We start from the raw sequence: 71,686 nt of genomic DNA, 5'->3' as shown, positions 1-71,686 counted from the left end.
TATATCCAAGAAATCATTGTCTGATTCAAAGCCACAAAGATTTATGTCTATGTTTCCTTCTAAGAGCTTTATAATTTTAGTTCTTATATTTAGGTCTATAACCCATTTGAGTTAGTGTTTGTATGTGGTGTGAAGTAAGCGTCCAACTTCATTTTTTTTACATGTGGATATCCAGTTGTCTCAGTACCATTTCTTGAAAAAAAAAAAAAAAACAACTATTGCTTCCCTTATTGAATTGTCTTGGCATCCATGGCAAAAATCAACTGACCATAAATGTGAAGGTTTATCTCTAGACTTTCTGTTCTATTCCATTGATCTGTCTATCCCTATATCAGTACCACACTGCGTTAATTACTGTAGTTCTATAGCAAGTTTTGAAATGCAGAAGTGTGAGTGCTACAACTTTGTTCTTCTTTTTCAAGATCACTTTGGCTCTTCTTAGTCTCTTGCCTTTTCATTTCCATATGCAGTTCAGTTAGTCCATATCTGTAAAAACAAAATGAAACAAAATAAAACAAAACAAAAAACCCACAAAGGCATCTGGGATCTTGAGTGGGATTATGCTAGATCTGTAGGTTAATTTTGGGAGTATTGTCATCTTAACAGTATTAAGTCTTCCAATCCAGAAACCTGAGGTGCCTTTCCATTTATTTATGTCTTCTGCTCCTTTTGGTACATTTATTCCTATGTATTTTGTTCTTTTTGGTTGCTGTTATACATGGAAATGTTTTCTTAATTTTATTTCAATTTTTGATTGTTCATTGTTACTATATAGGGAATACAATTCATTTTCGTATATCAATGTTACAGCTGCAATATCACTTATTAATTCCAAAAGTATTTTGGTGGATCCTTGGGTTTTCTACATACAAGATCATAACTTCTGCAGATGGATATAGTTTTGCCTCTTCCTTCCAATCTGGATAACTTTTACTTCCTTTTCTTGCCTAACTGTCCATGTTTAAATCTTCAAAGTTCAACAGTGTTGAATAGAAGTGGCGAGAAGAGACATTCTTGTCTTGTTCCCAATCTTAAAGGAAAGCATACAGTCTTTTGCCATTAAGTATAATGTTAGCTGTTCGTTTCATAGATACTTTTTAACAGATTGAGGAAGTTCCATGCTATTCCTAGTTTGCTAAGTGCTTTTGTCATGAAATGTGATGGATTTTTGTCAAGAGCTTTTTCAACTTTGACTGAGATGATCATGTGGCTTTTGTACTTTATTAATATAGTGTACAAAACCAATTGACTTCTGTGTGTGTTTAATGAAGATTGCATTCCTGGATTAAATCTCACCTGGTAATAATGTTGAATTCCTTTGAAGTTGCTGGTTTTGGTTTGCTAATTCTTCATTGATGATTTTTGCTCCTAAATTTATGAAATATATTGATCTGCAAGATTTTTTTCATTATCTTTGTCTGGTTTCAGTATTAATGTAATATTGGCCTCATGGTATAAATTGGGAAGAATCCTCTCCTCTTATTTTTTGGAAGAATGTATAAATGATTCACATTAATTCTGCTTTAAACCTTTGGTGTAATTCACCAATAAAGCCATTTAGTCTAGGGTTTTTCTTTGTATGAAGTTGTGAGGGCTTTTCTGTTGTTTTTTTTTCTTTTGTTTTTAACTGATTCTATCTTGTTACTTGTTAAAAGTCTGCTCAGATTTTCTATTTCTTTATCAGTTTGGTGGTTTGTGTCTTTCTAGGAATTTGTTCGTTTCACCTATGTTATCTAATTTTGGGCATACAATTGTTCATTGTATTCTCTTATAATCCTTTGTATTTATAAAAGGTTGGCAGTGATATTCTCTCTTCCATTCCTTATTTTAGTAATTTGAGTCTTTTCTTCCCCTCCTCACCCTGGTTCCTCTAGCTAAAAGTTTGTTAATTTTGTTGATTTTTTTCAAAGAAACAATTTTGGCTTTGTTTATTTTCTCTAATACCTTTCTATTCTTTATTTCATTATTTCCCACTCTAGTCTTTATTATTTGCTTCTTTGAGATTTAGTTTGCTCTTCTTTTTCTAGTTTCTAAGGTGAAAGAATAGATTATTGACTTGAGGTCTTTCTTCTTTCCTACATTTCTGAATTTCTAAACACTGCGTGAGTTGCATCCATGAGTTTGGGTATCTTGTGTTTTCATTTTCCTTCCTCTCCAAGGAAGAAAATTTGCTAAATTCTCTTGTAACTTCTTCATTGACCCACTGGCAACTTAGGGATTTGTTGCTTACTTTCCACATATTTGTGAATTTCCCAAATTTCTTGCTGTTATTTATTTCTAATTTCATCCCATTGTGATTGAAGAACACACTTTACATGATTTGGTTCTTTTCAATTCTTTATGACTTGTTTTATAGTCTAGCAGATGGTCTATCCTGTAGAATATTCCAGAATACTTGAGAAGAATGTGTATTTCTGTGCTTGTTGAGTAGAGTGGTCTCTAGAAGATCTGTTAGGTCTAGTTGATTTTTGTTTTAGTTTTTAAAGATTTTATTTATTTATTCATAAGACACACACAGAGAGAGGTAAAGACACAGGCAGAGGGAGAAGCAGGCTCCCTACGGGGAGACTGATGTGGGTCTTGATCTCGGACCCAGGATCATACCCTGAGCTGAAGGCAGATGCTCAACCGATGAGCCACACAGGAGTCCCAAGTCTAGTTGTTTTATAACGTTGTTCATGTCTTCTGTTTTCTGTTGATTGCCTAGTTCTTCTATCCATTTTTAAAAGTAGAATATTAAAGTCTCTGATTACTGTTGTTCAATTTCATTTTTCAATTTTGTCCATTTCTGCCTCATTTATTTGGGTGCTCTGTTATACATAGAAAACACACACACACACACACACAAAAAAAGAAAACACACACACATATATGCATGTATATTTATGATGATTGTTATACCTTCCTGATGAACTGAGCTTTTTTCATTATAAAATGTTCCTCTTTATCCCTAGTAACATTTGAAGTTTTCTTTTGTCTGATATTAGTATAATCTCTTGTGTGAGTTTCCTAATGCCTCTCTAAACAAATTACCCCAAATGAGTGGCTTAAACAACACAAATTTATTACCTTACAGTTGCAGGGATAAGAAGGTGTGAAAAACCAGAGTTTGCAGGACTGCATTCCTAATAGAGGCTCTAGGAAGGATCCGTTCCCTCCCCTTGTCCAACGTCTCAAGGCTGTCTGTATTCTTTGACCCCTTCCCTCATCCTCATGATCAGTATTTCAATGTCTTCAAATCTTTCTCTCTCCTTCCCCTTCCACACCCTGGCCACCATCTCTTCTGCTTGTCATTGTCTCTTCTGTGCCCGATTATCCTGACTCCCTGTTATAGAGACCTTTACTTAGGATTCTATTTGACCAACCTGGATAATCAATCCAGGATAATCTCTTCATCTCAAGATCATTTACTTAGACACAACTGCAAAATTAATTTTGCCATGTATGTGGCTGTTCACATGATATATCTTTCGGGTTTACTTTTGACATCCAGATATAGAGTTATATGTGCTACTTCTCCTTAACCTTCTCTCCAGATGAACCATTCCGGTGCCCATTGACCATTCTTTGAATGCCATGGTATTGGATTTTTCATCATCCTAGGTTTCCCATTCTATGTCCCTTAAAGATATTGGGGTAATAATCACTGTAAATCAGTAGTAAATACTGAATGCTTGCTCTGTGTCAACTCTTCTGCTGCCCTCTTTATAGAATTGTTTCATTAATCCTTACGACAAACCTGTGAGACAGATATTATTATCAACACTGGGTATAATTGAAAGGCTGAGGTGTAGAGAAGTTCAAGAACTTGCCAGGGTCTTATAGCGAGCAAGTGGTTCTGATTCAGGAGCCTCTTTTCTTACTTGTCTCTTAAAAATAACACTCTTATTTCACTAACATCAAGCAAAATCTGATCTAACGATCGAACTGATAAAAATAGCACATATGGCATAATACAATTGTGCTAAATTATTTCTCTCCCATTACTTATTTCTATCTTCTAATGATTGTCAATGGATATAAAGTGATATCTAGAGTACTGCTTCCCAAGTGTTGACCATGGTTATTTCCAGACAATAGAATTTGGGGATTTTTGTTGGTTTATGTTTTTTGTTATTGTTTTTTGTTACCTTCTCTTAACTTTTTTTTAAAAGATTTTATTTATTCATGAGAGAGAGAGAGAGAGAGAGAGAGAGAGAGGCAGAGACACAGGCAGAGGGAGAAGCAGCTCCATGCAGGGAGCCTGATGTGGGACTCGATCCTGGGTCTCCAGGATCACACCCTGGGCTGAAGGCAGGCGTTAAACCGCTGAGCCACCGGAGGATTCCCCTTCTCTTAACTTTTTATGTTCCTTGAGTTTTTATGATAAACATGTATTACTGCTTTTGTCGTTTTCAATGGCTTTATTATTTATTTTTATTTTTTAAATAGATTCTGTTTATTTATTCACGAGAGATACACAGAGAGATGCAGAGACATAGGCAGAAGGAGAAGCAGGCTCCTCACAGGGAGCCTGAAGCGAAACTCAATCTCTGGACTGCAGGATCATTTCCTGAGCCAAAGGCAGATACTCAACTGCTGAGCCACCCAGGGGTCCCTTTCAATGGCTTTATTGAGATATCATTTGTATACCATGAAGTTCACTCATTTCAAGCATATACTTCAATGCATTTTAGGATATTGACAAAACTGGACAACCATCACAACAACCTAACTTTAGAACATTTCCTTCACCCTGAAAGGAAACCTTGAGCCCATTTATAGTCACTCCCCATTTCCACCTTCAGCCCTATGCAAACACTAGCCTACTCTCTGTCTCTTCATGTTTTCATATTGTAAATGATTTGTGTAAATTAAATCTTACAATACGTGGTATATGGCATCTAGCTTCTTTCACTGAACATGATGTTCTTGAGGTCCACCCATGTTCTACCATGTACTGGAACTTTGGTCCTCTTTATTGACAAGTGGCATTCCATTGTATGGATATATGTACACTCTTTACCCATGCATCAGTTTTTTTAAAAATTAATTTTTCAGCTTTATCGAGTTATAATCAACACATAAAATAGTATGTGATTAAAGTGTACATGATAATTTGACACACATATGCTTTGTGAAATGATTGCCACAATCAAGTTAATTAGCACATCTGTCACCTCACACACTTAGCCTTTTTAAAATTCACTCACCACCTGATGGACATTGCGCCATTTCCATCTTTTGAATAAATAATATCGTTATATATATCTGTAAGCAACTTTTTGCATGGACATGTATTTCTAGTTCTCTTGGATAGGCATCTAGGAGTGGAATTGTTGGGTCCTATATTTATGTTTTACATTCTAAGAAACTGCTAAACTGTTTTTCCAAAGTAATTGTATCATTTTACATTTCCACCATCAATTTATGAATGTTTCCATTTCTCCACATTCTTGCCAACACTTGTTACTGTCATTATTTTTTTATAGCTACTTTAGTGAATGTGAAGTGATATTTCATTATGGTTTTGATTTGCATTTTCTAATAACTAGTGATATAGAACACCTTCTCAATAGGTGCTCATACCAATCATTTATATATATTTTTAGCAGCATGTATCATTTTTATAACAAATGAAGGGTTTTTTTTAGAAGATTTCAATATTGGGATGCCTGGGTGGCTCAGTCGGTTAAGCGTCTGCCTGAGGGTCATGATCCCAGGGTCTTGGGACAGAGCCCTGCATTGGGCTCTCTGCTCTGTGGGAGATGTTTGCTTCTCCCTCTCCCTCTGCCTGTCGCTCCCCCTGCTTGTGCTCTCTCAAATAAATAGAATGTTAAAAAAAAAAAAAGATTTCAATATCTTGCACTGGACACATTGATCCCTTTGATATCTGACCAGCAGAGAGTAGAGTAAGTATGGTTGCCTGCGACTTATACTCTATAGTTATACTAATGCAGGCAAAGCCTTAGGCTAACATTTTTAGCAGACACACTACACGGTAGCCTCAAATTAAGCCTGTGGTCATTGGCAATATCCCAATTCCTGTTCTCATTGATTATTGTAGAGCTAGGTTTTTCCCATTCTCTATTTGGGCAATTGATTTTATTGAGCCTAAATGCTGGAACTAACATTTATCTATGTTGAGTTTTAACTTGTCAGCTGAGACCTAATATTGCCATCTATAAAAATAATATTTTATCTAAGTCTATCACCTCAGTTCACTTACCTGGCAATCCTGTCTTGATGTCAAAATATCCAAGAAGGTAGATTTTTTTTTTAAATCATTATGGTTTTGGGTTTTTTGGAATCAAAATGAATTCGAACACTTACATAAGCAATATGGAGCCTCAGTTACAATGTGTGAAATCTGTTTAAAAAAACCAAGCACCTCCAAAATAAAACTAATATAGGAGACCTACAAAACTCCATATTTTTATTTGTCATAATCAACACAGGGACATATCTCTAGTATATGAAAAGTTGTTAAAAGTAAGTACTGCCATTCAAATCTGCTTCATAGTAACAGGTACTTTTGATGAATTTATGTTTTAAAACTGAAATGGATGAGGGGCACCCGGGTGGCTCAGTCAGTTAACATCTCCCTTGGGCTCAAGTCATGATCCCAGAGTCCTGGGATTGAGGCCTGCATTGGGCTTCCTGCTCAGCGGAGAGCCTGCTTCCCCTTCTCTGTTTGCCCCTCCAACCTGCTTGCACTCTCTGTCTCTGTCTCTCTAATAAATAAATAAATAAAATCTTTAAAAAATGAGATGGAAGAGAAGAGAAAGTATATACAATGTCATGGAAACACAAACATTTTCAGATGTAGGGTATTCTATTACATCTTGAATCTTTCTAATTATACTCTCAGTGGGAATATTTTCTCGAAATGCTGGGAGTGATGTACTGTCATTTTATGTGCTAATTACTATACCCAGAACCCCTTCACATCCCACCTCTTGAAAAATCTTTTGAGTTTTTTTTCAAACCACAAGGATCTTACCCCTTCTCTGAAGTTTCTATGCAGAACAGAATTACTCATTCTTCTCTGTCCATGGTATGTCCTTCTTGGTTTGTGCACATGGGGGTTGATGGGGGTGAGGGTGGGTGACGGGGTGGGAGGATGCACTTTGCTTTCTTTTCTCCCTATCACCCTCATGCTTACTCCTGGTTTCCCTTCCTCTTCCCTAGCACACATTCTGGTGTATTTAATGTACATCCTTCCAGTCCATCCTGTATGTTTGTTCTGAGAAATGTGCAACCATTTTTAAAAGTGTTTTCCAAGTCTATGTTTCAGAATCACATAAATAATATCATGCTATACATGTTATTTCTTTAATCCTCCCCCTTTATGTTTTTGAGAGATACCCATATGCTACACGTAAATCTAGTTTTCACATTTCTGCCTGCTGCATACTATTCTATCAAATGCACACACCAACTGGACTCATCCATGTATTTCAGGATATGCCCTCAAGCTGCTGCCCAAACACTTCTGTGAACATCCACGTAAATTTCCTTGTACTTAAACTGTTCTCCATGCTGGTCAGAGCCACAGTTCCTAGAGGGACTTGTGCAGTTTTTCTTTACAGAAAATTTCTCCCAGGTATGTGCCCAGGAGGGAGATTGCTGAGTCATAGGATCATGAAGACGTAATTTCAATTAAAAAATCGCCAGATTGCTCCCTAGGAGAGCCGCAGTCACTTACCTTCCCACACCAGTTGCACAATGTTTTGTTTCAACTCATCCTCACCAGCACTTGGTATTGTCAGACTTTACAGTTTTTGCCAATCTGATGTGAAATACAATCTCACTGGGGTTCTGTTGGGCTCTACTCTGACTGCTGGTTGGGCTGAACTTGTCTCTTCACATGATGATCAGCCACTCGGGATTCCCCATTCTGTTGAAATGCCTGTGCATAGCCATTGTCCTTTTCTTTCTCTTGTTGTTTCCATTGTATTATTGCTGATTTGCACAATTTCACTTTACATTCCAGCTGTTAACACTCTGAAGTTTTAGGTATTGCAAATACCTTTTAGACTGTCACCAGACACCTGTCACTATTAGCCTCAGGGTGTCCCTCACTGAGCCCAAGCCTTCCATTGTTTATTACTGTCATTCATCAATTGAGCTCAGTATTTGGAGCTGATGAGGTTTTTATTTAACAATTTCTCAATCGCCTAAAGGCAAATAAGTATTTTCCAATGTTTTATTTCATTAGCTTTATAGTTTTACTTGCCCATTTTGAAATGACTGCATTTTAAGGTACTTCTTAATGCATCAAGATTGGGATTCAATTTTATTTTTCTCCATTTAAGTAAGACCGTCTTCTCCAAAATGTTCTAAATAATCTATCCTTTTAGTATATATAGTCATTAAGCTGTCCTTATCATCTGCTTGCTTCTTATAGCTGCATAGTTTTATTTGGGGACTCTTCACTCTTTCCGTTGGTCTATTTGCTGGTTCTGCACATCAGCCTTATACTTGTGGTTTCTACATCTTTCTCAAATGTCTCAGTTTCAAGTAGAATGGTTCTGTCCCTTGGTCCTTCTTTTTCAAAGTTGTTTGGTTACTCAAGAGCCTTTATTCTTCCATATAAAATTTAAAATCAGTTCATCAGAATCCCTGAAATTCTTGCTGTGATTTTGATTGGATTGGTAATGAACTACATAGCAATCTGGGGAGTAGAATCCCAAATACCTAGAATTATCTGTATTCAAATGCGAATGCTGCACATATTTAAAGGTATAGTTGAGATACATAGGACGCTCCCTTTTCGCTTTGTGATTGTTCACTTTTGCCACTGGGCTAGAAATTCCACAGGAGCAGGGATGTGGTCTGTCTTGTTCATGTGCTTAGATTGGTGCCCAGCACAGGACGGACACTCAATAAACACTTTTTGAATGAGCGAAAGGAAGCCAGATCTATCAGAAATGAAGTAATAGCTCCTCTGGTCTCCATACATTACACATTTGCATCCACCAACCTCCGTGGCAGGAAGTCAAGTTACTAGATGAAACATGCTATAAAGTGCTTTGATGGTGCAAACAACTGACCAGTGAGGGGCCGTCTCAAGGGGCACTTTGAACTGATCTGCCTGGAGTTTGAACAATAAGAAGGATGAACCCACATTGCCCTGACCTGGCTTAACCCTTCAGTTCCAGTGAATCCACACATTCCTGAGTTTATCTTTCTGATAAACTGAGTAACCTGAGATATAGAGCCCATGGCAATGGTCTTGAATGAATGAGTAATACAACAAGTTACAAAGTTCTTAAAAGAAGGCTTGAGGATAGCTCTTCCTTGTTCTCCTGGGCTTCTCCAGCCTTTGTGCATTGCATATAGTGGGTGGACCTGGGGGCTAATTTATATAAAGTAATAATCACTTGTTCTGTTTTTCTTTTGTTCCTACTCCTCTCACTTTCTTTTCTTTCTTTCTTTCTTTCTTTCTTTCTTTCTTTCTTTCTTTCTTTCTTTCTTTCTTTTTGAGGGAGCAAATGAAGAAAATAAGGCTGGAAAGATAGCAGATTTCTAATGAAATCATAATTCTTTCTTTCTTTTTTTCTTTTTTTAAGGAAAATGATAACACTAAAACCATAAGGCAAACCAGTAGGGGGTGTTAAAGATAAAATTACCACTCAGAAGTCAATGGAAATGCAGTTATAGACAATTATTGCATGTTCTCTGTGTCCCTTGTAAGCGAATTGACCTTTAAAAATAAAATTGCTCTTGATTGTTTTTTAAATCTCATTTTCTGTGCTTCTGAGATGGTTTCCAACTGTTATCTTTCTGTTATTTTTAAAATCTCCAAAGGTACCATCATAAATAATAGTGATCAAAATTTCTTGGATTATTAACTTTCCTTTGTATTTAAAAAATACTCCTCTTGCATATCTGACCATGAATAAGCAAATCACAATATTGCCATCAAATGGAATATTATGCAGCCATTAAATAGTATTTTAAAGAATTTTGAGATCTATGGAAATGTTTATTATAAGATCATCTTTTATTAAATAACAATATACAAAACCACATCTAGAGAATATTCTTTATTTGTATTTTTTAATGTTTAAAATAATGATTATGGGATTATAAGTTGGTTTTATTTTCTCATGTGGCTCTTCTATATAATTTCCAAATTCTCTTAATAAATGCCACTCTTATAATCAGGAAAAAATCATATAGGTTTTCAGATATTCTTCTGATTGAATTTAATTTGTCTTGAGGGTAACTTTTGACAGGAAATAGACACAATTTTTCTATTTTAAAGTAGATTACTGAGGCATCATGAAGTGCGTTGCCACAAATCACAGAATTCATGACTAAGAACTAGAATCTGAAAGAGAAACCAACTTCTTGGATTTGGTCCTGACCCCACTTACATAAACCTGGTGAGAAATGCAGAGGGCTGGTCCCTTCTCCAAGTCTCTTGGTGGCTGGTTCTCAGGACATCCTTCCTCCCTGTTCAGACTATATGTGGAGGAGACCCAGAGACAATGCTGAGGCTCCCCTTCCCAGGTCAACTCCCTCCAGCCTTCTGCCAAGAGAAGGGAAGAATCCTGAAACATATCTCTCGATTATCACAATTTCCAAGTAACTGGCTCTATCTGATTGAGATTACTTCAGATACAAATACTATTGTCAGCAAAGAACAACATTTCCATTTTCCTAAATTACCAGAAGCCTAACTTTAGACACATTGTGCCCTTCTCTCCTTGAACACTTAAGAACAGAGACCGTATCTATTCTTTTCCAAAGGCTCCTAGCCAAATTCCCAATACAGAGACGTTACACTTGTCGTGTAATCTTGCTAAATACTCGTTAACTCATTAACCATTGGCCTTAGAACATTGTACCTTGAGGGCACTAATTCAAATTCAGACCTGGTGGACAGTGTATAACGTCTTATTACCTTGCTAGGATGACTCATTCATCAGCGTGGGAGCTCTAAGTTTCCATTTGGAGAATCGATAAATCTTATGACGTACTTTCAAGTGGCTCTTTTAATTTTTTGAAGTGTCAAATGACAATTATTTCTTTCTTTTGGTCACAGTTCTTGATATATCAACAACAACAAAAAATGATTCCCTGGGCTCACCTATAGAGATTTCACTGCAACTGATCCCCAGTGGAGCCCAGGCATTCGTATTTTTTTTAATCTACTTTGATAATTCTAATGCTGAGCCAGGGTTGAGACTATTAATTTAAACTCTGAATTTTTGACTCTATGACATATTTAGAATCTACGATTTATTGGATGGCAAGTCTTTGGTCAAGAATGCAACATCCAATTATAACACAGATCCCACGGGTAAGATCAGATTTAGGATTTTCCATGTGGTTTCCAGAAATGTATTGCAGCAACAATCAAGTATTGTTGGATACTTTATATTTGTCTGGTACCCTCAAAAGAAGCACTCTCGAAGAGAAATGTGTTTTCTTAAATCTATAGTTCAAGCTAGGGAGAATGACTTATTTTGCAATCTTGAGTCTTCCAAACCACGAACAATCTTTCTTCTTGAATTTACTTAGGTCTTGTATCAGTCAGGGTTCAGTGAAGAGACAGAAACCAGACCCGTCATTTGCATAGGGAAACTTTAATATAAAAATGTGTGACTTCATACAACCAGTAAAAAGATAGAAATCTATTTAAAAGGGTAGAGGATGACTCTGAAGGGAACAGAAGGAGCAATTGCCGAAAGCAACGACTCCCTCTGGATTGTGGGGATAAGTGATAATATGGGATAAGTGGGGATAGTGGGATAAGTGAATAAGTGAAGACCCTTGGAAATGTAAAAGGGTCCCCTTCCCCACCACCAAGGCTGAGATTCAGCCCTCCCTGGAGGAGTGAGGAGGTGTGGCTGCCATGGGAACCTGCCATCCACCAGTGATAGAGAAACACGGAGAGCTGGGCTGAGCTGACTTGCAGGAGTGGCCAAGTACAGCATAGAGGAGGAAGTTACCTGAGGGCACGGGCTGAGCAGCTGACTGGGCAGGACCGGACCTCTGCAAAAGTGGGTGGGCATGGCTATCAGTCACTCACTCCCTGCCTCAGAGAAAACTGCCAATATTTCACCAGATCTGTTTTCTTCGTGTTTTTAGAGGCTGGGGACAACATATAGGAAAAATCATGAAGCAGGCCTCTTATAAAAAGCCAAGCCTTTGTTATCAGTGGGAGATGATTTACGGCAAGAAGGGCAGCCTTTAAGAAGGAAAATGCAGTTACCAGAGGAATCTCTGACACCTGTGTTTAAAGGGAAGCATTTTTCTGCTGAGGCCAGCAACCCTCACCCTCAGGGCGCTAGGGCTCCCAGGTGCCTCCAGCCTCCCTACAACAGGATCTAGAATCAGCACTTCTCTACCACCAGCCCTCTCTTCCGCAGTGTGGGGATCTCATCTTCTGCACATCATGCATGGATCCAGATGCTGGAAGATGGAGTCTTTTCTGAGTAGTTTTCAGAGGAGCCAGGGGCAGAGGCTGTTCTGTGTAAAGGCGGAGACTTAGCAGCAGAGAGAGAAATGAGAGTGGGTGAAGGAGCAAGGAGATTTGAGACATTGTCCTTTTGGCAAGAAAGGGGGGCGTAAAAAGATGATAATACTTCAGGGGCTGTAAACTATTTATGATTCTAGGTCAATATCAAAAGAGCCCTCTCAGAAACTAGTTTGGAAGAGGAAATTGGTGAACTTAGCTACTTCAGGACAGGATATTGTGGATAAAATAATCTTATGGCACCTTTTCAGATTTAGGCAAGCGCCATGTGAGTGGATTAAGTAAAGAGATCTGAAGCCAAAGGCATATAAGTGAGCCTGCTGGGAACTGGAACAGGCTACTTGAGGCTGCCTTGACACCTCAAACGCCCTCACTCCACACTCAGTTCCTGGCCCCTAGATACCGGCCTCCATATTCTCTTCAGAATTTTCCTCCTCTGTCAGCCGGCAGAGGGAGAAGAAAAGTCCTAGGACATTGGAGCCCATATGGCCATGAAGTGTTGCTGGGCGACATCACCTCGTAGCTTGAGGAGACCCCACACAGGTGCGGCACAGGGCTCAAGGGACTGTCACTGGAGAAAGAAGAGACCTCCCACGAAAGAAATAGAGGGGGCTCTTCTGGAGCTAAGAGGCCTGCAAGAGATTTTATTTGAATGTTCCCTCGGCGCCATTTTGCAAAAGGGAAGAAGCTTCCTTGAATTCTCTGAAATTCCAAACAGTTACTGTGAGGATGTGGGTTTGTACACGTGTGTGCACGTGTATACATCTCTGTGAGGGTTTGTGCGTATGTGTGTGCTCAGCTACGGCTCCCTTGAGAAAAGGAGGAAAAGAGGTCAAGTGGGGTTTGTAAGATGAACCCATATGAGTACCCAGGGCACCATGGAGAACTCTATTTTGAAAGGGCTGTTCCTTTAAATTACATGTTTGGGATAACCCTCATTTTTTGTTTTGTTTGTTTGTTTGGAAGAAAAACATTTCTGTTCTTAGAGGTGACTCTTCTAGCGGTCCTCAGCCTTGAGAAACAGCACAGTGTGGCAGCAGTGGAATGGGCTGGGGTTCTGCTTTGATGTCAGAGCGGGAGCCCTGTGAGGCTGGGAAGGCACACACACCCTCCCAGCCTCAATTCCACTCTGTAAAAGAGGAGGTCAGACCAGGTTATTTCTGGTGGAGAATTTTCATCCCATAAGCTCAGTGGCCTTTGGAAAACCCAGACAGCCTGTAAGCAAGAACCCTATCCACTGCGTTGCTCCTCCACCAACTCAAGAACCAAATGTTGCTCAGTTGCTCTCAGTTCTGTTGTCGACATTTCAGATATGTGGGAAACAGGCTCAGGAAAGTCCAGGGACTTGCTCAAGACCACCCCAAGTTCCCAGTGGTTCTGTGTCTTCCCATATCTGGTCCTTGCCAGCCCTGCCCCTTAACACCAGCTCTGTCTCTGCACATAGAGGACACAGTTGGCCCATAGGGCCCTGGCCTCAAGGTGCATGCAGTGCTCCTGCTTCTTTTTCTCTTGGTATGCAGGGGTCTAAGGTTGGGGAATAGGACTGCGACTCAACGGTGTCCTCCCCCTTTGGGGAATAAAAGTGGCTAGCAAATCAGAAAGCTGCAGAGAAGGATAAGATGTGGCATGGGGCCCATAGGTAGACGCTGGGCTTTGCTCCCAGGCTGTACACCCCTCTCTCCACCATCTGAGGAGTTGGGAGCAGTCTCCTGAGTCCTCCAGGAGAACAAGGTGATTTCGGTCACACATATTTCAATGACACGGATGTCCAAACAGGAAACCAAAGGGAACAGGCTTTTCGGTTTTTGTTTTGTCAAGGCAGCATGGGGTGGGGATAGACCAGACCAATGATACCGCTGTAATTTCAAATGTCTGCAGCCCCAGAAATCCACCATGCATTGAGGTAACCTGATATAAAACGACTTGCACTATTTAGAAAGCAGCGCTTCCGCACTGTGCCTGGACTGTGGGCCTGCGTTTAGAAGTCAGTGCGGGACCTTAGCTGACACTTCCATACCTGCCAGGAGTTGCTGATGTGAACCAGGTGGCCTGCTTCAAGCAGAATTCAATTACCCAGATGGCAACTGTTTCTTAATTCAAAACTTTAACAACATGGCCTTCTTTTTATTTTTTTTCCATTATGAAAAATGAGAGGGGGAGAAAATACATTGAGTTTGAGCACTTCTGGTTTATGAGATTAGAGGCATGATAGGGAAGTGGATCCCTGGCCGGTGCCAGCTCCCCGCAGCGCTGGCTTGCAGCACAGAGCCTGGCTGACTCGGCTGCTTATTCCAGGAACAGGAGTGATGGTCCTGAAGCCCTGCCTCCTCCTGGGTCTGTTCTTTTTTTTTTTTTTCCCCCCGGGTCTGTTCTTAGCAAGCTATAAGAACTCTCCTTTGCTAATTAGCGAGTGCATTAGCAGATGGTATCTTTCTCTCTCTCTCTTTTTTGTTTTGTTTTGTTTTTGTTTTAAGGAAAAAGGAAAAATAAGAAAAGGAAAATTGCATTTGGAGACAATGCCTTCTTTTTTCCTAAGGAGGCTATGCTGTATCAGTCCCTGCAGCTCAGAGCATGGTTATTCAGGCTTATTATTCTGATGGTGAAAATGTCCCTGCGGGGCTGGTGCTACCATGTGTTAGTGGGCTCATTTGCTGGTCCTCACCTGTGGTTTGGGGGGTAGCCAATTCAGGCAGGTGGAGTGGTGACTGACCCCCTCCCGCCCCACTCCTGCACTCTGGTTGCTGCCACAGGCTGGCTGTGCATCAGCAGACAGGCCTGTTATTGGGTAAATGAGGTGGGCAGGGGAAAGAGAAAAGCCAGCATCAAATAGCTTTTGTTCTCACTCCCTTCTCGTCTCAGCAAATTTTTAAGGATGTCTTCATCCTTCTTTAGGTCTTGTTTCTCCCAGACTGAATAGGAATTTGAAATCAGGACAATTCCATATGTTTTGAACAGTTACTATGTGGCGGGCAATGTTTTAATCATTTAAGTTTCATGTCAAATGAGCCTTGTGGCAGCCTAGTGATAACAGTTACTGATACAAAGATTTCAAAAGTTTCATGTGAACAAGGAAAATGTTGTTGCTTAGAAGAGGCATTTGATGGGGTCCTGTTTTCTCATCAACTTTCTTGATCTAGCACCTCTATCATCTTGCCAAGTGCCCCACCACCACCACTACCTCCCCTCCACCACCTCCAGTACTCAACTCTTCTCCTGCCATGTCCACTACCAGATGCTAAATGTCAGATGGACAGATCTGTGCAAAAAAAGTATAAAGAGCTGAGATTCGTTTATACAGGAACATCTTTTACTTGAATTATCTGGACAATGGAGGCCAAAGCTTTCATTAACTTAGCCTTTTTCACTGTTCTCTTTATCTTCTCTTGTATCCATCTCTACATGTGGCATTGGGAGCCAGGTAGCTTAACTTTTCTTTAGTCTGGGGAATTGTTCCAAGAACTGGTCTATGACAGGGGCACCTGGGTGGCTCAGGTGGTGACCCTGGGTCCTGGGATCGAGTTCTGCATTGGGCCCCCCACAGGGAGCCTGTGTCTCTGCCTCTCTCTCTGTGTCTCTCGCGAAGAAATAAATAAAATCTAAAAAAAAAAAAAAAAAAAAAAGAACTGGTCTGGACAGAAGTGGAAGCCAAGCAAGTCCTCGGCTTATTTGGAGTTCAAGTTTACAAAAGCCACTAGGAAAACGGAGTGAGATGCCTGCACCTTCCCAGCTAAATGAGGTATCTTCCAGGGTTGGGTTGTCGTGTGCTAAGAGATTGTTAGAATTATGTCCAAATCCCAGTTTTTGTCATATCCAGCAATTTTAAAGTTCCGGTTTGGGGGGGAAGTGGTGGATAATGGGAAGTATTATGGGAATTAAGCATGCATATGTGTGCACAAACAGGAAAGAAAATAAAATTAGTGTGCCATCTCAACAATATATGGGGAGACATAGATGTCTTGGAAATCTGAATTCAATAATACAATCAGAAGAGCTTTGAGAAATGGCCTGATTGTGAAGGCTTATCCCAGTGTCCTGGGGCTGCCAGAGAAATCTTTCCAAAGCACAAATCTGATCATGCCACTTCCCTGCTCCAAACCCTGCAGTATCTCCCCATGGTCTACAGGATAAAGTCCAGGCCCTTAGACTGGCGTCTAAGTCCTCCAGAGTCTGGACCCTGCTCACCCTCCAGGCTGCTCTCCGGCTGCCGTCTCCCTCACTACCCATGCTCTAGCCATTTTAAACTACAGGCCTCCAACATACTAAGTTCGTGTCCCAAAGGGTTTTTGCCTATGCTGCTGCTTTGCTTGGAACCACCCTCCTACATCCACCCCCATCCTCCCCAACACATACTGCTCCACTTCCTGAACTCCTCCCCATCTTCAAGAGCCAGCCAGAGTAGCCTTTCCACCTCTGCAGATAGACCTGACCACTTCTTCCCTGATAGATACATGCCGCCCCCCCACCCCCCCATACACAGATAGGGCACCTCTCACCGTGTTACTAATATCTCTGTGTGTCTTTATTTTATGGCAGTTGGTGAACTATTTGAGGGTAGGGAATGTGTCTTGGTCATCTTTAGACATGAGCACCAGTCACAGTGCTGGGCTCAGAGTAGATGCCCAATAAGGGTTAATCCGGGTGTTTTCATGAACTAGCTCTTTCTTTGGTTAAACAGTGTAAACAAGGTAGCAGGCCAGAGGTAGGGGCTGGGAGGGATTCTTTGTGAGATGGGGAGAAAGAGAGGAAAACCTGCTTAGGAGCTTTTCTGTGGGAGTCCACATGTGGAGGTCACCCATCAACCAATATGGCAGCCTCTAGAGTAAAGCCTGAGCTGCTAAAAATGAATTAAGCTAGTTACTATTTTTGTACCTGACCTACTTTTTTGGTTACTTTCTACTGCTGTAGAAAAACTCTGGAAGTTCTTGTAAATGAACCAAACTACTTTTCGATGGCCTTATATTCTTCCCTTTTCACTCTACTGTAAGGAAAATCTGCCAAGTCCCTGAAACCCAGTTCTTAGGCCAAAGCATCTAAGGAAGAGTATTGTTCTCAGTAGAACCATCTTCCGAAGAACTTTCTCAATTGTTTTTCACGGGAAGACTTAAAGGCCAGGAATAGCAAATCTGTCCACCCCAATGATAGCGCTTGTGACTGTATCCCCCTGAGAACAAGTAGAGTTACACAGCAGTGATCTCCTGCTGCCTCCTCTGGGGCGGGCTTGCCCACACTGGTTTGTAAGCCTGCCGAATGCCACAGCTCTGCTGTTTCAGTGCAGATGGGACTCGGCAATTGGATATTTTCCGGTCTAGATCCTTCCTCTGTTGCCATTTTTTTGCAATGCCCCAGTGATTGTTGATTTTGTCAGGATATTGTAACAGTCAGTAGGTTTTTGCATTGGAGTGAGGGGACAGATGTGTATGGGGAGTGGACGCTGAATTTCAGGATTCTGTGTAAAAGCCACGGAAACCAGTTAGCATCCTACTTACAAAGACTGCTTCATAAGAACCACTGATTTAAATGGCAGTCGAATGAAAGGGATGCTGAAGGGGAAGAATGAGGATTTGATGCTGCGTGGTTGATCATAGCTCCCAGGACAAGCACCAAGGAAATGCTGACTTTTCTGAATTTCCAGAAGCAAATTTTTGAGGGCTTCAAAAATCATTAACAGAAGGAAGTCTGTTCAGGAGAGTACTAAAGAGCCTTAAAAGGAAATTAAGAGATGAGCAGAAAACAGAGGCCGGGAGGAAAAAAAGTTGAGGGGGGAGGGTGGTCAGATGTATTTAACCTAGAGATTGCAGATGTTGGTCATGTGCACAGAACTGTGCTTTAAAAGGAGGAGGTAGGGGTGCCTGGGTGGCTCAGTTGTTGAGCATCTGCCTTTGGCTCAGGTCGTGATCCCAGGGTCCTGGGATCGAGTCCAGCATCAGGCTCCCTGCAGGGAGCCTGCTTCTCCCTCTGCCTGTCTCTGCCGCTCACTCTCTGTCTCTCATAATAAATAAATAAAATCTTAAAAAGAAAAAAGCCAGGAGATAATCCGCTGCTGGGCAGGAGAAAGCAGATGTGCAATAGTGGGACAGACATGGTCTAGGAGGAACTTTGGGACAGTGAGAAGGGTTGGCTTTAATGTAGTGACAGTGGCAGTGGTGGCTAAGTGGCTTTCTAGGGGGACCTAGGAAATAGTGAGAGATGAAGATGCATGCTCACGATTGTTTCCACACTGGCTCTATAGTGCAAGCTGAGCCAAAAAGCCTTGTCCTTCCAGATCCGTGGCTCATTGATCTACCCCAATTTCTGCTCCCTGTGGAAAATGCTAACTTGGTGTAGGCTCCAACTCATGTTCTAAAGCCCTTAATTGCAATGGTGTGTTTATTCAATTCAGCAAGTGCTTGTTCAAAGCGCTAGCATTCTTGGCTCAAAATACCCACTTGCATCATATTTTTCATACATCTGCTGACTCGATTCACAATGGCTGGGCCAAGCCTCCATGGTTGTGTCAAATCCTCCTCGAGGCCATCCGCACTTGGCAGCCTTGGGTCTGTGCAGGCTGAGTCTCTGGGCTGATCAGTTTAATTATGTCCTGAGCTGGGAGCTTAAACAGAGCTGATAGGACAAGAGGCAGATAGAATAGAGAGTCAGAACTTGCCCCGCCCTCTCTTCTGGAAGTATTGTTTATCTGCCGCACTGCTCTGGGAGCTGGAAAAGGTGCACAAAATTCAGCTGCTCTCCCAGGACTGTCCAGTGTCAATGACTCCCTGGGCCTTGGGTTCTAAAAAATGAGTGGAGTGTTCGATCTCTAAGATTCCGTTCAGAATCCTCTCCCAAGAGGAAAAAAGAAGGCTTTCCCAAGGAAAGGACTCTTCCCCTCTTAGTCACCTATGTTTGACGACACCTCTCTGAAATCTGAGCTGCCTACACCTCAGCCCTGCTATGCCGGCCGTTTGTCTTCATTCCATCAGCCTGTCCAGGGCTCCATATTACAACCAGGCAGGTATTCCTTCCCTCGCTCTTTCCCATTAGACATCTGCAACTCTTGCCTCTTGACCATATTTTTTCCCTTCACCTCTTAAAATTAGCCATCAACCCGTGGCAATAACCTTTACTCTGAAAAACACCCCTGAAGACTGCCCAGAAGTCCCTAGACCACAGTACTTGGGAGTGGTCTCCCAAGTTAAGAAAAGCACCAACTTTAGAGGAGTCATAGTGAAGCCATTCCTGACATTCTGAAATTGTTTTATTGGATTATGTTTCTTTTAACAAGACTGCAATGGAAGATGACACTATCAAATACCTGGAAGATGGAATAGGATTTGCCTCTGGTGGGGGATCAGGCGGGTCAGAACAGGGGTGGGGGGTGGCATGTGTTGACCTACATAGGGCATTTCTACAGAATAATGGTTCTCTGCCTTAGATGCCACGCAGCGGACTATAGAGGAGTGAGGCTGGGGGAGAAAAGGCTCTAGGGGAGGTCTTCTTGGTTGCAAGAGGAGAAGCATGTAGAAAGTGTGAGGATAGCAGTGTTGGAAGCAATTGCTCTTCCCCCACTGTTAACTTCCTTGGTTCTCTGCTCAGAAGTAGGAAGATGGCTCCCGTTTTGCAATTTTGAGCCAGGCTCCCTCAGACATTAACTGAATGGCTTTGTGAGAAGGAAGTCCCTGAGCCTCCAGTTTCCAACTCTGTAAAGTATACCTAGAACCTTTTACCCTCCAGACGTGTGACAGTCCAATGGGCTGTGATATGGAAAGGTGCTTTGTGAAGGCAAGGCAAGGCAACCTACAGATTTTAGTTAACATTTCTTATATTTGTATGCCTTTTCCCCTACTCTGGAAGACAGCTAGAACTTTGAGGCCCTCCTGGAGGGATCTTCAGCAATATTCCAGCGGCCAAATAAACAGGTCTAGAGACAAAGAGAAATGCGTTGACCTATTGAGGTTATATTCTTGAATGGGGGAAAAAAAAAGGTAATTTTACTTAGGAAGGGAGAGAAAGGAGATTCACTGGCAAGAAAAATCTACAGTGTTCAAATTTTTCCTTTCTACAATGTGTTATTTTGCTGCACTTTTTCCATTCAGACCAGGGCCTTAGAGATGATTAATCTTAAACAAGTCAAGGGATCTTTAGCAAGCAAAGGCTTTCTAGGGGTTAGCAGTAATGAGGGTGCTATAAGGGATCTTGAGCGAACCACTTTCTAGACCCCTGGAGCAGAGCCCTGATAACACCCTGCAACTGTCTTTGAATTAGCAGCATAGGGAACTCTGATCTGGACTCAAAGGCTCTTTCCCCAGCAGTCATGAACTTGAATCCAGGTTACAATTCCTCTGCTTTTTGTCACCTGGAGTGATGTAACAAAGCCTGAAGATGGCTGGAGGAGGCACTAGCCTCTAACAATGCATTCTGGGGCGAGAGGAAGAGACTCATGTAAGAAACAGTATCTTTTGGGAATAAGAATTACCCGAACGTTTGAACTGATAATAATACACTTGCTATTTCTTTTCTTTTCTTCTTTCTTTTCTTTTCTTTTTTCTTTCTTCTTTTCTTCTTTCTTCTTTCTTTCTTTTCTTTCTTCTTTCTTTCTTTCTTCTTTCTTTCTTTTTTTCTTTCCTTCCCTCCCTCCCTATGTCTTTTAAGCTTTGTATCTTTATTTGTTCAATTTATTTATTTATTTATTTATTTATTTATTTATTTATTTAGTTCATGTTAATACTTGAGAGTTCACAGGGTCGGCTTTAACTTGCTTAGAAAATTAATATTTTCCTTGTTTCTTGTAGGAATTCCCAGAGACTCCTAGTGACTTTCTCCTGCGAATCTCGTGCTTTCCCAGAGTATATCTGACTTCCTGAAAGCATTGTTAATAATAATAATACTTTGCTTTCTAAATGCCCTTCAACCACAGCAGCCTCTGCTAAGAAGCTCTAACGGGAGGGAAGACCCACAGCGCAGCCAGGCCGGGGCTCTCTGCGGGCTCCCGGGCTTATCATCACACAGCAGGCCCAGAGTCCCCCAGAGCACCCAAGGCTGCGCTGGCAGGTCAGGTGGGAGGCACCGACAGGCTCCAGACGGGTCCTCGGACATCTCCCCGTCAAGTCAAACCCTTTTGCTAAAGACAGGGTTTTATTCACACAGTAGCGTGAATAAATTCATTGGAAGTCCTGTGAGGGGTCATCAGGGTCACGAAGCGAAGCAGGCGAAGGGCGCCGGGGACCTTCCTCAGGCCGGCTCAGACCCATTCTTCCTGGGGCCCGAGCGGGAAGTGGATCACGCGGATCCAGCCCAGAGGAGGCATCCGGGAGGCGCCGGCGACCGGGGAGCCCATCCGCAGGTGGGCGCCGGGCGGGGACTGCGCAGGGAGGCGGAGCCGTCCCGGGGGCGCGGGCTGCCGCCAGGCCGCACCCCCACCCCACCCCCCCACCCCACCCCCACCCCCCCACCCCACCCCCACCCCGGCGCGCCCCTCAGCCCCCGGAGGAGCTCGCGGACACGCTGCCAAGGCCCCTCCGCGCCCGGTTCCCGTCCCCGGGCCGCGGAGATTGGGGAGCCCCGCTCCGAAGCGTCCCCGCACCCACCGCAGCCCCCGCGCGGCCACGGGGCGGGCCGGTCACGCAGGGCGGCGGGAGGAGGGGCGCGGGAGCCGCACGGCCGCGGCCTCCCGGGGCTTGGGCACGCGCGCCCCGGCCGGCGCCCTCCCGCCCCGAGCCGCGACTGGCCGGGGCCGGGGCCGGGGCGGGGGCCCGGGCCGGGGCCGGGGCGGGGGCCGGGGCGGGGGCCGGGGCCGGGGGCGGGGCCGGGCGGGGGCGGAGCCCGGCCCGCGGCCGGTGTCAGGTTGCTCCGGTAACGGTGACGTGCCGCGGCGTGGGCGGGGCGAGCACGCAGGTTGCATATTTTAGGAAGTGAGGAGGAGGCGCGGGCTCGAGCTGCGGCTGGGTCTGGGGCGCGGAGCAGCGGCGGGAGGAGGCGGACACGTGGCAGCAGCAGCAGCGGTAGCAGCCCCAGCCCCGGCCCCGGCCCCGGCCCCGGCCCCAGCCCCAGCCCCAGCCCCAGCGGCGGCGTCGGCCCGGGCCGCCGGCCGCTCGCCCTCCCGCCCGCCCGCCCGCCCGCCCCGCGGCAGCCCCAGCTCCGTGCTCCGCGCTCCCCGGCCGCCCAGCCCGGCCGGGAGCTGCTCCGTCCTTGCCTCCCTGGTCTCCGGCGACGGCACCGGGCGCCGGGCACGGACCTCCGCCACCATGGGGAAAGGGGTGAGTGCGCGGGAGCCCGGGCGCGGGGCGCGGGGCGCGGGGCGGGGAGGAGGGGAGGAAGTCGGGAGGCGGCGGCGGAGGAAGCGGCTCGGCGCGGGCGGGCGGGCGGGCTTCACGGACGACGCACTCTGGAAATGGAGGGAGCGCGGCGGCGGCGGCGGGGGCCGGCCGGCCGGCGGGGGAGGGGCGCGGACCCCGGGGCGGCCCCGGCGCGCTGCGGGCCGGGGGGCTCCTGGCGGCGGGCTCGGGAGGCGCGGGCCCGGGGCGCCCGGGAAGGAGCTGCCGGCGGCGCCGCATCCCCGGAGCCGGCTCCCCCGCCCCCCCCGCGCCCCCTCCGCCCGCCCTCACCTCCCCATCTCTCGCCTTCCCTTTTCCTTCCGCCCTCCGTGCCCGGAGGAAAGGCGTGCTCCTCCCCTTCCCCCGGGGCGCGCCGCCGGGGCCCCTCCCGGGCTGCCTCCCCGCCGCCGCCGGGGTCCGGGCGCCCGCGGGGGATCCGACGCGGGGGGGACCCGGGGGCTGCGGCTCCCGCTCCCGGAGGCGCTGGGGCCGAGCCAGGTCCCCGCAGCGCCCGCCGCCCTCCCCTAAAGGAGGAAAAAAAAAAAAAGCTGGCTTCCCTTCACTGCGGAGCCGGTCGTGCTGGCTGGTGCCAGAAAGGGTGTGTCTTCGCCGCCCTAAGATGGCCTTTAAGGTATACTTTTGCGAGCTTTCATGGGACGCTTTCCGTGAGCACTGGATGCGCCCTGGGGCGGCTGGAGTGGTCATTTCCCTGCTGGGGAGGGGTGTGTAGAGGGTTTTGGGTTTTTTTGTTTTGTTTTGTTTTGCTTTTTGAGGGATGAGCCTGGAAGGAGGACAGGCTGACCCACCGGGGCCTCAGGGCGCAATAAACCCGAAAGAGGACTGCAGGCGGCTGGCAGTTCGCGGTGGTGGGGAGCGCCGCGCCGCGGGGTCCCCGGGCAGGGGAGGGGCAGGCCCCGGCCCCGGGAACGCCGGGGAGCACCGGAGCCGCTGCCCGCCCCTGTGCTTCTGTGACCCGTAGCCGCAGCCCAGGACCGGGTCTCAGACCCTGATGGAGCCCAAGTCAAGTTGAGAAAAGTTTATACACGATAAACCGCCCCCCAACCCCCGCACACACACCCCCGTATCAATTCGTGGGAGAAAATGACCAGGCCGGAGGACCCGGGTAGGAGAGAGGCCGCCCCGTTATGTCCAGGGCTTGCACAGTGCGGGCTTCCAGGAGGTCTTTGGAGGTTTTCAGGGCTCCGCAGTGTGGCCTGAGTGGTAGGGGAGGAGGCAGGGTGCGTCTCTGGGGATTCTGAATTTTGGATTTTGAGGGAGGTCATAGGAAAGGCTTGGGCCCGGTAGGGAGAGTGGCGAGAAGTGGAATGCACCCTGGTATCTTTTAAAAAGCCCAGATCGTGGAGGGCTGCTCCGGGTTACAGAGCCGAAGGCGAAGAGCTGAGTGCCAGTGCCAGCCTCTACTCCCGATATAAAAGTGGGTTAGTGGCCTGTGCTTGTACCACACCATCAAACCCGAGGTCATTCCCATAAAGAAGCCCTTTAAGCTCACCCCTTCATCTCCCCTCCCTCAAAAAGGGAAAAAGTTGATAATCCAGAGCTGGACATTCCTGCTTTCGGGGGTGTAGTGATCACAGCTACTTCCCCCGAGGCCTAGGAAGGTGAAGTGACTTGCTCAAGGTCAAATGGTTGGTAAGTGACACACCAGACAGGCTTGACTCCTGAACAGCCTGTGGTCTCCCCGGCCTGAACACTCACTCCCTTAGCATCACCTTATATGTAGAACTCCAGCCTTATTCTTCAGATGAAACTGGGGTATTTGTGATATTGAATTAGTGGAACCGAGAGATGTTTGAGTAAGTTCCTTCCACATGTCTGTATGTGTCTTTCATAACCGAACACACGCGTGAGAGTGGTGAAAGATCTCACACACCTGGGTTGTGGAGGCTCAACCAGCCTGTCCTACGGATCCTTAATAAAACGCCAGTGGCTGGCAAACACAAAATTGAGTTATGGCTGGTTCACAGGAGGATATGCTCTTGTCTGCTGGGTCATAGTTAGTGTTTTGGGGACTCTGATAAATTGAACATTAAGGGGGGAGATAGATGTGTGAGTGGCGATTCTGCTAGGATAAAGTTATATCCCCTTTGTCCCCAGTGACTTACTGTGATGGTCCAAACGTTCAGAAGGAAATTTTATGCTGAAATGTTGGGATTTTTCCACATGGGGATTAAAATGTGGGTGGAGTGGTGACTAAAGCCCTGCTGATAATTGGTTAACCAGGAAGCCTGTGCTGGCAGCTAATTTTTTAAGGTCATTGTTAATTTTTCCCCCCCCTCTTCCCACTGCCTTGGGGGCCTAGGTTTTGATGCTATTTCAGGTGATTTTATTGCTCCCTAAAAAGTCTAGTTCCTAAGCTCTTGCTAAGAAAATGAAAGAACAGCTCCTGCTGAATCATTCCTGGGTGAAATAGGATTTTGTGCCTTTTTTTCACATTGGGTGTTGCTGCCAGTGACTTGGCTTAAATCTGCAACCCGCCTGCCACCCACAACTATTTGGTTCACCAAAGGTACACAAAATTTCTCTTTTCTCAAGTTTACAAAAGCTGGGGGGGGGGGGGGGAGGGAGGGAAAGGATATCACCAGGTCGTTCTGTGCGATTCTCCATTGTTTGAATATTAACTTAGTTACCTAGAAAATAAATCCTAGCCTATGGGTGATGATTTCAAGAGGAGCCAAGGGAAAAAGATTGAAGTGAAGGTTACAAGGGATCCGCATGTCAGCAGAAATCCTGTTCCTATGGGAATGTTATCAACTGCCCTATTGGAGTTCAACTTGAAAGTGTGACTAAATCTCCTCTGGCTGCTATAAAGCTCTAGTACTTTAGACTGAAAACACTATAAGGCAGAGTCCTCAAGGGTGGAAAGTTGCCCAGGCCTGGCCAGGAGCAAGTGGAGCACTGACAGGAGGAACTGTAGACCAGCCCTGGGGCCGGACCAGAGGACCCGGATTGCATCACACTCTTCTTGCCTGTGGAAGTGTTCAGTGTGTGAGCGTGACAGTTCCCCGGCCCAGGGTTCTTTCTGTACCCGGTTCTGAGGGTGTATCCTCTTTTGGTAACTTTCTGTTTGTTAATTTGTAGTGTTCCCTGCCAGTAAGTTTGTAACACTCTAGTGACTCACCTTTAGGGTGGGAGGGTAGGAAAGGGGGAGGTGTGTCTCATCCATCTGAGAAGGCTGAGAATAGGCCAACCCCTGCCGCCCTCCCCCTCATCAGGGGAGATGATAACAAATTGGGTAAACGTTCATCCAGGTGAGGGCTGAGACTTAAAACCTGCAGACCTCTGGACGTGTCACTGCTAAATTGCCTTAAAAAAAATAAAAAGTGACCTCAAGATTATAAAGCACAATAGACCTGGTACCCAGGCCCACTCCATCCAAGTCTTTGGTTCCTGATTATTTTAGCAACAAATTAGGTTGGGTGACTTCCTGCCCAAATCAGCTGTGTTCTCTCAAATATATCCCAACCTAAGAACGAGAAGAAAGCTTTAACTATTGCAAGGGATTTGTATGCAAAAGTATGTAAAATTAGTTTGTTCGTTTAAGAACAAAAAGGTTTTAAAAAGTTTCTCTTTTTAAGAAGAGAAGATTCTCAGGTTCTCAGCTGCAGGTTCTCACTCAGCTGGCCCTTCGGTAGACTGAGGACCAAGGGAAGTCACCTCTGTTCTGTCCAAAGTGTGTGTGATGCAAGCAAACCTCACAGCTCTGGGCAGGCTTCCCAAGGATTTGGCACTGAGGGAAAATCAGATCTTTAGAACCTGTAGGTTTCCTGTTCATCAGTTAGTCTTCAACACTTGAAAACTGGAGAATTTTTCTTTCACCTGAAAAACCGTTGAGGATTGAAAATAATAGGAAATACTATTAATTACCCTCCAGAGGAAAGCCAAGTGGACGTATCCCTTGACATCACTGACCTCCTAACTTAATTGCATCTTTGAGGTTTCATCTACTTTCACTTTTCATCTTTTATTTTTCTTTAAAGTCTTTGTAAAAGTCTTGCGGGGGGGGGGGGGGGGGAGGAAAGGTGCATGGTTAAGTAGGGGGGATGCTTTTCAGCCCTCCGATGGGAGGGAGTGTGAACATTTGTGCTGCGGTGCCTTCTAGCTGCCCAGGGCTCTCTGCCAGCTAGCAGGCCAGAAGAAGAAACACGAGTGTCACATCAGATGGGCTCACAGTAATCAGAGTGGCTGCGTTTGGACAGCACAACACTGGGCAGAACGTTTCCCCATCCCTGCCAGAGCTGTCCAGTTCTGGGTGACTCTGAAAAGACATGGCCAGTAAGTGATAATGTGAAGTAAAGAGAATTTGAAAGTCCACTGGCTTTTTTTTTTTTTTTTTTTTTTTACACTCTTTTCATTTCTATATTTTTGGAAAAGGAGATGTGACCAAGTCAGGTTTGAACTTTCTCACGTTGCTATGAATTGAGTTTATGAGAGGAAGTGTATTCTTTGGCTGGAATCTCAGAGAGACTGTTCTTTGCATATGACTCACCTCATTAGTTGTGCTGAAATCTGTTGTCAGGAATCCACAAGAAGTTCTTCGCGTTTATTTGACTGATGTTTGGGTAGCAAATTCTATCTGTGAGAATAGAGCCCCCATCCACCCACCCACCCACCTGCAGTTTTTCTCCCTGGTTTCATTTGCATCCTGAGCTGTGGGAATTGGGGCCAGTACACCTCATTCCTTGGTTCCTTTGTGACTCTACAATGAATTGTATCTGAACATTAATTATCTCTGTATTTGATTTTATTCAAACTCTGCTTAGTAACAACTGCTAGGTATTTTCTGTTCATGATCCAAAGAGTCGATTCTTGGTGGCTTGGCACTGTGTCTTTGGGGCTTCTATTGTTTGGGGGCCTGATAGTGAAGAGTGTCAGGTGTGGGAGTAAGTGGGTCTTGGTGTTGGATGTCTCTTTCCAGGCTGTTATCATGGCCAGGGCCCTCATGCACTTCGGGGCCATATCCTTCTGTGTTTTTCTTTTATCTTCCATGTGATGCTTCCACGGGGCCATATCTGTTTTATTGTTTCCATTCAGGGGACCTCTGTGTTGAGGGGCCTTATGCTCTCTTTGTCCCCTTCAGCCTACCAGCTGGTTTACTTTGTACCCTATGCTTCAGGGTACCAACTGAGGAGGGATGAGGGTTGGGAATCGATTCAGTCCCCTTGCAGCGCTGGTGCCAGATAGTAATCCTTCATCTCTCAAACTGACATCTTTTGAGTAGCACTAGACAAAGAGTGGTCTGGCAAAAGGAGAAAAGGGGTGAGGTGGGCAGCAGATGGAGGGAACAGGCAGAAAGTTTTAACTCTAAATAGCCCGGGGGCCCTAATGATAGAGGTAGAATTAACCCCAGTGAAAAAAACAAGCTTGGAGGTTTTCTTTTTTGTTTTTTCAAAAACTGGAAAAACAGCGTATTTTAAAAGATGTAGTGAATCTGAAGTATATCGGTTGTTTAGACATTCTAGAATTGTCTTTGATCATGAGTGTACATCATTGCAGGTAGTGTGGGCTGGCACACTCCTTTAGAATTTACTTCCCAGCAGATTGTGGAGGAAGGTTAAACCTACTTCGGTTTGGGCTGAGGGAACCCTCTGGATAGAGCTGGAACTGTTTGCCCCCCACTGGCTGGATGGGCTACAGCCAAAGTATGGAGGTCTTGAGCTGGCCTCACAAAGGGACCGGTTGCTCTGGCTTTGCCACATGACCTTCTTTCTACAGCCTTGCTGCATGTTCAGGTGAGTGACAAGGAGTACAAAGGCCCGGTGGTCCCGTGGGTCACGTCCTCTGCAGAAGAAAGCTGGTCATTCCTTAACTGCCCTAAATGTTGCTCCAGGCCGCAGAGCAGCTGCAGTATTAAGGCCGCGCGTGTCCTCCCTCAACCTCGGCCGTCTCAGGGCCCTCAGATCCCCTGGCTAGAAAATTCCTTGCACGTAAACTAAACCACTTAGTCATTTAGGTGCAACTGATGATGTATGAACCGGGCTTGATCATTTCTGATATTTTCTTTCAGTTTTCATTGATGAGATGAAATAAAAATACCCCAAATGGGTTGGGGGGTACCTTGATGAAAGGTTGAAAGGGGTTTTCTTAGTAAGTGAGGAATAGCACTAATTTCTATGTTAATTCAAACCCAGGCTTAATAATAACCCTGGTGCAGTGCTGTGCAGAGTACCTTTACATACACGGTTGTTGTGTGACAATAATTTACTAAGACAGGATCCTAGGAAGATGGGAAAAAGCCCATCCTCCCTCCCTCTCCCCCCCCCCCCCACTTGAAGGAAGGTGTAGTGCTCCCTCTGGCCCCTCTTGCTAGTCCAAAGCTTTTGTTTGTGTGTGGGTTTTAGGTGTTTTGTTTTCAGACTTGACGGCAGCCCTTGATGAATCAGATGATCAGAATGCCTTCTGGACTCTTCAGTCCTCAGGCCAAGGGTTGGCTGCCATCTGAGGGACAGGCAGCTGAGGCTGACTGTGCAGGGTCCCGCAGCCAGCCAGGATGACTGGGGGCTTACTTACCCCCTAGGTTTCTTCAGCCATTGCAAAAGTCTGAAAAAACTCTGAGCTCCCACTGCTCCCAGGGCCATCTGTTGTTGGGTAGGAACCGACACGATGGCCAGCACGTCCCAAAGTCCCTAATGCACTAATGCCAGGTGGAGCCCTGAAGTATGGAGGCCTCTGTGGCTGCTTCACTGTCCGCAGACTTCAAGTGATCTCACTCTGGGATGGAAGCTTATCTCCCAGATGCCATGGCAGCTTTCTGTGTGTGCCTTTGTAAATTTGGGGATTTTTTTTTTTTTTTAAGATTGTATTTATTTATTTACTCATGAGAGACCCAGAGAGGCAGAGAGACACAGGCAGAGGGAGAAGCAGTCTCCCTGTGGGGAGCCCAGTGCCGGACCTGATCCCAGGACCCCAGCATCACGACCTGAGCCAAAGGCAGAGAGGCTCAACCTCTGAGCCACCTGGGTGCCCCAGGAATAATTTTACCTGCCCGCTGTGTCCCCCACTGCACCCCCTTGACCTGGTTAACTACTGATGGAGAGGGAGGAGCACATCTGGGGAGCAGTCCATGTTTTAAGATGAGTGAACCTTGTTACTTGTGTTAACCTTGGTTTCTTCTGTCAAGAGTTTTCTCTTCCCATTTCCAGGGCACCTTTTCCCTCTGCCCAGATCCAACAGTAGCAAAATTCCCAGGGCATCTTCAAGAGGATGGAATCCCTGGGAAGCACAGGATGAAGTAATGACCCATTTTCAGCTGTGTCACATTGGGCAAGCCCCTGCCCTCATTGTGACCTCCCACTTCCTAAATTAGAATGGGGAAAAAAAAAAAGACAACGTACAAATCAGAACTGAACTTACTTCATCGTTTTCACCAGTGGCCCATTTGTGAAGGGCCTTGAGCTTCCATTGTAGCTTCCCTCAGAGACCTCAGGGGGTGCGTGAGGGGTGCCATCATGGATCATGGGAAACATGGTGGGTGTGGGAGAAGTGATCAGGGTAGCAGTGTGTGCCCAGTGCCCGGAGGAGCAGGAAGGTTCCTGTAGGTGACTGGAGAAACCATGTTTCTCTCTCGCCATCACCTTTGTTTCTCCCTGTGTTTAGCATTGTTCCCCGATCCCACCCTGCACTCTTTCCACCCCAAACACACACACACTTTCTGCTTTGAATCTGTGATAGTCAAGACCTATAGGGACTTAGGGAATATTTAGTTCCTGTCACAATAAGCGAATATTAAATCATTGTTTTACTTATAGGGAAGAACTGAATTGTAAAAGCCATCTGGTCTTCTGGACAAACATTGCCTATTGAAAAAATTAAAATCTTGAAGGAGAAGAAATTCCACATGTTAATCCTTCCCATGTCTCTTTCACAAATGTCCTCACTTAAAACTACGCTTTATGTAGCATGAATTGAGGAAAGGGCGCAGGCTATTAGGAGATCAAACTCCCAGCCAGCTTAACCATTGATAACTGTGAGGCTGGAGGCAACATACTTCTCTGTAAAAGGGGCTACAATTTGGAACCTGTCCAGGGCCTAGCTCAGCTCTCTTATCATTCTCCCTCTTTTTTGGAGTGGAAAATACTGACAGTCTGAGGATAAAGCATATAGCTGGTGAGGCAGAGAGATTTTTTTAAATCTGATTTTCATATATGTATATTTTTCCTTTAAAGGTTTTACTTATTTGAGAGGGAGGGTGAGAGAGAGCGGGAGAGTGCAAAGGCAGGGGAAAGGAGAAGCAGACACCCCCTGAGCACATACACCCCCCTCCCCCATCATGACCTGAGCCAAAGACAGATATACTCAATCCACTGAGCCACCCAGTCGCCCCTGATTTTCATGCATTTAAATTAAACTTATTTTAATGATATTTTTGCTTAAAGTGAAATTGCGGACTGTATTTTAAAAATCAATACAAACCAACCACATAGTCTTTTAGAGATTCCCTAGTCAATACCTTTAAAATGATTTTTGAAGTGACGTGCTTTCCCATTAAAAGAAATTCCACTTTAGACTGTGGTTCTTGTGGAAGCCCTGTCCTTTCTTTTTGTTTTGTGTGTTTGCTTTCGTGTGTGATTATTTTCCATTTTAACTCTGGCACCAAGGGGCTCTACGCAAAGAGGCACTTATAAATGTGGTTGCTCCACAGTGGAGAGAATTTCAAGAATGTCGACTATCTTTAGACCTGCTTCATTCTTAACAGATAAGATAGAAACAAAAGAACTCCACTCTGTTGGGAGAAGTTAATCAAGGAACACTGCAGAAGTAACCACCAGGAGTTGAACAACATGAATAATATAAATGTCTCTGCCTGTGGGCAACACCAGTTCCTTTGGGGCAGGATTTCTCTTTAGAGTCTTAAGAGACAGTGTTTTAAATTTCAGTGAATATTATCTTTATTTGCAACCATCTTAGCAATGACTGAAATCCACCTATCTCCTTTGATTTTATTTTATTTTTTAATTTGATTTTTAGCCTAGTAAAATTTTGTTCTGGACACAGGTTCTCACTTAACTGCTTTAACGGCTGGCAGTGTGCTTCTGAAAGTTAGAAGTGAGTAAAGAAGAGCGACAAAATAATATAGTAATAGCACTATATATCCATTTTGAAGAAAAATGCTACCGTCTGTCTCCTTCCCCTGCCCTTCTCAGGGAGAGGGTGGTTGCGGAGGCAGTTTGAGGGCTGGCGGTGTCTGGAGTGAAGGCCTCCTCTCCGCCAGACCAAGGTCTGGAGCACCAAGTTCAGGCTGTGTGTAGATAAGCTGAAGCATTTTAAACGGAGCAGGGGGAGGGGTATCCAGAGCAATCTAAATTTAAACTATAGAATCAACATTTTCTCCAAAAATTGTTCCAGTTTTCAAGAGGCGTAGGTGGATCCTGTGAATTGTGTGCTAATGCACATGCTTTTCCTACACTCTGCTTATGTCAAAACATTTCCAGTGACTTTGATTCAGGAGTTTATTTTCAGGCTATAGACTGGAGAGAGGACTTTTGTGGGGGCGGGGGGAGGTCTTTTAAATGATTTTAAGGATTCTTAGGCTGATTTTTTTTTTATTTTTAAATAAAAGATGAACAGGTCACTGTTCTTATGTAAGCCTTAAAAATACTTAACCTTGATCCCCAATTGGCTTCTTTGCAAAGCTAAGAATTTAAACATAATAATAAAAGTAACTTGGCATTTTACGTGTCTTGTTTAATTTAGCATTTGGTTCTCCCAGAAAATACTACCTGGAAGTAGGCACAATTATTCTCTCTGTGCTGGGGCAGAAAAAAAAAAAGAAAGCTTAATACTTAGTGACTTACCCAAGGATACATAGCTGATAAGTAGTAGAGTGCAGGAGTCTAACTCAGACTTGTCTGGTTCAGAGTACAAAGGACTGAGCACTATATTCTCAGTTAATAATGTAAAGATGATTTCATTCTCTCAGTGGAGAAGATGGAAGGTTGTGATATAGAGATTTGACAGCACAGCCCCCTCCCTGTTCACCCCAAATGGAAATGACTGGCAGGACCATTCTGTGGTTGCCATGAGTTCTCTACGGGTCTTATTGCCCTCGGGTGCAGGTGGCATGTCTTGAGCTTCTGATAGTTGGGATAGTAGGGTCACTTTCGTTTAGCTTCTGGTGTATGCATGTTTATTTCTGCGATTATTGTCCCATTGAATATTCAAAATGTTGGATGTGCTAAAAACTGCTAAAATCCCCTGCTCCAAAATCTTCTGTTTGTTCATAATATACAACCTCACCTCTCCCACGTTTTCCTTTAGGTCGGACGTGATAAATATGAACCTGCGGCCGTTTCAGAGCATGGCGACAAAAAAAAGGCCAAGAAAGAAAGGGATATGGATGAACTGAAGAAAGAAGTTTCTATGGTAAGTATTAGGAGGCAGGTTGCTTTTTGTTCTCCTTATAAATTAATTCTATCCTATCTGTTGGCTGTTTAATTTCCCCCCACCCTCTAATCCTTCAGTCAGAGGCTTAATTTATTTTAAAAGTAAAAGCAGTTATTGTGGTTATCATCTAGATCTTACTGAATGGTAGAAGAAAAAAAAATTCACTTTCCAGGCTGTTAGAGCATTGGGAAAGTTATTCGCACTGCCCTCCCTCCCCATCCCCAATCCCTGGCATAACCAAAGGTCCACAGAAGCAACTGTGGTTGATATTAGAGCCTTTGCTTTTCTGTTTCTGGATTCTACCAAACATAGGGAGAACCCTGAGCCTCTCCAGCTGTGGAGGCTCCCACAGACAGAGCTTGTCTAGAACCTGCCTGGTCATCAGAGAAGGCAGATAAGGTTCTACTCCACCTCCGAGACTGCTGGGCTTTTTTGAAGTCATGAGGCAGGCAGCAAGGGGCTTCATCCCACAGCTTTCACTGTCCTCCAGGAACGGGCTCTCAGCACCAGGCTGTGTGGTTGCTGAGCCATTAGGCAACTGGGAGGAAGAAGTCTACCACCTTCCGCACTGAAGGAAAGCCCGTTTTCTGAGCCTTGGTAGTACTAGTGATGAGTGACATCAGTGCTTTCTCCTAATCTTTTTTCATGGTCCTGTGTTCAATTCTTATTTCTCTCTCCCCTTAGGATGACCATAAACTGAGCCTTGATGAACTTCATCGCAAATATGGAACAGACCTGAGTCGAGTATGTTGTCATTTCACACTTGTACAGAGTCCTGTTTCCCGTAGGCATCTCCCTGTGTCACAGGCCTAGCCCTGGAGCCCCTGGGAGGAGAATGATGACAGGCACCATCTGAGTAACTAATGTGTGCCACATGGAGAGCTTGGGCTTTTGTGTGCTGCTTTAGTACATTGTTTGCCCCTGAAACTTTGACAGTAGACGGTATTTTCCCCATTTTAGAATAGGTGAGATCCAATAAGGGGAAGCACCAGGATTTGAAATTGAATGGTTCCATAGCCATGCTCCTTCCCTGACTTTTGATTACACATCTTTGTCTTTATTCCTCTATGTTCATGAAATTGAGTTGAATATTTCAATGAGCTGAATCTTCAGCACATCAGCTTTTGCACTTTGACCCGCCAGCTCCTTTGCAGTATCTCAGAGCCTTGATTATTCTAGTAGCATTTATTTGAAACTTGTTTTTTTACACAACTGAAATCTCTCAATCAAGTATGTGTTCTATATCCTTGTAATCTGGGGGGAGTTGGGTATAAATTGGCCACACAAACAATATAAAAGGAAACGGGGGAGGGCACAGTTGGTTATTTCTGTGCATAAAGTAAAAAGTCTGGGGAAAAACTTGAGTGGTAGCCAGTGAGTGTATAGCCATTATTTCAGTAAATGATCAAGACATTGTAAGTAAGAAGCGTGCTGGCATGGGTGCCCTGGGCTCCAAGGGGAGGCATGAGTCCCACATTGAGCTGACCATCACCGTTGCCTGAGCACAGCATCCTCTCATTTTTAGTAATACCTTAAAGGGGTTGTCGTGAGAATGAAGGTAACTCGTGGGAAGCACTGGACTCAGTGCCTAGCAGGTAGAGCGCACTCAGATGTTGGGTGTCAGTTCTACTTTAGGGGAGGGTTACATAAGGGGCTTGAGGAGGGGCCTGAGTCCTCATTTCTCCCTTAACTGCCTGGTTTTCTTCTCACTATTCCCCATAGTCCCTGTGTAATTCAGATATTTAAAATAACATGAATACAAACTACATATTAATGGTTACTTTGGACAAAAATTAGTTTTGTCGTTGTTTTTTCTACTCTGACTTGAGTATTTTGATAATATGAAAGTAATTACATTTTCCCCCTTGTAATGGGAGCCTTGTATCTACTGTGTACTGTCCATGTATCTTGGTCTTAAGGCCCATTTAGAGAAGTGCAAGGCGTTGGTACTGTGGAGTTTTTCAGTGAATATTTTTAAGTTGGCAGGTTCCTGTGGTGAGCTGGAATATGCACCTGTGTGAACCCTCCCAGCCACATAGTCCTTTCACTTACCACCCATAGGATAGAGTTCTATACTGAAAACTTGGCTCTTAAACCATTCACAGGTTTGATTCCTACAGGGATTTTTTTTTTCCTTTTTTGACGTATAGAGAGGGTTTCTTCCCCTCCCTGACAGATCCAATATACAAAAAAAAACCCTCAAAGCTCTTAATTTGCAAAGCTGACTCGATGAGTTAACATTGCTGAGTTCTGGCAAAAATGCAGTTTGGCATGAGTCCCTTACCTCAGCTTAGATCAGACTGGTTTCTGATCTGTCCATTGGTCCATTTAATATATATTTCAGTCTGGATGTTGTGGGCTCCTTGGGAAGTTTGGGCAGCTGTGTGCCTGGACCAGGAAGGGGGCTTCTTCATCAGAACTTGCCAGGTTTCATAGGCTGTCTAGCATGGGGAATTTTTTTTCCTCCTGAACCCATTACTGTGGCCCTCCAGCTATCAAGGTGTATTTGCTTGTGTGTTCTGGGGCAATGTGTCTTACTTATATTCCTCTGCTTTTCAGGGCCTAACAACCGCTCGAGCTGCTGAGATCCTGGCTCGAGATGGTCCCAATGCCCTCACCCCACCTCCCACCACTCCCGAATGGGTCAAGTTCTGTCGGCAGCTGTTTGGAGGTTTCTCGATGTTACTGTGGATTGGAGCGATTCTTTGTTTCTTAGCTTATGGCATCCAAGCTGCCACGGAAGAGGAACCTCAAAATGATAATGTGAGTTCTGTAGTTGCTAACTTAGATTACCAAGTATGTGTAAGGTGTCCTCCTGGTCTTTGCTACCCACTTATTTGCCACTAGTTACCACTGGTTAGCTGATGGTTTTAAACAATAGGGAAAGGGATGTGTGGGTGGCTCAGTTGGTTGAGCATCCCAACTCCTGATTTCGGCTCAGGTTACCATCTCAGGGTCATAAGTTCGAGCCCCCTGTTGGGCTCCGTGCTCAATGAATTTTGCTGCTTTCTCTCAAAAAATCTTTAAAGGTAAACAAACACAAGGGGAAGGCACTGTCAGTAACCATTGCCTTCAAGGCCCATCCATTCTTCCTTCTTCGTTTCCAGTTTCTCTCTCCATCTCCCACTTTCTAGATGCTCTTCCATGCCGATGTCCAGCCTTTCTGTCCCTGCTGTGAATGGGCAGCTCCACTCAGGTCCTGGCCCAGGGCCAGCCACCACCCAGATGGCAGAGCACAGCGTTTAATGTTGGCCCCTAATGTACAGCCAGAAATGGAGCCATTCTTCAGAAGTCACAAATTGTTTTGAAAATGTCTTTGTTTTAATAAAGTGGGATTCATCTAGAACATTTCCAAAAGTCCATCAAAGTGTTATGACCAAGGGTCTCTGTGACCTCATCCCTGACCCTCCTATACACGGTCTCTAGAAAGATACATTCAAAGACATGAGTCCTATATTTATTTTTGAAGCCTTGACCTGTCAAAAATTAACTGAATGTTTTCAACTCCTTACTGAGAGCCCGTGGCTCTAACCTGTTTGTTGTCTTCCAGCTATATCTTGGTGTGGTACTATCAGCTGTTGTCATCATTACTGGCTGTTTCTCCTACTATCAAGAAGCTAAAAGTTCAAAGATCATGGAATCCTTCAAAAACATGGTTCCTCAGGTACCTTTCGCTTTGCCCTTCTCCATTGACAGCCCCAAATGAGAGTGTGAAGCTGAGGTTTCCGAGTCAATGGGAACAAGAGGGCCACCTCTAACATAACTCCCAACAAGCTTTTGTAACTTGTATAAATAGAATAATCCTTCTGGTCGTGCTCTCAGATAATTCACATTAGAGATCCTTTTATAATTTGGTTTTCTTGTTTGAACACTACCCGATCCTTGTCTGTAACCACTTTTCTCTAATTGAATGATGTAAACTGTTTTCTGCTTCCAAAGCAAGCACTTGTGATTCGAAATGGTGAAAAAATGAGCATCAACGCAGAGGAGGTTGTAGTCGGGGACTTGGTGGAAGTGAAAGGAGGAGACCGAATCCCTGCTGATCTCAGAATCATATCTGCCAACGGCTGCAAGGTGGGTTCAGCAGGGATGCCCCCTGTGGCTCAGGCACAGTGCGCAGAGCAGCCCGGTGTCCACATACACGCGGCTCAGGCACAGTGCGCAGAGCAGCCCGGTGTCCACGTACACAGCCCTCTTTCTTGTCTCATGGACAGGTGGATAACTCCTCGCTCACTGGTGAATCAGAGCCCCAGACTAGATCTCCAGACTTCACAAATGAAAACCCCCTGGAAACGAGGAATATTGCCTTCTTCTCAACGAACTGCGTGGAAGGTAGACCATTTAACGGCACTACTCATATAGCATGCTGTTTATCTTGGGCATTAGCAACAATGATGAAAACCGTAGACCTAATTTCTGTTCTCGTTTTATTGGCTCCTTGTCTGACAACTGTGGTCAAGCACGGCAGATGCGGTCAACTCCCTGGCAGGAAGGCTCAGAAAGCCTGTGGGTTCTCAGTCTGCTTCCCCCCACCCCCGCCTCCGACATGCCTCTTCTGTTGGCTTTGCTGACCTGCCAGTGGCATTTGGAGCTGCTGTCCTCCTGGATAGAAAGCCCTTCACCAGTCTCTCTGGTTTAAAACAGCATATACCCCACAAAAGCGCTGGCCCCTAAAAACATGCGGTTTGTCTCTTTTTTAACCATGCCAGGCAACTGCAAGTTCTGTGACTTCTTTGATAAAACGAGGTACAATTTCCTCTCCTTCCCTTTCTTAAGGCACTGCGCGCGGCATTGTTGTATACACTGGGGATCGCACTGTCATGGGAAGAATTGCCACACTTGCTTCTGGGCTGGAAGGAGGCCAGACTCCCATCGCTGCAGAAATTGAACATTTTATCCATATCATCACGGGTGTGGCTGTGTTTCTGGGCGTGTCCTTCTTTATCCTTTCTTTGATCCTTGAGTATACCTGGCTTGAGGCCGTCATCTTTCTCATCGGAATCATCGTAGCCAATGTGCCGGAAGGTCTGCTGGCCACTGTCACGGTAAGCAGCTTGGCGACATCAGTGTTCGCTCTTAGTAAATCAGCCTGCACGTGGGACTCCACCACTGTGCTCTCCAGAGCGGCTGCCAGCTCAGGTGTGATCGCCCTCGCTTGCATGGGGTTAGATAGCAAGGAGGCTGAGCATGTCTTTTACATGGAAGATGGTCATCCCAAAGCCCGAATAAGCCTAGATTTTGATCTTATTGCATGATCCACAACAGTGTGACCAAGGGGGAGAATTTGGGGGTGAGCCGGGGAAACACAATGTGGTAAATCCTGGCTATTTTCAATTTTTCTTTATCTCTTACTTTATGGGAGGAGGGAAGGCCCTCTATCCACATTCTGGTCATGATTCAGACTTTGGAGGATGATTGGACAGGTTTAATTTTAGACCAGCTTCTTCCATGTTTAGGAGGTAGCCAGAGTCTGTATACAATGCTGAGATTGAGGTAATCTGGTCCCTAATGGTTTTTAGGTATGTCTGACCCTCACTGCCAAACGCATGGCAAGGAAAAACTGCTTAGTGAAGAACTTAGAAGCTGTGGAGACCTTGGGATCCACGTCCACCATCTGCTCAGATAAAACTGGAACTCTGACTCAGAACCGGATGACCGTTGCCCACATGTGGTTCGACAATCAAATCCACGAAGCCGACACGACAGAGAATCAGAGTGGTGAGGCCAGGTCCCACCCCATACCTCAACCTCACCTGCTCACATTGCTTCCTGTTTTTTTTTTTTTTTTTAAGTTGTTTTTTGTGTTTGTCTTTATCATTTGGTAAAAGAGTTAAGGGTATGGGGTTTTAGATTTCTCTTGACTTTGCCCTGAAACCTGATTCGTTTCATTAGCTGGGAAATGAGATGTATCCTTTCACTTTGGATGGGACCTTAATACCAAGTTCAATGCATTATTTTCCTATCTTTTTTTTTTTCTTTTCTTCTGCTTCCATCAGGTGTCTCGTTCGATAAGAGTTCAGCCACCTGGCTCGCTCTGTCCAGAATTGCGGGTCTTTGTAACAGGGCGGTGTTTCAGGCTAACCAGGAAAACCTGCCTATCCTTAAGGTATGCCTAGGAATTCCTGTTAGCCATTAGGCCACCTTCGGGGGTGTAGGTACACACAAGAACCACCACCTGAGTGTTCTCCCTAGAGAGCATGTGCTCTCTGCGTTCGGATCCAGTCCTCGTAGCACACCCTTCATGTGATGCTCTGTGTATGTAGCTTGTGTTGCCCAGGATCCCAGAGCACTTAAGATTACCTTGTGGTCCATATAGGTCAGAAAAAAGGGCTTATACAGTAAAAACTGACCAGAGGTGGGAGGCAGTCTTCACCGTGAGAAACCTAATGAATAAAACCCGGTTTTGCCACTCTGAGTGTATGATACTCCTCTAACCCAGCAGACGGTGAGGGCTGCTTTTGTGACTCGATAATCGTATTTGCATATTAGGATACAGTAGATTCCAGTAAATCCCTTAAGCCATTTATTTTCTTAAAATAGCTCAGCTATTTCTCTTATCTTATTTGTTCTCTACTTGCTTACTAATGATGCAAAAATAAGCTCAGCCTCATGGAATTCATGTGAACTGACTGAGGTTTCACTGTGCTGTCCGGTGGAGACAGTCTCAGAAAGGTCATAGCTACCCAGGGTTGTTTAGGATGAGGAAGATGTGTGTGAGGCCCTCTGGGCTCGCTTGTTCTCGGTGAGGCTGCTGGGGGTGGTTCTGGGTAGAAACCGAGCTGTCAGAGCAAGAAGGCTCCTATAGAGGGAACTGCGGTGGCTTCTCCTGTGAAGATGGGACCCTTGTATCCTTTAAAGGAAGAGTTCTTGGCATCGAATTGGTGTTCATTTGAGGAGGATGTTATGTATCCTGGGATAAAACTTGAGATGCCTATTTTTATGTATTTCCTTACCTCAAAATGGAAATCTTCTAGGCTTTCAGCATAGGGCTCAACAGGTATCAAATCTTTCCTGATTTAAAAGTGCCAGAAAGGGAGCGTGGGGTGTATTTCTGAGTAGGGGGGGGGGGGGGGGCATGTCAGTAGCAACACTACTGTTCCCTTCTCTCAAAAGGCATGCAACTATCCTACTTTAATAACCGGGCTTTGTTAAAAATGATTCCACTTATTTCACATTTCTTACCAAACCTGGCCACCTTTCTTATTAAACAGAACTACTTTGTTGGTGAGCATTAATTTTCTCTTCTGCATGTCAGAATTCTAAAAGTGTTTATATAAAAGTTGGCTACAGCTAAAAATGTTCTTAGTATGTCCTACTATATTTCACAAAATAGAAGTATGTGTTACCTCAAGTGTGGGCTGTAACTTAAAATGTTAGCTGATTATATGACTGCTGGAGCTAATAATAGCTTTCAGTTCACACCAATCAGGCCCAGATAATTTTGCACAATTGAATTATGTCTAAAGCCGTCTACTTTGCCCTTGACACAGACAGTTTGCCCCCAGTCCTGGGAACCTAAGGGATTTTCTTTTAAATTGTAGCTGCTGTAAATATTTGGACTCTCACTTGGTATTTTCAGATTCATAATCAGAAATATGTCCTTGGGAATAGTGTTGGCTTTGAGACTTTGCAACAGGGGGGAAGATTAAAAATAAATAGGCTAAAGTAGGTTAGAAGAGTGTGTTGTGCTCTTCCCAAGAGTGAGTGACCCCTTCAGGCACCCTTCTTATTCCAGAAGCTGGATGTGTGGGGTAGAGGAGGAGGAAGAGGCAGAGGGAGGCTTGCTTCCTCTTCACCCACCCTGTCTTCCACTTCTGATGAGACCAGAATATGTCTGGGTGACTTCCCAGTTTTTCGTTGGTGCCTGGGTGAAGCGTTTCAGGCTGATTAACAGATAGATGTCTCTGTTGACAGCGGGCAGTTGCAGGTGACGCCTCAGAGTCCGCACTCTTAAAATGCATCGAGCTGTGCTGTGGTTCTGTGAAGGAGATGAGAGATCGATATGCCAAGATTGTGGAGATCCCCTTCAACTCTACCAACAAGTACCAGGTGGCTTGGCGGTGGCAAGGGTGGGCCGGGGGCAGGCGGGGAGGAGTGGAAGCTGGAAGGAGAGCTGTTTTCCTGTTTGAAATATTATAAGCTTAAGTGGGTTTCTTGGTAGCATTCAAAGTAATGCTACAAAGTGAGACACCAAAGTTCAGAAATGGGAGACCTTGGTGGTTTTTATGACATGTACTAAGGAGTAAGTGAGCTGAGCTACCCACTCGGATTGCCACGCTCAGCCACTGGCATTCACACCTCCACATCCTTTACAGCTGTCCATCCACAAGAACCCTAACACGTCTGAACCCCGACACCTGTTGGTGATGAAGGGTGCTCCGGAAAGGATCCTGGACCGCTGCAGCTCCATCCTCCTGCACGGCAAGGAGCAGCCTCTGGATGAGGAGCTGAAGGATGCCTTTCAGAATGCCTACCTGGAGCTGGGCGGCCTCGGAGAGCGAGTGCTGGGTATGTGAACGGCCAGCAGCACGGCCAGCAGTCTGGTACACATCTGCATGGTGTCCTTACCTCTCCTAAACCTTCCGGAAGAATTCTCCTCGATCTGCCCCCTCTCCTGGAAAGAGTAAGGACTGGAGAGGTGTTTGGTGTTTTGGGCCCATGAGCAACAGAATCCTGTTGGTTTGCTTCTGATTCATACTTAGATCTTTGGTCTCATGCTGGTCAGTTCTGTTTGCCTGGGTGAAAAAAAAAAAACGGGGAGAAGAACTTTATTATCAACCCTTTGTTGCTATGACTATGACCTACAGACTTAATGAAATTAAAATTAATTCCCAGGGCTTCAAGAGTAAAACCATTTCCTGACTGGCACAGAATGGCTGTGAATTCACACCGGAGCTCATGCGTCAGTTCACAAATGACATTAACAGTAAACTTTGCATCTAGGGAGCTGCTTGTCCTTCCCAGTATGTCAGTCCCTGCAGAGGAGAGGTGCATTACACTCACTGTATAATGTAATTGAGAAAGTGGCCTTCGTGATATTTTGCAGGCAGGCAGATAAAAAGACATTATTGATGTAATTCTTCTGTTCCACTTAGCTTACTGACTCAGAACTGATTGCCTGGTTCCATACTTTGGCTCATACCTGCTCCCTCCTCTAATCTGAAGTACTCTGTCCACTGAAAAATCCCTGTCAAGTGTTGCTTCCCCATGTCTACCAGTCCACAATAGGAGCATTCTCTCTCCCTGAATCCATGTACCACCTCCTACCACTTTAAAGAACATCGTAACCTTCCTACAGCATTGCAAGAACATCCTGAATGTCATGATCCTGGTGGTAATGATACTATGTGATAAGCCCCTTGGGCAGAATGTGTCTGCTTTGTATTTATCCTCAGAGTACTTTGCATGATGGGCCTCCCTGCTACCCAGTAATGTATTTTGGGTAAATGAATAGTGAGCAGAGATGATGGGGACTCGGTTTTTCCAAAGAAAGAAGCAGAGATAAATACAGTTCCATGATTTGCCAGTTCTAAGTACCCTAGTAGGCAGGTCTAGAACCCTGAGGTCCTGATGCTCAGAAGCCCTGGCCTTCCTTGGAGGCGTGGTGATGGCTTCTGTCACTAGTGTGGGTTTTCCTGATTCCATAGCATCTATACATGTTAAATAAAGCCTCACTGTTTTAAAACTAGACTTTTAAGAAATACTCCCAAAGTAACCGTGGAGCCCGAGGTAATCAATCCAAAGAACCAGCTACTGTTTCCTGTACCACCTGCATCACCAAGCTCACAGACGCCGTGCTTTCCTTGCAGGTTTCTGCCACCTTTTCCTGCCAGATGAACAGTTTCCTGAAGGGTTCCAGTTTGACACTGATGATGTGAATTTCCCTGTTGAGAACCTCTGCTTTGTTGGGCTCATCTCCATGATTGACCCTCCACGGGCTGCTGTTCCTGACGCTGTGGGCAAATGCCGAAGTGCTGGAATTAAGGTAGTGCCTGGTCCTTGGCATCATCTTAGTGCCTTGGGGTACCCTGCTTAGTCATGTGGCCCCATGGGAGTCCCATAGCCAGCTTATTTACTCACCTGGAGGGTTAGTTTCTTATCACTACAGCTTTGGTTACCACCAGAAAAAGGCCACATGGTACTAAAATGTTGGCATAAGCAGCAGATGAGGGGTTTAAAAGAAAACACATTTTGGGAAAGGAAATGGGAACATAAACAATAACTGAAAAGGGCAAAAAAAGACTTGGCATAAGGTTTTAGATTTGAAATTCTTGCATTCTAAATTGATTCACTTCGTGCAGTGAGTAGCATTCTTCTCCATTTTCACTTAACTGGTTTTTTAATGAATGTTTGGTGTCCTCTGCATCTATCTTTTTAAGTCATGGAACATTGTTCAAATGCACTGATAACGGGGCGGTTGTTTAGCCTCCCTTGGTGCTAGCTGTCTGATTTGTTTCCACTTTCTCATCCTCGTTAGTAACAGTGCCCTGAAGAGCTTTGCAAAAATTATTATTCGCTTTGACTCTCTTCTTAAGTGTAGTCTTCTGAATATAATCATTGGCTCAAAAAAGTAGTAACAAGATTTTTAATTCTTTTTACATACTCAGTGCTTTCCCAAATTAGGCCAGTTTGGGAGTGCTGACCAACAATATGTGGCACCTTTGCCCTCTAGTGTGGTCAGCATCACATTTTTACCTTTTCTTTTTGCCAGTTTTGGTAAATTTGAGTTTTCTTCTATGACTGTGTAAAAGGAAAAGTAGGTGCAATGTGTCTTACATGATTGTATACTAAGATAAAATCTGGAGGTTGCTTTCTGTAAACAGGCATTTATGTTTTTAGTTAATGTTTATCAGTTTTTAGGTTTGCATTTCTGTCCTTTGTTATTCCAAGATGAATTATCCTTAATATTTACTCTTGCCTCCTGAGGCAGCTGCATTCACTAAATTGCCCTGTTTTTTATTCCAGGTCATTATGGTCACTGGAGACCATCCGATCACAGCCAAAGCCATTGCCAAAGGTGTAGGCATCATCTCAGAAGGCAATGAGACCGTGGAAGACATTGCTGCCCGTCTCAACATCCCAGTGAGCCAGGTGAACCCCAGGTAAGACAAGGAAGCTCAAAAGCTGGTCTGCCTTGAATGTGCAAATGGTGGTAGTTGAGAGTCATCAGCTTGGCTCTCTGATGGTTTGCTTCTAGGCTTGCTCTGAATGGGGAATGCTCCTACAGTTCCAGAAGGCAACCTTGTCCTTCCAGGGGACAGGTTCAATGAGAGCAAGTCATCATTGCCAACACTTAGATGTGCTCACATAGTCTAAGCACTTGATGCGCTAACCTGCTAAGGGAGGTGGTGGTCCCACTTTGCAGAGCTGAGAAGCTGAGCCTTTGTCATACGCTCTGCAGTCGAGCGTCCAATTTCATGCTGTCAGCCACAAAGAATACAACCTAACACCTAGCACCGAGTCCATTTCCAGGGCTTGTCCAGGTAGTGCAGACCAAAAATGAATTTTGACAGTAAAGTAAAATAGGTAACAAAAACCAAGAAGTATTGTTTTTTGCTAAAGTTGGGGGCGGCTCACCCACTTTGGGGCTATCAGAGGGTTGGGTCTATTCTTTGAAACTTGGTCCTGGTATTTCAGTGTGTTTTCTCTAAAGATCGAGAAAGATGACAGGTACGCTGCCTGCAGGTGGTTGTGAGTCTTTGGATGAGACCTATGAACGTGCTTTGTAACCTGTAGGATACTGCGGAGATGATAGCGATAGCTCTTACATGAGAGGAAAAACTTCCTCTGGCTTTGTGTTGTTTACAAAGTGTTCTGTGTAAAACAGCCCCTCTTGGAGATAAGCATCATGCTGGTGAAGCCATGGGTGACCTTTTTCCCATCCTGATCCTAGAGACGCCAAGGCCTGTGTGGTACATGGAAGCGACCTGAAAGACATGACCTCCGAGCAGCTGGATGACATTCTGAAGTACCACACGGAGATCGTGTTTGCCAGGACCTCTCCTCAGCAGAAGCTTATCATTGTGGAAGGCTGCCAGAGACAGGTTAGCGGGCGACCAGGGCCAGGCTCTTTCAGGCACTGGTGACCTCTGTGATCACAGTGCCAGTGAAAACACAGCGCCGGTGTTGGACACGTGGCCCAGCTTTTCTGAGACTCACTGCATATGTGCCAGTAAGAAGCTCCAGAGGGAGGAGGAACTTGATAATGGCTTAGCAGAGCCACACACTTGACAACACACGTCTTCACCATCTCCCAGAGTCTGAGGCTCCATGCTTACCTGGAATAGCAGTGCAGGCTCCTAATGTCTACACTGGGGATGTGAATAGCTGGGAGACTGTCATCCCATCCCTTGAAAAGACCTTACAGGAATGGGGCTGTACAGAGGTCCACTCACCAAAGTCATGGCTTTGAGGAGCCCTTGTTTGTAACGGGAGGGGATATGTTTATCATCAGTCCTTAATTCTGTGGTCAGATAGTACCTGGGTGGCTTCTTAGCTGAGTCCGTTCTGAGCCTGCGGAGAATCTCCTAGGAAAGGGGCGGGGTCTGTAGTGAGGAGAGGCAAGTTGAGGCCTGTGTCTCCACCCCTGGACGGAGTGGCTCTTACAGACCCATCCCCCTTCTTCTGGCAGGGGGCTATTGTGGCTGTAACTGGTGATGGCGTGAATGACTCTCCAGCCTTGAAGAAGGCAGACATTGGGGTTGCCATGGGGATTGCTGGCTCCGACGTGTCTAAGCAAGCTGCCGACATGATTCTTCTAGATGACAACTTTGCGTCAATTGTGACTGGAGTAGAAGAAGGTGAGAGAGCACTGTGTTCAAAGCGTTCGCTAAAAACTCATCCCAATACTTCCCATCTGTATCTACTTCTTAGCCTGCCCATCCCCTTTAGCTCTGTAGTAAAAAACAAACACAAAACCAAAATCTTGCTTTCCCAGGTCGTCTGATCTTTGATAACTTGAAGAAATCCATTGCCTACACCCTGACCAGTAACATTCCAGAGATCACCCCCTTCCTGATATTTATTATTGCAAACATTCCACTACCACTGGGGACTGTCACCATCCTCTGCATTGACTTGGGCACAGACATGGTAAGTGACTGGCAGGGCTTCAGGCCCTCACTCACCCGCCGCTGCGACACCTGGTCAGACCGGGTTTAGTGGCACCCGGTGTGCGTCACAGCTTCAGCCCCCAGGAAGCAGCATTCTTAGTCTTTAGGGCAACTGTCAATACTTGTCAGATAGCAGCATATGAAAGGGAAGATTTTTTTTTTTTTTTCCTTTTTAATAGGACTGGTAATAGCATCTCATGGTATGAAAAACAGTTTTAAAAGGGAAAGGGCGGGACGCCTGGGTGGCTGAGCGGTTAAGCATCTGCCTTGGGCTCAAGGCATGATCCTGGAGTCCCAGGATCGAGTCCCTCATCCGCTCCCTGCATGGAGCCTGCTTCTCCCTCTGCCTGTGTCCCTGCTACTCCCTCTGCCTGTGTCTCTGCCTCTCTCTAGTATCTCTCATGAATAAATAACATCTTTAAAAAGTAAGAAAATAAAGGGGGAAAGGGCAAGGACTTTATAATGGAAGGTTCACAGTGTCAGCTTCCTGGTATCTGACAACTTTTATACTCCTGCCTCTCGTCCCCAGGTTCCTGCTATCTCCCTGGCTTATGAGCAAGCTGAGAGCGACATCATGAAGAGACAGCCCAGAAACCCCAAAACGGACAAGCTTGTGAATGAGCGGCTGATCAGCATGGCCTATGGACAGATCGGTAAGCTGCTGCTGGTGACCTTGCACCCCAACTCTCTCCACCCCCAGGGCTTGGTTCCTGCTCTATCAGCAGTGGAACATGACCTCTAACAGGTGGGCAGTGAAAATGCCCTTTGATCCTAAATGCTCTGCCTACTGGCCTTCAGGAGAAGCCGGCAAGGCCACTGTGAGCAGCCCAGGCCTTTGGATTAATAGGTTGTAGTACTGTGAACACTTGGGTAAAATGGAACAGATAAGAACGTTGTAGAAATAGGACAGAGACTTGTCGACAGTTGCTGAGAAGAGGTTGGCTACTGGCCGGGAAGACCTAAGTTTAACAAGGAAGACTAGGTCCAGAGCATAGGACGAAATCTTGCCCTGAGGAATTCAGGATAGTGTGGTGTGGGATCAGAGGCCAGAGGAGAAGCGTCCTGAAAGTGGTAGGAGGAGGAGAAGGGTTGGGTCAGAAAATTCACTTATTTTGAATGTGTGAAAACTGAGATGGGAAAATAGTCATGTTGTATCAGAGATTAAAAAATAGGGATGCGTTTTTCCCCCCTAAAAAGGCTCTGCCCCCATAGAGATACATGACCATGTAATAGCAGTGGGTGTTTCGGGGGTTTCAGAGTAAGGCCTGTGTGTCTTCCCCTTTTAAAGCTCTAAAAAGTGATTCAAAAAGAGAAGAGGGCACCGAGTGAGGGCTATGTCCCTGAGATCCTCCATCCTTCTAGTCCTCTCTCAACCAGTGACAGCCGCCCCTAAGTCCCCTCCCAGGCTTCCTGCAGCACTCAGATGAAGTATGTGCAGATGCCCTGGAATCAGGTTAGAATTGTTTTTCCACTCCTGCAGGTATGATCCAGGCCTTGGGGGGCTTCTTCACTTACTTTGTGATTCTGGCTGAGAACGGCTTCCTCCCGACCCACCTGCTGGGCCTCCGAGTGGACTGGGATGACCGCTGGATCAACGACGTGGAGGACAGCTATGGGCAGCAGTGGGTGAGTGAGGGCCCAAACAGTGGGAGCTCCTTAGGCCCCCCGAGGACAGTGGCCACTCAGCCTCTGGCCATGCAGGCCAAGAGCCGGCTCACCTGTCTGCCTTCTGTGTTTCAGACCTACGAACAGAGGAAAATCGTGGAGTTCACTTGCCACACGGCCTTCTTCGTCAGTATCGTGGTGGTGCAGTGGGCTGACTTGGTCATCTGTAAGACCAGGAGGAACTCAGTCTTCCAGCAGGGGATGAAGTGAGTAGAGGACACTCAGGGCCCTCACGGGAGGCATCTTGGTGATCTCTAAACTCCCCGAACCCAATACATGGCAGTTTCTGGAAAATCCCCTCTTTTGGAACAGATTTAGGAAGCAAGATGTGATTCTCCGGGTTTTTTTTTTCATCTGCCCGCAAGTTCCTAAGTACAACTGACACATAAAGACCTTGATCTGTCTTTTAACACATAGCATTAGAAGAGAAACATCTGATTGCATTCTTAAGCTTTTTCTTCCCTTGATTTTAGGAACAAGATCCTAATATTTGGCCTCTTTGAAGAGACGGCCCTTGCTGCTTTCCTGTCCTACTGCCCTGGAATGGGTGTTGCCCTGAGGATGTACCCCCTCAAGTAAGTTGCTCCTCTTCCAGCTCCGCAAAGTGTGAGAGAAAAGTGGAACTTCTCTCATGATGTGCACTAGTAACTATTACTGTTAGGAATTTGGGGTGGCACATCCAAGAATTTCTCTGGCTGGAAATTAGGAAGGATTGACCAGGGTCCTTAGGCTTTACCTGGGATCAGGCCAGACAGGCTCTGGTACCTTGGGATTGCTCACCAGCTAACTGCATCAGTGCTCGGGCCACCTTCAGCAACTGTCTAGTTGTCATTAGAGGCAGACCAGAGAGGCCTAGGGCTTGGAATGGGTTCAAATCTTGATTTACTTGCCTAGTTCCTGTGTGTCCTATCACAGGCCCCCGCCTTTGGGCCTCGGAATCCTCTGTTTTCAAAGGAAGAAGGTGGGAGAAGCAGGCTTGAAGTAGATCACAGTAGAGTAGACCAAAGGAAGCTGACCACTAAGTCTTTGCTCAGGATCAGACTAGCCTTTTTTTAAACACAGTGAAGGACTCTGTGGTAGACCCTGTATGTGAAAAATTCAGGTTTATCACAAGTGCAAATTCCAGTAGTTTTTTTTTTTTTTTTTTAAAGATTTTATTTATTTATTCATGAGAGACACAGAAAGAGAGGCAGAGACACAGGCAGAGGGAGAAGCAGGCTCCATGCAGGGAGCCTAATGTGGGACTCAATCCCAGGACCCCAGGGTCATGCCCTGAGCTGAAGGCAGATGCTCAACCACTGAGCCACCCAGGCGTCCCTCCAGTAGCTTTTTGAAACAAAAGAGTGTGGTGGTATCTGCTAGCTGGTTGAGGTTAAACAGTTGTAACTTGATTAAAAGATGCTAAAGTACAAAATATGGCACCCCTGTAACATGACCTTTTGATTCAAAAGTTTCAAAAAAAAAAAAAAAAAAAGAAAAGAAAAAAAGTCTCCCCACCCTTGGGGCGCCTAGGTGGCATAGTTGGTTAGTTGTCTGACTCTTGATTTCAGGTCATGGTCTCAGGGTCATGGGATCAAGCCCCACATAGGGCTCTGTGCTCAGCAAGGAGTCTGCTTGAGATTCTCCCTCTCTCACTGTGCCCACACCCCCCGTCCCCCAACCCACACATACACCCCAAAACTCTTAAAAAAAAATTCTCCCCAGCCTTGCTCTCAGATCCATCCTACCTGGCTGGTAGCCATCACCTCCTTCCACTGACCCCATCCCTGAAGTAGCCAAGCCCCATGAGCCTCCCTGGCATCTTGTTGGGTCTGTACAGATATCCCCTGTGTGCAAGGGTAGCCTGGCATCTAGGGTCTCTCACTATTGTCCAAATGGTCTTTCTAGCCTTCTCTTGTAGCCATTCCAAGCTTCTGTTGGGTGAATTCAGTATTCTTTCCCCGCATACATATTTTGGTAAGGATGCTTCCTCCCACCCCACTAGTTTGGATAATCCTTCAGGACTGGTTTCCCGGGAGCTTGTCCCATGTGGTCTCACCCTCCTGGATTGGTGTACTTGCACCCCTTCTTTGGTATTACTTGTCATTTCTGTTCCCCACTAGCTTATAATCTTTAAGGCATGGGCTATAGGAATTTTTTTTTTTTCTTACTGTGTAGCCCAGGCCCCTTACACAGAGTTGGTATACAATAAGGGGCAAAGCCTTGTCCAAGTTGGATTCTATCAGGTTGAGCCACTGTTTGTCAAGAGGAGGGTAGGAGAACCACCTAGCTGTCTAAAAGGCTGAGATGGAGCATGACCCTGAAATGGAATAGTGCCTCAGGACATGTTTTGCTAGGACCAGATCACTTGTTCCCAACAGGTTCTACCCAATTTGGAAGGTGGGTTAGTTACTTCGGGTGGCTGAGTCAGATGAGGTCGTATCTTAGCTGCGGAGGAGATCGCCTAGCGCCAGGAAGAGGAGGAGAGGGCCAGGCTTCTGCCCTGGGACAGCCGCCCTCACGTGTTGACTGCAGACGTTGGTAGTCAGGGAAGCAGAGCCCTCCACCAAGGCTGCCTGGGGCACCTGTCTCCAGGCTGGGGGCTGAAGCGGCAGCTCGCTACATTCCCAAAGGCCTCCACTCTCTGTTAGGTCCCGGCGTTATTCATTCCCTGGCGCTGGGATTCAGTACACAGGTGACTGAATTCAAGGGGTGGATAAACCTGGTAGTTCTTGACCTTCAAGTGCCAGGACATAGATACATTGCACACTCAAGCTTCTTAAACTTTAGAAAGGGAGGAAAGGAAATGTCCGTTTGCTGTCGGATGGTCAACAAAAAAATCTCAACTCACGCTACAGATTATAAAAAGCAAACTGAAGGTGGGAAGGGGCTTCCTTCATGAAGTCCCTCTAGGCCCTGAGCACAGGGAGCCACATTCTGTTCTTAAGACCATTCTGTGTGTTCCATGCTAACGGCTCAGTAGTTAGCGGTGACTGTATGTGGCTCCTCCTCCCAGGCTTAGTTCATCATCTCTTTCCTTCGAATTCTGTTCATAAGTAAATTGCTACCTGCTTCTGTTTCCAGACCTACCTGGTGGTTCTGTGCCTTTCCCTACTCTCTTCTCATCTTCGTGTACGACGAAGTCCGAAAACTCATCATCAGGCGACGCCCTGGCGGTAATTACAGACCTTTTTAGCTTTAGCAGGGGTGTGGGAGAGGCCGTAGTTCTGTGGCTTCTATTTCCTCTGAAGTGTCTGGGCTCCCTCTGTGATCAGTCTGGTTGGCTAAGGCCACTGGCCTGGCCAGCTGGAAACTGGGTACAGCCAGTCTCATCCCCAGAGTAAAGATCTCAATTAAGGTTTCAGAACCAATCATATTTTAGGCTAAACTACAAATCCAATAGGATACGGTGGAAAGTTGGTCAGAAACCTCAACCATCTTCCCAACTAATACATTCTTTCTAAAAACATTTAAATAACAGTTGAGGTCCAGTATTGAATTTGGGTGAACCATCCCCCTTCCCTGGACTTTGTCACCCCCAAGTCGTTCCTTGTCACTATCATTCCCACTGTGACTAGAGCCAGGAGGACTCACTGCACTGTGTCTTGTCTCTCTTTGCTGCATACAGGCTGGGTAGAGAAAGAAACCTACTACTAGACCCCCGTGTCCTGCACGTCGTGGAGCATCATGCCACACACTTTGCACCCACCACCCACCCCCTCTTTGTGTACTTCAGTCTTGGAATTCGGAACTCTACCCTGGTAGGAAAGCACCGAAGCATGTGGGGGAAGCAAGACGTCCTGGAATGAAGCATGTAGCTATATGGGGGGGAGGGGGGAGGGCTGCCTGAAAAACATCGTCTATGGGAATGACAGTGGGGATGGTTTTTATGTGCCTTTTTGTTTTTGTAAAAAGGAAAACTTGGAAAGACTGAAAGAATACATTTTATATCTGGATTTTTACAAATAAAGATGGCTATTATAATGGAATCTGTCTCATGGCCTCATCACTTCTGTTGCCCAGATGTTTGTTCTGAGTGCGCATCCCGGTGCTGGCAGCTTCCTCAGCACCAACCAGGAACTTCTGAGCCTGGCAAACTCAGACCTGCTGAACCAAAGCTAACCAACCGGCCATCTGGTTTAATCAGCTCTCTAGGCTATTTGGAGACACATTCATGTCTGTGAACCAGTGTTCAGAGGAAACTGCCCAGACCCTCTTTTTCTAGTAGAGGAACTTACCTGACCCATTCTCCTGTGGGCCACCTCTGGGTGAGTGGTCTACCTGCTGCCTAGCATCTACTTTTAAAAACATTTTATTTATGAAGTATATTTTTACTATATTTAAATTCAATTTGCCAACATATCTAGCACCTGTTTCTTGATGGCAAAATACGTGCTGTGAAAGATTCAGTTGCTTGGTTGAGATAAAACTCTCACCAGTCTGGTCCCAGCCTGCAGGCCACTCGCCATTTCTCAGGTCCCCACGACAACAGCCTCAAGCTTCCCTAGACTTAGGTTTGTCTGAGCAGCAGAACCTACATCTGTAGTCTCATGGCATGTGTATCATAGAGTGCTTCCCTTTCACATAGCTTGTTCCTAATGTAGCATCAAATAGCTCCATTTCAGAAAGTGGTTATGTGCCAGAGGCACTTAAAAAAAAGGTAAGAGATCTGTTTACTTCGGGGGCAAGTCTGAGAATGCCTGCTTTCAATGAGTGAGTGTAAAATGCCCACCCCACCCCCCCTCGGTCTCCTGGTTCAGTAATCCAGCCTGAGTGCTGTTAACTAGCCATGCTCCAAGGCTGTCCTTGCTTCAAGCAGGCAACAATCCAGAGTCCTTACTGCTAGCACCAGAGTGATTGTGGTTTGCAGGTGATCATAGAATGAGTATTTTTTTCCTCTGAAAGTTTAATTCATTGTCTGTGCCTCTTGCCTGCCACTCCCTTCTTTTTATTATTATTTTTATTTATTTTTACAGTTTTTTCATTTAAATTCAATTTGCCTGACAAATTGAATTCACTTCTAAGCTACACAGGTGGGAGGGGAAGGGAGATGGCATTCCCACATATGGGCTGTCACTGTAATACCCCCTCCAGCTGGAGGAACTGGGAGAGCTGGGTGGTCTGCCCTTAGTCTAACCTACCAGTTCTTTCTTCCTCAGGGCACTTTCCCCTGGGGTGATCTCTGCACTGGTACACAAGTCATCTTTAAAGAGAGCCATCTGCTCAGCCCGACAGAAGGGAACTAGGATGAAAATGAAGAGAAAGTTGTCAGGATTATTGGACCATGAGACAGGTGGTAACTGGCTGCTTGAGGACATGTTGCACATCACTGCTGTGATGGCAGTAACAGGGTCCTTGCCATGTGCTTAAACTGACACAGCACTGTCAAGATTGGCTGCCCCCATCCATATTCCCTGTGTGTCTGCTTTCTGGGACCCCCGGAGAATTGACCGCTGAGCACACACTACTATGATGAAGGTCAGCAGCCTGACACAGTAGATGGGGCTGACCCCAGCTGGCTGCCAGACCAGGGCTTTTCACAGCTCTTAGCAGCCCCAGACTTCAAAACACACAGAGTAGGGTAGAGCAGGACCAGGGGAGGATTGAACCTTCTTTCCCCTTCCCACCAAAAGAGTTCTACCTCCTGACAATTCTCTAAATAAAAAGTTTTAGGGCCAAAACTTCCTGCTCTACAGGAAGCAGCTAAGTGATGCATCCAACTGGTACCAAAACCAGACCTAATGGGCTAGATCTTTCTGAGCTTTCTAAAAGCAAGACTGAATGCCTGGGCTCAGTTCTACTTCACATGCAGATTCTCCTGTTAGCTCTTTCTGTGGAGCTAAGTATGGCTCCAGAAAAATGATAGAAACAGCTCCTGAATACTGACCCCTCCACCACCTCTTGTTCCTTTAACACCCATCCTCTAAAGTCCTGTTTGAGATCGCCACTGACCTGATTATGAAGTCTGGCAGCACATCCCAGCCCTTACTTGGCCTCTGCAGCATCTATGCCTCCATCACACGCTTCCTGAAATCAGACCTCTTCTCTTTCCACGATCATCGCTGCCTACTCCTTAGCTTTCAGCTTCCTCTTCACATGCTCCCTGACTGTTCATTTCCTCAGGAAGTTCCCCGTACCCTTCCCTCTGCCTGCTTCATATTCCTGGGGTGTCATAACGTCACCCACATGATGCTTTTAGGCTGGTCCTCTCTCCTGGGCCCCCAGTTATCTATCGGATATCTATATTTGTTCAGAAAGCCTAACACACTAAACTCCAAATACAAACCCAAGTTTGAGGTCTCAAAATGAACATGTTCTAGGCAATGACCTCCACCACCCTGTTGCCTAAGTCAGAAAGCTGGAAGTCACAGGAAGTTTTGGTCTCCCTTACTTGCCGTGGCCCCACCAGCACGCAGCCAATCACCAAGTACTGTCAATTCCAGTGTGGCTGAAAACAGGCTTTGTCTCCGCCTAGATATGGTCACTTACTGGCCATAGGCACAGAATTTTGCCTCTCTGCACTTCCTTTACTCTAGAATAAGGGTGACATTTGGGAATTGTTGAAAGGACTGCGATTATATGTGGAGACCAGAGCAGTGGCTAGTGCTCGCTCAATAATAAATCCCTTTCTCTCCTGGCACTGCCCTTCTACCCCTTCACAGAATTCACAATGCTGTTATTCAGTTATGTAATTATTAATTTAATACCCATTTCCCCCTGCTAACCTGTAAGTTCTGTGTGGTCCAGGAGCCTGTCTTTTCCGTTTTATCCCTCATGCTCAACTCAGTGCCTTAAAAAGAGAAGTTGGCATTCAGCAGTTAGCCAGTACTCCCTATGTTAAGGAGAAAGGCATGTTCCAGTTCAAGATGGCATCCTAGGAAGATCCTGAACTTACCTCTTTCCACAGACATGTGAAATCTACAGCTGTATATGGAACAACTTCTGGAAGAAAACCCTAGAAACTAGAGTGATGCCTGCACATCAGGCAAATAAGAAAAACTCCCATTGCAGCAGATGTGAGAGAATGAAACACCATCTTGCCATTAACCCCGCCTGTGGCACGAGCGCCCACAACTGGAGGGAACTCAAAACCTGGAGCTTTTCTCTGAGAGAAACAAAGGCTTTGTACTCCACACTAGGCACTCCAGCTTTTTTTTTTTTTTTTTTTTTTTTTTAGATTTCATTTATTTACTCATGAGAGACACACACAGAGAGAGAGAGGCAGAGACACAGGCAGAGGGAGAAGCAGGCTCCATGCAGGGAGCCCGACGTGGGACTCGATCCCAGGTCTCCAGGATCAGGCCTTGGGCTGAAGGCAGCGCTAAACCGCTGAGCCCCCCGGGCTGCCCACACTCCAGCTTTTAAGACCTTCACCTGAGACGCAAGTCCCCAAAACATTTAGCGTTGAGAACCAATGAAGTTTATGCTATAATAGCAAACTGAAAAACAGCTCTTAAAAAGCCTGTGCACAGACTTACTTGCTCCCAACAACCAGCACAGAAGCAGCTGATTGAGAACCACCCAGACTTTATGTGTAAGAGGCTTATTTACTGATTTTAGAGCATCAGCCTGAGGGACCAGCTTCTAATGAAGCACACAGTCAAAGCCTCACTGTCATCCTTTCCAGAGACCTCAGAAAGTGGGTGCTATCCTCTCGCTTTCCCTCTGCCACACTCCAGAGTGCCAGTATCTCCTGAAGAGGAGATTCTACATGTGTCTGATGCCCCAGCTTTTATTGCTGTCACTCAGGGGATTGCCCATAGATCATCTGGCACTTGGTGACCAGCAGCTTTGTGTTTATGGATCCCATGGGACTACAATTCAGGGGATGGTTCTTGGCTGGTTGTCACCTCCAGGGCACTACACAGACGACAGACTGAAAGACACACCAAGTTTTTCTGTGACAGGTCTATCTGCTTGTTCAGGAGCTTTAGCCTGAGGGGCAGGCTTCTGGTTTGGTACCTATTAAGATGCACTTTGGGGATGGAGGCTAGTAGACACCATCTTTGCCCTGTCCCTCTGCCTTGCTCCAGATTGCAAGTATCTCCCAGAACGGAATTCATACATTTGTCTGGCACTGTAATTTATGTGACTACTACCCAGAGGCTACCTCAAGATTGCCTGGCTCTGGTGTCCAGTGGGACTTAAGCTTGCAGTCCCACAGTGCTGTATATATTTGCATTCTTTAAAAGTTGCTGCCTAAAGGTCTAGCTTCCAATCAGCCTGAACCTAGGTGCTGACTGAAGTCCCCCTTGGGTCACTGACAGATCTTGGCACACCCTCAATTACTGGAAGCCACCAAAAATAATGCTTGGACAATCACAAAGGTTCAAGATAACCCAAAGCTAGGGCAGGGTTGAACTAAGGTTCATTTCCTTCATAAGGCCACACCTTAAAGATGGGGAGAGGGGTTGTTTTATCTAACGTGTAGAAACCAAGACAAGAAGCCAAGGAAAATGAAGAAAATGAAATATGTTCCAAATGAAAGAACAAGATAAAACCCTGAAAAAGTACTTGATGAAACAGAAATAAATGACTCATTTGATAAAGAGTTCAAAATAATGGTCAAAAAGATGCTCACCAAAATCAAGAAAAGAATGTATGAACACAGTGAAAATTTCACAAAAGAGATAGAAAATATAAGAAAGTACCAAATATAAAAAATAGAAATCTCACTGGTATATATATAGTACAATTTAGAATAATCTAATATTGTAAAGACAGTGGATCAATCAATTTAAAGCTGGTGTGGAGGTTAAAAGACTATGACAGTTAACAGATGCACAAGATAAATGGATATATAATGTGACATTAAAAACATAAACTGTGGGAGTGGGGAGGGGATAAAAATGTAGAGCCTTAGAATGCATTCAAACTTAAGTTCTTACCAACTTAAATATGCTGTTATATCAGTTACTACGTGTAAGCCTCAAAGCAAAAGCAAAAAGCAAAGCCACAAAGCAAAAACTTATAGAATATACACCAAAGATAGTCTAAGCATACCACTAAAGAGACTCATCAGATCACAAAAGAAAGTCTCAAAAACAAAATAGCCAGAAAACAATTAACAAAATGGTAGTAAATATATATCTATCAATAATTAGACAGTGGCTGAAACCATTAAAAAAAAATAAGGACCCATTTATTGCTGCCTACAAGAGATTCACTTCAAACGTACCGACACACACACAGACTGAAAGTGAAAGAATGGAAAAAGATATTCCATATTCCATGCAAATGGAAACCAAAAGAAAGTTAGTGTAGCTATACTTGTAGGCAACCAATAGACTTTGAAACAATGACTGCAGTAAGAGACAAAGAAGGGCATTATAATAATGCTAAGGGGTCAATCTGACAAGATGATTTAATAGTTGTAAATATTTATACACCCAATGTAGGAGCACCTAAATATATGAAGCAAATATTAGCAGACCTAAAGGGAGACACAGATAGCAATATTGTAACAGTAGGGAAATTCAATACTGCACTTCCATCAATGGATATAGATCATCCAGACAAAATCAATAAGGAAGCATCAGCCTTATATGATACATTACGTATCTGTTAAATTTATCTGATCTATAGAATATACCATCCAAAAGCAACAGAATACATATTCTTTTCAAGTGTACATTGTTGCTATAAACATTGGGGTGCAGATGCGCCTTCAGATGACTACATTTGTATCTTTGAGGTAAATACCTAGTAGCAATTATATGCCAATAAATTTGACAATGTAGAAGAAATGGATAAATTCCTAGAAACAGAACTACCAAGACTGAATCATAAAGAAATAGAAAATCTGAATAGACCAGTTGCTAGTAAGATTGAATCAGTAATTAAAAACCTCCCAAAGAACAAAGTCCAGGACCCAATGGCTTCACTGGTGAATTCTAGCAAACATTTAAAGAAGAATTAACGCTAATTCCTCTGAAACCTTTCCAAAAAATAGAAAGGGAGAGAACGCTTCCAAATGTATTTTATGAATCCAGCAATACCCTGATACCTAAACCAAACAGAGGTGCCACCCGAAAAGAAATTTACAAGTCAATACTCCTAATGAACATAGGTACAAAAATCAACAAAATATTAGCAAACAATAATTAATATACATAACATATGTTAAATAGAATGTATTACATTAAATACATCATACACCATAGTCGAACGGGATTCATTCCAGGGAAGCAAAGATGGTATAAAACCTACAATCAGTCAGCATGATGCACCACATTAACAGATAAAAATCTTATGACCATCTCAATAGACACAGAAAAGCATCTGACAAAATTTAACATCCAGTTATGATTTAAAAAAAAAAACCCTTGACCAAGCGGGTACAGAGAGAATATACCTCAGCACGATAAAGGCCATATATGACAAACACACAGCAAATACCACACTGGGTGAAAAGATGAAAGTTTTTCATCTAAGATCAGCAACAAGACAAGGATTCCCACTCTCATCACTTTTATTCAACATAGTATTTGAAGTCCTGGCCACAGTAATTAAGAAAAAGAAGCAAGATTAATTCCAGTCTAAGATGATGACATAGAAGACCCAGAAGTCACCTCCTCCACAAACACACCAAATCTACACATACTTATAGAGCAATTCCCCTGAAAAAGAACTGAAGGCTGACCAAACAGCTCCTGCACAACTATAGAGAGACCACACAGAGAATGGCAAGAGAGATGGAGACATGGTAACAAAAGGAACTTCCACCCCCAGCACTGTGAATTGTAGTAGGGAGGGATAACACCGAGGGACCATGAGCAGAATTGTCTACTCTGGGGCACAGGAAAAAAAGCCATCGTTTAAAAGTATAATTAGAATATAAAGAAATCAGCCTAGAACCTCAAAAAATGGTAGGGGAGCTCCTGGAACTTCCTGTGGGCCAGAGGGGCTGGCAAACACTATGGGCTATATTCCCCTTCCACCTTGATTACATGGACAGGAGCAGGTTTCAGGCACCTTAGCTGGCCTGCCACTTTAGTGAGCCCCAGTTCCTAGCCCACACAAGCCCCAGGTGTCCCACTTCTAAGATGGTCTCTGTACAGTGCACACCAGGATATCCTTCGTCAGTGCTTACTACAGCTCCAGCTGTCTCATCAAGGTGACACAGACACAAAGCACCCTGGAACATCCAAGGCCTATACCACTTCAACTCCAAATGACTTGTCAGAGCAGCCCCCAGCATAGAGAGCCTCAGGAACCCCTGGCTCACACCTGCCTCAGATCCAACTGCCCCACCAGTGTACCCCTGTGTGGAGAACCCCAGGCCCCCCTGGCTTGCACCCACTGTAGCTTCAGCTATTCTGACAGAGTGTCTCCTACACAGAGCCCTGGAACTTCCCTGGCCCATGCCCACTTCAGCTCCAGCCATCCCATCAGGGCAGCTCCAACACAGTGCTGCAGGACCCTCAGGCCATGCCAGCCACATCTCTAACCATCCACCCAGCCAAAGTCATTGGGCATACACAGTCTATACAGGGGATGACCACAATAGGAGCATTCCGTCAAATTTAGAAGAAGTAGCCGTTCCACCTAACGCATAAAAACAAACCCAGAAGTCAAGCAAAATTAGGAGACCGGGGGCTATGCTCCAAATGAAAGAACAAGACAAAACCTCAGAAAAAGAACTAAATGAAATGGAGATAACCAATCTATCTAATAGAATTCAAGCAGTTGATGTTCACCAGACTGGAGAGAAGAGTAGATGAACTCAGAACTCACAACTTCAAGAAAGAAATAAGAAATATAAAAAAACAACCAATCGGAGTTGAATAATACAAAAACTGAAATGAAAAATACAACAGAAGGAAGCAACAGTAGATTATAGGATGCAGAAGAATTATTCAATGATCTGGAAAACAAGGGAACAGAGAGCACTCACACTGAACAGCAAAAAGAAAAAAGAGTTTTTAAAAAATGAGGATAAGTTAAGTGATCCCTTGGATAACATCAAGTAAGCAGATATTCACATTATAGGAATCCCAGAAGGAGAAGAGAGAGACAAAGGGACAGAAGACTTATTTGAATAAATAATACCAGAGGGTGGCTCAGCGTTTGCTGGCATGATCCCAGAGTCTGGGGATGGAGTCCCACACACATCGGTTCCCTGCATGGAGCCTGCTCCTCCTTCTACCTGTGTCTCTTCCTCTCTCTCTGTGTGTGTCTCATGAATAAATAAATAAAAATCTTTAATAATAAAAAAAGAAATAATAGCTGAAAACTTCCCTAACCTGGGGAAGGAAATAGACATCCAGGTCCAGCAAGTACAGAGAGGACCGAGAAAGATGAACTTAAGGAGTTCCGTACCATAACACATACTAAGTCAAATGTCAAGAAATAAAGAGAATTTTTAAAGCAGCAAGATAAAGGTAAGTGGTTACATACAAAGGAAATGCCATAAAGCTTTCAGCTGATTTTCTTTTTAAATCAGAAACTTGGTGAGCAGGACACCTGGGTGGCTCAGCAGTTGAGTGTCTGACTTTGACTCAGGGCATGATCCCAGGGTCCTGGATTGGGCAGGCTCCTGCGGAGAGCCAGCTTCTCCCTCTGCCTATGTCTCAGCCTCTCTCTCTGTCTTTCATGAATAAATAAATAAAATCTTTAAAAAAAGACACTTGGTGAGCCATGATATAGTTGAAATACTGAAAGGGTCAGGAGGGAACCCCACAACCAAAAATACTCTACCTGGGAAAGTTATCATTCAGAATTGAAGGAGAAATAAAGAATTCTTCCAAACAAACATTAAATAAGTACATCACCATTAAAATGGACTTATAAGAAATGTAAAAAGTATTACTTTAAGTAGAAAAGACCATAACTGAAAGTAAATTAGAAAGGAAAAAAGTTCGTGAGTAAAAGCAAACACAGAGTAAAAGTAGCAGAGCAATCATTTATAAGCTAGTAAAAAGATTTTTAAAAAGTAAAAATTATATATAAAAATTTAGCTAAACTCACAAAATAAAAGATGTAAAATATGATAATAAATACATAAAATGTAGAGGGGGCATAAAAATAAAGTTCTTCTAGAATGTGTTCTAACTTCAGTGATAATATGGACTGCTATGTACCTAGGATGTTATGTATGACCCTTAGGGCAATCACAAACCTATAATAGATACACACACACACAAAAGAAAAGAGAAAGAAAGCCAAGCAAAGCCAAGCATAGATTCAAAGTCATCATTCAGAAGGAAAGAGAACAAGAAAGGAACAGAGAAGAACTACCAAAACAACCAGAAAACAATAAAATGGCAATAAGTAAATCCTATTAATTACTTTACAAGTAAATAGTCTAAATGCTCCAATAAGAAGACATAAGGTGACTTATCCTCTTCTTGCGATAAAAAAAAACCCAAGAGCTATCTGTACACTGCCATATATACATAATGGTAAAAGGATCAATCCAACATATTGTAAATATGTATGGAACTAACATTGGAGCACTGAAATACATAAAGCAAATATTAACAGACAGAAAGGGAGAAATTGACAGGAGTACAAAAACAGTGACTTTTCTAGCCCACTTACATCAATAGATCAATCATCCAGGTAGAAAATCAATAAGGAAAGTGTCTTTGAATGATACATTAGACCAGGTGGACTTAACAGATACATACAGAATATTCTGTCACTCAAAAACAAGAGAATACATATTCTTTTCAAGTGCACATGGAACATTCATTAGAATAAATCACATGTTAAACCACAAAACAAGTCTCAATAAATTAAAGAAAATTGGAATCATATCAAGCATCTTTTCTGAACACAACAATATAAAACCAGAAATCAATTACGAGAAGAAAAAACTGGAAAAAACAGAAACACATGGAGGCTAAGCAACATACTAATAAACAACCAATGGGTCAACAATGAAATCAAAGAGTAAATAAAAACATACAAAAGATAAATGAAAATGACAACATAATGGTCCCAAATCCTTGGGACACAGCAGAGGCAGTTCTAAGGGCGAAAATTATAGTAATTCAGGTCTGCCTCAAGAACTGAGAAAAATCTCAAATAAACAATCTGACCTCACAAGTAAAGGAATTAGAAAAAGAAGAACAAAGCCCAAAGATAGTAGAAAAAAGGAAATAATGAAGATCAAGGGGGAAATAAATAAAATAGAGACTTAAAAAACAATATAAGAGATGCATGGACCTAAGAGCTGGTTCTTTGAAAAGATAAACAAAATGGGTAAACCTTTAGCCAGACTCTTCAAGAAAAAAAAAAGAGGATCCAAATAAATAAAACCAGAAATGAAAAAGTAACAACACTACAGAAACACAAAGATTAGAAGAGATTGCTATGAAAGATTATATGCCAACAAATTGGATAACATAGAAGAAATGGATAACTACTAGAAATACATAACCTCCCAAAACTGAATCAGGAAGAAATAGAAAATCTAAATGGACCAATTACCAACAATTAAATTGAATCAGTAATCAAAAGACTCCCAACAAACAGAAGTCCATGATGAAAAGGATTCACAGAAGAATTCTACCAAACATTTAAAGAAGAGTTAATATCTATTCTCTTCAAACTATTCAAAAAAATAGAACAGGACAGAAAGCTTCCAAATACATTTTATGAGGCCAGCATCACCCTGATACCAAAACCAGACAAAGACACTATAAAGAAATAAATCTACAGATCAAGATTCTTTATGAACATCGTGTCAAAACTGTTCAACATAATATTAGCAAACTGCATTTAACAAAACATTAAAAGGATCCATTCAGCACAATCAAATGGGATTTATTCTGGGGATGCAAGGATGGCTCAATATCCGCAAATCAATCAATACAATACACCACATAAATAAAATGAAGGATAAAAATAATAGGATCATTTCATTAGATGCAAAAAACAGCATTTGACAAACTCAACATCTGTTCATGATAAAAACTCTCAATAAAGTGGGTTCAGAAGGAACATACACCAAACATAATAAAGGCCATATTTGACAAACAGCCAATATCATCCTTGATGATAAAATCCTGAAAGCTGTTCCTCTAAGATCAGGAATAAGAATGTCCACTTTTGGGGATCCCTGGGTGGCGCAGCGGTTTGGCGCCTGCCTTTGGCCCAGGGCGCGATCCTGGAGACCCAGGATCGAATCCCACATCAGGCTCCCGGTGCATGGAGCCTGCTTCTCCCTCTGCCTGTGTCTCTGCCTCTCTCTCTCTCTCTCTCTCTGTGACTATCATAAATAAATAAAAATTATAAAAAAAAAAAAAAAGAATGTCCACTTTTACCCATCATACTGAAAGTGTTGTCCAGAGAGATCACCCAAGGGAAAGGAATGAAAGTCATTCAAACTGGTAAGGAAGAAGGAAAATTGTCACTGTTTGAAAATGACCTAAGACTATACATAGAAAACCCTAAGGGCTCCAGCAATAAACTATTAGGATCAATGAATTCAGTAAAGTTGCAGGATATAAAATTAATATACAGAAATCAGTTGCATTGCTCCTAGATACTAATGATGAAGTAGCAGAAAGAGAAATTAAGAAAACAATTCCATTCACAACTGCACCAAAAAGAATAAAATACCTGTAAGCTTAACCAAGGAGGTAAAAGACCTGTACTCTGAAAACTATAAAACACTGATGAAAGAAATTAAAAATGACACAAACAAATGGAAAGATATTCTATGATCATGGGTTGGAAGAATATCATTAAAATGTCCACACTACCCAAAGCAATTTACAGATTCAATACAATCTCTAGCAAAATATCAACAACATTTTTCACAGAATGAGAACAAAATTCCTAAAATTTCTTTGTAACTACAAAAGATCCTAAATAGCCAAAACAATCTTGAGAAATAAGAACAAAGCTGGAGAAAACCAATCCCAGATTTCAAGATATACTACAAAGCTGTAGTAATCAAAATAGTATGGTACTGGCACAAAAATAGACATACAGATCAATGGAACAGGATAGAGAGCCCAGAAATAAACCCATGCAGATATGGTCAATAAATGTATGACAAAGAAAGCAAAAATATACAATGAGGAAAAGACATTCTTTTTAATAAATGGTATTGTGAAAAGTGGATAGCAACATGCAAACAATGAAACTGGACTTTTCTTACACCATACACAAAAGTAAACTCAAAATGGATTAAATATCTAACTGTGAGATCTCCATATTGTTTTCTGCAGTGGCTGCATCAATTTGCATTCCCACCAACATCCTTGCACCACATCCACGGAAACACCTGTTGTTTCTTGTGTTGTTGATTTTAGCTATTCTAACAGGTATGAGGTGATGTCTCACTGCAATTTTGATTTGCATTTCCCTGATGATAAGTGATGTTGGGCATCTTCTTTCATGTGTCTGTTGGCCGTCTGTATGTCTTCTTTGGAAAATGTCTATTCATGTCTTCTGTCCATATTTAATTGAATCATTTATTTTTTGGGTCTTGAGTTTTATAAGTTCTTTATATATTTTGAATACTAACTGTTTATTGGATATTGTCATTTGCAAATATCTTTGCCCATTCCATAAGTTGCCTTTTCTGAATAGACAGTTTTCCAAAGACATACAGATGGCCAATAGACACATGAAAAGATGCTCAACATCACTCACCATCTGGGACATGCAAATCAAAATTACAATGAGATGTCACCTCACACTTGTCAGAACAGCTAATATCAAAAAGATAAGAAATAGCAAGTGATGGTGAGGATGTGGAGAAAAAAGAACCCTGTGCACTATTCATGGAAATATAAGTTGGTAAACCTACTGTGCAAAACCTATGGAGGTTCCACAAAAAATTAAAAATATAATTACCATATGATCCAGTAATTCCACTACCGGTTATTTTTAAATGAAAACACTAATTCCAAAAGATATATGCACCCCTATGTTTGTTACAGAATTATTTACAATAGCTAAGATATGGAAGCAACCCAAGTATTCATCAATAGATGAATGGATAAAGAAGATGTAGTGTATATATACAATGGAACATTACTCGGCCATAAAAAAGAGTGAAATCTTGCCATTTGTGACAACACGGGTGGTTCTAGAGGGCATTATGCTAAGTGAAATAAGTCAGAGAGAGAAAGACAAACACCATATGCTTTCACTGATATGAGGAATCTAAAAAGCAAAATTATCAGACTCTTAAATACGGAGAATACACTGGTAGTTGCCAGCAGGAGGTGGGTGATGATGATGAGCAAAATAAAATAAGGGGATTAAGAGGTGCCAGTTTCAGTTATGAAATAACTCTCAGTTATGAAAAGTATGGCACACAGAATATAGGCAAGAATATTGTAAGAGCACTGTACAGTGACAGATGAGGGCTCCACTTTTCCTGGTGAGCACTGACTAATGTATATAATTATCAAATCAGTATGCCATATACCTGAAACTAATATACCATCGTTGTTATACTTCAATTAAAAAAATAAAATAAAACAGACATTGAGATCAATGGAACAGAATAGAGAACCAAGAAATAAATTCATGTATATATGGTCAGTTAGTTTATGACAATGGAGTCAAGAATATACAATAGAGACAGTTTCCTCAATGAATGGTGTTGGGAAAACAGGACAGCGACCTATAAAAGAATGAAACTGAAGTACTATCTTATACTACACACAAAAATGAACTCAAAATAGATTTAAAAAAAACTTGAATGTAAGACCTGAAACCATAAAACTAGAAGAAAACCTAGGCAATAAGCTCCTTGACATCAGTCTTGAAGATGATTCTTTGGATTTGACACCAAAAGCAAAAGAAGCAAAAGCAAAAATGAAGTGGGGCTATATTAAACTCTAAGCTTCTACACAGCAAAGAAAGCCATCAGCAAAATAAAAACGTAACCTACAAAATGGGAAAAAGTATTTTCAAATTACATAATACATTCTGATAAGGAGTTAATGTCTAAAATATATAAAGAACTCACATAATTTAATAGTAAAAATAAATAATCCGGTTTAAAAATGAGCAGAAGATCTGAATAGTTTTCCAAAGAATACATACAATGGCCAAAAGGTACATAAAAAAAGATGGTCAACATCACTTATCATCAGAGAAACGCAAATCAAAATCACAATGAGGTATCACCTCATACCTGTTAGAATGCCAATTACCCCAAAGACAAGTGTTGGCTAGGATGTAAAGAAAAGAGAACATGTGTGCTGTTGGTGAGACTATAAATTGATTCAACCACTTTGGAAAAGTTTGGAGGTTCCTTGGAAAGCTAAAGCTAGAACTACCATACGATCCAGCAATTTGAGTTCTGAGTATTTATTTATTTATTTTTATTTTTAAAAATGATTTTATTTATTTATTCATGAGAGACAGAGAGAGAGAGAGAGGCAGAGACATAGGCAGAGGGAGTAGCAGGCTCCATGCAGACAGCCTGATGCAAGACTCGATCCCAGGACTCCGGGATCATGCCCTGAGCCAAAGGCAGACGCTCAACCACTGAGCCATCTAGGCATCTCAGTTCTGAGTATTTATCTAAGCAAAACGAAAACAAGAACTTAAAAAGCTATCTGTGCCCCCATGTCATCGCAGCATTATTTATAAGAGCTAAAATATGGAAATCACCTAAATGTCCATCAAATGATTGAATGAATAAAGATGATGTGGTGTATGACGGAATATTATTTGGCCATAAAATAATGAGATCTTGCCACTTGTGACCCCATGAATAGAACATGAGAGCATTTCTGTAAGACATAAGTCAGAGAAAGACAAATACTGTATGATCTGACATATACAAGGATTCTAAAACAAATAAGCTCATAGATACAGAGAACATATTGGTGGTTGCCCGAGGAAGGGGTTAAGGGGTGGGCAAAATGCGTGAAGGAGTTCAAGAGGTGCAAGCTTCCAGTTATAAAATAAATAAGCCCTGGGGATGTAATGTACAGCATGGTGACGACAATTAATAATACTGCACTGCACATTTGAAAGTGGCTCAGAGAGTAAATCTTAAAAGTCCTCATCAGAAAAATTAACTATGTATGGGGAGAGATATCCACTAGACTTCTGATTATTTTGAAACAAAAATAAATGTTGTACACCTGAAACTAATATGTAATTCAATTATACCTCAATTTTTAAAAAGTGACGATAAAATCACTTGTTTTTTTTTTGAGGGCTTTTGTTTCCTGCCCTCCTGGAGGCAGACCCCTATGTGCAGAGCTTCAGAGGCTTGCAGGGTGGAGGGCCTCCTGGCCAGGCTCAGGCTCGCTGCGGGGCTGCGTGGGCCCACAGGGTTTTCTGCATGGGGTTCCATTTCCACTCCTCAGTCCCCCTCACCTCATGTGCCTGGAGAGCAGCGGTCTCAGCAGTGGTCTGGGAAGGCTGCTTCCTCAGATTAATAGGAAGGCAATCTGGGCAAGGCATTTACATTCTCCAAGCCTGTCTGTCTGCAAAACGGAGGGGATTGCCATACCTCCCTTATGAGGTACTGTGAAGATTAAGTGAAGTCAAACATGGAAAGGGCTTGGCGTTGCGCCTGGCTCTTCCTAAGGGCTCATTAACGGGTGGTTCACTTCTTACACCCGTCTCTACACACATCTCCACCACAGCTGTGCTCCAAGTGTCCCCTGAAGATAAACCTAGGAGAGCGTACACAGTGTTCCCCCACCACAGAAATAGCCATTTGTGCCCGGCAATGTCCTAAACCACAGTCATGTACAAATGAGAAAAGCAAGGCTCAGCCAAGTGAAGTAACTTGCCTGAAGTCACACAGCTAGCAAGTGGCAGAAATGGGGGAGGCTGCCTCAGACCCAGGCAGTTGAGCTTCAAGTCCAGGCTCCTCAAACTTTGTACCTGGTACTTACAAGCAAGTGCCAGGGAAGCACTGGCAACACGGTGGAGGGCGAATGCTGGTGTCAAGAATCAGAGAAAGGCAGTGGTTTTATGAAAAACAACAGGGAAGATTAGAGTATGTTAAAACATACGATCACAGAAATTTTCTTGGAAATTAGGCACCTGCTGTTGAGCAGTTATTCAAATGGATTTGCCCCCAGGAATTGCTGGGTGACCGAGCTGTAGCTTGTGTAACTGGGAAGCGCGAAGGCTGGTGGCTCTAATCCAGGCCAGCTCTGTGGTGGCTTTCCCAGGTCTGCTTCCCAGGCAGTGACAGGGCTGTGAGCTGGAGGGTAGCAAGTCCCTTACCTCCTGCAGCCTCAGTGTTAATGACTGCTCTTAGTGGCCAGGGATTCTAACGCTGTCCTTCCTGGCACTGCCTTCTATAGGGAGCAAAGATCCCCCCACCTCCTGCAGTCAGGACTGCCTTGGTGTAATTTGTGCATTGGAAAGTGGAATTGTTGAAAGAAGTAGTTTAGTAATGTAAAGGATCTTCTTGTAGTATAAATAATTGCTCCATTTAAAACTAGTTGCAAGGTCTTAAATTTTTCCTAAAATGACAGACATCTGAGGATGTTAATGCCAACTAAATATTGTCCCAGAAACACAGTTTCATCCTCTACTACAGTGAGAATCGGCCAGGTGTGGGTCCCTTCTCTCCCAAAGAACAGACAGCAGAACACTGAAAGCCAGCTAGTCCTTAGCCAGCATACTCGGCTCTTCATGCATGTGCCAAGAGAGAAGCCCAGAGTCTATGTGGGTCATCCACTCCAGTTCCCTGAGCTCTGGTGCCAACAGGGCAATTTCTTCTGAGGGAAAGGGAACCGACATTGGTGCAACATGTACTGTGTGTGCCTGCCTACAGCACTCTCTTTGCAGCCTCATGCTTATTTCATTTACTCCTATGAAGTAGATAGAAGTAGAAATTAGGGCAGCCTGGGTGGCTCAGCCGTTTAGCGCTGCCTTCAGTCCAGGGCATAATCCTGGAGACCCGGGATCAAGCCCCACATCAGGTTCCCCGCATGGAGCCTGCTTCTCCCTCTGCCTGTGTCTCTGCCTCTCTCTCTCTCTCTCTCTCTCTCTGTGTGTCTCTCATGAATAAATAAATAAAATATTTTTTTTTAAAAAAAAAGTAGAAATTATTCCCTCTTTACAGAGGGGAAACTGAGACTTGGAGAGATTAGTAATTTGTAAAAGGTAATGCAGGAAGAGGTTGAGCACAGATCTGCAAGACTTGGTTTTTCCCACCACATCAAGCTGCCTCCCTCTAGGGATTCAAATACACCCTATGTGTTGCCACTGCTAGTTTTTTTTTTTTTTTTTTAACTCCACACACTCACCCTAAAGCCAGCAACTCCCACACACTCACATAGACTCATCGACACTCGTGTGACCACACACATGAGCATCCATCTTGGGTACAACTGCTCCAAAGTCATAGTTAGGGATAAGTATAGCAGCAACTCGCTAGTTGTTCAACAAAAACTGTGCCCCCTTTCCACCCAAGTGCCCAGGAAGACCATATATCCTGGCCTTCTGCTGTGAGATGCAGCCATGCAATGCGATGGGAGCTGATAAACAGATCGTCTCCAGGCCTGGCCCATAAGCCTTCCCATAAAGTTTGCATTCGCTTTCTACATCCATCTGCTGAATGCAAAAAGGTATAGTGAGGCCCTTAAGGCAGTGGTTCACCGTCTTGGCTGTATATTGAGATCACCCAGGGAACCTTCCTATCTATCTCCACACCTGGGCTGCCTCCTAGACCAATTAGATCAGGATGTCAGAACACAGAACCCGGACATCAGGAGTTGCTAAAGCTCTCCAGATGATTCCAATGTGGCTCTCAGCAGGTGTGCCCTGTCCACCAGCATCACTTAGGGACTTGTGAGAAAAGGCCCATTGCCAGCCCTCCTCACCACCCCCTCCCAGCTGCTGAATCAGGGCCCTGGGGAATTGAGTGTCCACCCTCTAGCAGATTCTGATGCATGCTGAAGGGTGAGAGCCACTGCTTCCCCAAAGGAAGGTAAGCTACAAGTTAGAAGGAGCGTGGGTCCCGAGCTGCCTGGAGGACGACATAGGAGAGCTGTATCAGAAACACCCATGTTGGATGGGTGAGGAATAGATTTTTGTTAAACATTGTGAAGACAGAATATGGAAGATCAGAAGGTGGGTCTAAGCAGTGGTGTGTGAGAGCCGGCTCCTGCCAGCTCGTCTGATTGTTCAATTTTCAGGTATTTTGCAAGCCAACCGCCCTCCCACAGGTAGCTTGAAATTGGCCAGGGTTGGAGTATTTACAGCATGGAAACGATCAAACACTGAAACTGGGGCTTGTTTTCCCAGAGGTGGTTGTTAAACACTAACCAGGCCCAAGAATCAGAGAGCGGGAAGGCAGCATGGTGCGACAGTCCTGAACTGTAAGGAACCATCAGAGGAGAGGATGCCACCAACACACCAAACTCCCAGGGCCCGGCCAGTGTTCAGGCTTCTTCTGACAACATGAAGTCTTTGCCAAGTCCTTACATTTAGTGCTTCTGGAAGCTGAGACAGGAGGACTAGAGGAAGAGAAGGGGTGAATGGTCAGAAGTATCTTACAGGCTAAGAGCAATTTACAGGTTTAAAGCAGGGTTTCCCGTTCTTGGCACTGTTGACATTTGGGGCTGGATAATTCTTTGTTTTGGGTGGGGCTTTGTTGTCCCGTGTGCATTGTAGCGTGTTTAGCAGCACCCTTGACCTCTACCCACTAGATGCCATTCATCACCCTTCCCTCTCTGGACATTGCCAAATGATCCCCGAGGGCAAAACCACCCCCGGGGGTGAGAACCACAGATTGCAAACTATTAGAAGGGAAGACAGAAACCATCGGGGAGGGCTGGGTCTCAGCCACCAGTTTTAGCCCTGTACAATTTAGGGAAAGTGTTCTTGGATTCCGTCACATGCTGGCCTCCTGTGGCTGTCGGTAGCAAGCTCCTTTCCTTTGTTTCCCATCTCCCTGATCACACCATTTCCTTCTCAACCATGCTCTCAACACCAGAGCCTGTGCCACCCCCTTTGGCTCTGGGTTTGGGAGTACCTGCTGGTGCTCTCAAAATGCTTCAGGTATGTTAGCTTCTCCTCTCGACATTGGGGGCTGCAATCCCTTCCTCAGGACAGTATAGTACAGTGATAGCATTTGGGTTCTCACGGCAGAACGTCTGACTGGATCCTGGCTCTGCCATGCTTTAGCTGTGTGACTTTGAGCAAGTCTCTTAACCTCTCTGAGCCTCCACTGCCTTCCTGATCAAATGGGGAAAGTACTACTTCCCACCTCACAGAGTTGTGGGAATAGAATGAGATAATGCTCAATAAGCCTTGGCTACTGCTTTCCATTAAACAGACTTTCTGGAGTGCATCCAATGTGGTGGACACTGTGCCACACCCTGGGCATGTACTGTTGCGCAAAACACAACACACAGTCCCAGGCCCTGTTACTCACATCTGGTGGGGAAGATGGTGTGGTAAGACACTGTGAAGTAAATGCCAGAATCAGAGAGCCCCCAGTGCTGCAGAAACCGACTAGAGGAGCCTAACCAAGCCCTGAGGATCAGAAGGAGGCTCCTGGAGGAAATAAAGGTGGGCACTGAGCAGATCTCAATGGCCTACAAATGCTGTGTGCTTCTTCATCCCATGGTCCAAGGGAGGCCAACAGCCATCCTGAGTCTTCTTAGCCTTCCACATGGGACATCAAAGATTTTCTCTTTTTTCCCTTTTAATTGCCATAACCATCTTCCATTGTGTTGTTCTACTTTATGGGTACCACTTTAATGTGCATGTTTTTATTTCAATATATTCTTACAGCACAGGCATTGCCCTCAGAGTGCTGTTTTAAGCTTTTGTCATGAAAAATCTGTAAGGTATGAAAAAGTAGAGAC

General features: G+C 44.3%; 1 protein-coding gene across 3 annotated transcripts; it reads left to right on the top strand.

Annotated features, from left to right (window-relative positions):
* Nucleotides 1-22,548: 22,548 nt before the first annotated feature.
* Nucleotides 22,549-51,904, top strand: ATP1A1 (ATPase Na+/K+ transporting subunit alpha 1). 3 transcript variants are annotated; one of them, XM_072769639.1, is made up of 23 exons: nt 22,549-22,701; nt 33,034-33,138; nt 33,844-33,903; nt 35,719-35,922; nt 36,710-36,823; nt 37,099-37,233; nt 37,374-37,491; nt 37,936-38,204; nt 38,679-38,877; nt 39,156-39,265; nt 41,074-41,208; nt 41,475-41,667; nt 42,969-43,144; nt 44,125-44,261; nt 45,053-45,203; nt 45,791-45,959; nt 46,097-46,251; nt 46,801-46,924; nt 47,752-47,897; nt 48,012-48,142; nt 48,410-48,511; nt 51,000-51,091; nt 51,544-51,904. In XM_072769639.1, the coding sequence occupies exons 1-23, from the start codon at nt 22,690-22,692 to the stop codon at nt 51,570-51,572; spliced, it is 3,066 nt and encodes a 1,021-aa protein (XP_072625740.1). In that variant the 5' UTR covers nt 22,549-22,689; the 3' UTR covers nt 51,573-51,904. The 3 variants fall into 3 exon arrangements, with proteins under 3 accessions (XP_072625740.1, XP_072625741.1, XP_072625742.1); XM_072769640.1 differs by lacking the exon at nt 22,549-22,701 and adding an exon at nt 23,183-23,389; XM_072769641.1 differs by lacking the exons at nt 22,549-22,701; nt 33,034-33,138; nt 33,844-33,903; ... (5 more) ...; nt 38,679-38,877; nt 39,156-39,265 and adding an exon at nt 39,835-40,004 and having other exon boundaries at nt 41,034-41,208.
* Nucleotides 51,905-71,686: the final 19,782 nt, after the last annotated feature.

The sequence above is a fragment of the Canis lupus genome, chromosome 12 (assembly GCF_048164855.1).
Source record: "Canis lupus baileyi chromosome 12, mCanLup2.hap1, whole genome shotgun sequence".
Taxonomy (NCBI): Eukaryota; Metazoa; Chordata; class Mammalia; order Carnivora; family Canidae; genus Canis; species Canis lupus.
The sequence above is the reverse complement of the archived record's forward strand: the minus strand, read 5'-3'. Positions and strand labels throughout refer to the sequence as shown.

Excerpts from the sequence above, each read along its gene's own strand:
- ATP1A1 (XM_072769639.1), top strand. Across the intron at positions 38,205-38,678 it reads GTCTGCTGGCCACTGTCACG|GTATGTCTGACCCTCACTGC; the intron begins GTAAGCAGCTTG and ends AATGGTTTTTAG. Across the intron at positions 39,266-41,073 it reads AAAACCTGCCTATCCTTAAG|CGGGCAGTTGCAGGTGACGC; the intron begins GTATGCCTAGGA and ends CTCTGTTGACAG.